Source organism: Hevea brasiliensis, chromosome 18 (genome assembly GCF_030052815.1).
Source record: "Hevea brasiliensis isolate MT/VB/25A 57/8 chromosome 18, ASM3005281v1, whole genome shotgun sequence".
NCBI classification, from domain to species: Eukaryota; Viridiplantae; Streptophyta; class Magnoliopsida; order Malpighiales; family Euphorbiaceae; genus Hevea; species Hevea brasiliensis.
The window spans coordinates 40909107-40970054 of record NC_079510.1 but is presented as its reverse complement, the minus strand read 5'-3'; the positions used below and the strand labels follow the sequence as shown (position 1 = coordinate 40970054).

Sequence of the window (60948 nt, the reverse complement as noted above, 5' to 3'; positions counted from 1 at the left end):
ATGAAATCTAAATGTTATATAATTTTCTTCAGGTGATTTGATTGATCATTGACCATATAAAAAGAAAATCGTATGCCGAATCTTTCGGTTTGGTTAATTTCTTTTTTGTTCATTTTTAAAGCAGAAATTCATCATTCTAGCTTTTCTTTTTTTCTTAATTAGCAAATAAAGGTATAATTAATATGACATTAATTAGGTAGACAAGATATCACATCCAAGCTATCGATGATCTTGATCCTTTCTAACATGAAATGGACGGCAATGATGAATTCAAATGGTTTCTATGGATGACATTCTAAACCAAATTACTCAATTGTCTCCGTGCAAATTATAAGAAGGAATCTACACGCATAAGCAAGCGTTGTGCTTATTTTCATGGATGATGTCTCCAAGATTTCTGGTGGAAAAACCAACGTACAGTTGCAACGTTGTAAATGGGAAAAGAAAAATACCTTTGTCAATAATGTTGTGTTTGCTAAGAACAGAACAGAACAGAAATTCTCTCCAAGACTAAGCCAGACATGAACAAGGCAGCTTGTCTTCCACGGGGCTTATTTTCTATTTTTTGCATCATCTACGCAGCAATTGAACTCATTTTTACCAGAGCAGTGAAATGGAGGACGAAATTCAGTGATGGAAAAGTAACCAACATAACTCCAGGGTCGGTGCCGGAGGTGAAAGTGACACTGCCTGCTAAGTTGATATTTGAACAAGATGGGTTTGCAAAAAAGTACTGTGATGGATCAGAGCTAGCTCAACTTCCAAAAGTTATGCTTGGTGAAGGTACCATGGGGACTTTGTTCAAGCTTATTCTTAATTGTGGCTTCATCGTCACAGCTCGAGTGATCCGACAAGGATTGGTCAAGCCAGATGATATTGAGCTATGGATTAATTTCTTTGGAGGAATTCGCAACACCTGGCTCTTGCCAATGCACTTGAGTTTCTGGTGCGGTGGAGAAGCCTTTGTTGTGTATGAGTATTTGTGCTTGGGAAGTTTGGAGGAGCTTTTACATGGTGAGTATATGTAACTTTCTCTGGAAAATTTTCTACTTTAATTAGTTTTGAAATTGTGATTATGGCATAAGCATCTAATTAATAATCTAGTTGATTAAAACTGTGCAATTTATTGTTGATTCTTGCATCTAAATTTGAATTTTAAAGGACACCCTTAATGGTATTACAAGCCTAATTTGCCATAGGTGATATGCTTTAGGAAGTGAAGGAATCCGATACACCCCATTGAGTTGGGAAGTTCGAAAGCACATAGCACTATGTGCAGCAATGGCAATAGACTTCATTCACAATCAAGTTACAAAAAAAGGCAGCAACCTTGTCTGTGGGGTGGTTAAGGCAAGCAATATCTTAATTCGGACAGACTGTTCTGCTTGCCTTTCCGGCTATGAAACACCTTACCTCGTACCTCCAACAACCATCATAAGAAGAAATTCTGGCAGAGTTGCACCCGAACTAATATCCAATCAAAATTATCCAAAAAGGTTTACGCGTAAGTCGGATGTTTACAGCTTCGGAATTTTGTTATTGGAGCTTGTTACTGCAAAGAGACCGACTGTGACCAACTTGGGAGAATACGTCATAGAAAAGAGAAAGAGAGAAGGGCTGATAGGTATATGCGACCCCAAAATGGGAGAAGTAAAGGAAAGTATGAGAGAAATGATTAGAATTGCTGAGAGTTGCCTTTCACAAAGTCCCAAAGATCGGCCTTCCATGGATAGAGTGGTGCATATGCTTCAACAAATGAAGGACTAGCTAGGACTATAGATCTATGCAGGTCAGAATGCAAGAATTTCTCACAACACTGATTTGTGTGTGCATATATGTATTAAAGCATTGAAAATGCATCTCAATTTATTGTTCTTTGTATTTTAAGGAAATGAATTCAGCTCACTCATGATGAGTCAATCCAAATCATAATAATAATAAATAAATTAACATAAAAAGAAAGAATGAGACAAGGTAAATCGGGTAAATCGTGAAATAATGGTAATAATTTGTTATTTAATAATGTGATTATATCCTAAACTAGTGATACAAGCTTAGACTACAGAGTTGATATACGTGAATTGGTTTTTATCCATTTTTTTATTTCCAATAGTATTAAAATTGAACCATATAATTTTATCTTCACTGAAATAAATATAATAAAGAAATTGCTACAGTTTATTAGAATTCCTTGCTAATAATGTTAGAAGATGAGAAAGAAAAATGCAACAAGCAATCATATAGAATTTATAATCAAATGACAAGCAAGAACTTACTTTCCATAGAGAGGCCAACGTTCAGTGTTACATTACCTGGTTGGGAAGTTCAACTAATCAGAGTTTTGAATTGTGTACATATAGCTTTTGGGAACTAGAAAAATTAAGGATAGACAATGTTTGGTGGAAGATTAATAATGGCTTGTGCTGGTGGTTGAGGGAAGACGGGAGTAGGAGATACAATCGGTGGTGTGGTTACCTTGCTTTATTGTTAGGACACCTATAAATGTATTTGCCTACAAATTTCACGCTCTGAACATAAAGATATTTATGTTCGGATGTGAGGGGAATATTGTCTCTAATTAGTTGAGGTAAAGTATTTAAGCTATATATAAAACTCCTAAACCTCCTCCTTTGAGCTAACTTATGGGGTGGGATTATAATCGCCTGAGGTTCAGGGTGAGTGGCCAGTGGAGGTGGGGAATAAAGTGGTCGTGGTGGTGTAGGAAGTGATTGTTCCAGTAGAGGCGGCGACTGAATCAGAGTTTGGAGGAAGAAGGTGATTGGACTGGTGGAGGGGGAGAGTGAACTGGAGGTGCAAGAGATGAAAATGATGGCGGAAATGAGACTTGAGTTATAACAGGACTAAGAAAGACTGTAAAATTCAGTTTCCTCTTGAATCCTAATAGACAAAAGAATCCAAAGTGTACAACTGCATAATTCAAATCATATTCAGCTCATTAAACAGTCACTTGGCAACATTAACTATCAATGTTTGACTTAAATTTAAACATAGTAAGCAGCTCCATAAAGCATCCACTACTACCCAATAAAATTCACAACTTAAATAATAATAATATTATTATTATTATTATTATTAAAACAAAAATCCAACATTAAAGAGCTATGATACATTGTTCATTCAAGTGAGCATGTACCAAATGAAACATTGCAATAATATTCACAAAGTTCACAGATGCAAAATGTTGGAAGCGTAACTTCTAGCACAAAGAACTTCCCACTACACAGACCAAAGTCTCATCCGGTGGTAATAATTTGCGCAACAATCAACTCACACCGCTGTACACTTCTATTTATATAACTTATGCACAGAAGCAACTTCACAAAAGTTCTCTATATGATCAATCTGTTTCATGGTCAGGAGTAGGAGTGTACCAAGCAGGAAAGCTTCCTTTAGTTCTGAGTAATCTAGTATAAGGTGAATCAGGCATTCTAGCTCTCTCTTCCTCTTCTAGCTCTTCCTTAGATTTTGGCAATCCGTCTGGTATTGGACATGGTCCGTCTCTTTCTTTCTCCACAGTCATTGGTGCCATTAAACCAAAACCATTCTGCCTTCCTTTTTGCATCGAGGAAATTCCATGTAAGCATCCGATCAAGGACTTCACTCCACCTGCTTGCAGAATCAACTTCTCTACATCCTCTTTCGGTGACTCTCTCTGTACCAATAGCAATTAGTTAGAATTTAGAAAGCCGAGCGCTTTACAGTTTACTTCTTTTATTGACTAACTTTTAATTAATTTTTCCATGGAAAAGATAAAGAAAACCCATTTAAACTGATCAACAAATCAAAGAGTCAACTATGCGACTTGGCAAATTTGTACCAAGTTGCACAAACCAATATCAAAAATCATCAAATATACTACGAACCTCCGCTTTCGCTAATTATCATGCAATCGATCCGCGTGAATTTATAGTAGATTTCCATGTACAAATGAATAAAAACTTACTTCCAAATCTTTCAGCTCAAAATACGCTTTCCAGCAGCTATAAGAATCATCACCTTCAAGCGTCGAACAATAATCTGCATAAAACCACATTAACGTTTTAGATATGACCGATGAATTAAACGACATAAACAAAAAGCAAATCCACATAGATCGAAACAAATCATGGTTAAATCAACTTTCCATAACATCACGCCCGTAATAATATCGCTAATGGCTGTGGGGCCGGGAAAAAAGATAAAAACCTTACCGGCGAGTTCATTCTCGGACTTCTCAATCAACGGCGGTTCCTTGATAGCTCTTTCGAGCCTGGTTCGGCTAAACGGCTCGAGCTTAGGAATGTGAGGACTGCTCCTTGAGGAAGTGGAAGAGGAAGAGGAAGAAGAAGAAGAACAAGTGATGGTTGAAACAGCTTTCCTGCAGGAACAATTTGTACGATGGAAATCCTTAGCTTCGACAAGCAAAGGAGAGGAACAAGAACGAATAAGAGAGGACTTTATCATCGCATCCAAACACTAACGCCGATGCTCAAGACTTCTAATTTTGGATCACACTGAGATGGTAGTGTTTCAGATAAAGAGAATTTATGAGGACGATACTGCTAAATACTAAAGTGCAGCGTGGGACCCAACCAAGTGGATAAGAACTAGATTTTTTTATTATTATTACTTAGATATTTTATTTGTTTTAAGATAAGAAATAATTTCGTTATTGAAAAAGACGTGATATGTGGCCGCTTGCTTGGGTGATTACGGGAATAGCTGTGGGCTATGGACCGCTGAAATGGTCAGTTCTGGGGTCTAGGTTTCTGAAACAGAGGACAGAAACAGAAGTTGGACGATGGTTTTGTCTAGCTGATTGGCGAAACGCGGCGAGGGGTTCAAATCGATGGGCAGGAGAATATTATTCTTTATTAGGCCCAATATAAAATTATTGGATATTTTATTACTTGTTCAATAGTTGCGCCATCAAATCCGCAAATAAGCTCATGGCAGCCCATTCCATTCCATTACCACAAAGTCCTGATCTGAAGGAAAAAAGCAAAGAAACCCATTTCATATTCGGATCTAATCTTTGAAAGACAAAAAACCACAACTAGGGTAGATTTCTGCATGCTACAGGAGGGAGGGAGGGAGGGAGGCAACAAAAGAACTTCAGAGAAACAAAGTAAATATAAAAAAGAAAAGGAAATCAAAATACGTGGATTGGATAAGAAACCATTTTCACAAAGAGGCGAGATAGTTTCTGGGGAGAGAAAGTCAAGACTCGAGAGAGGAAGAGAGTTTAGAATAAGTTTTAACAAAAACGTAAATGTAACAAAAGAATCTCCTAATTCTTGAGGGGCTCCTCAAACAAGTGATTTCCACTAAAAACTACTGTAGACATCTTAAATGTATCTCATATGGTAAAAGATAAAGCCTCAAATCCACACCAATCTTTTTGGCATATAAGGCAAACTCTCTAAGACTGTAATAACATCATTAGTTCCATTTATATATCCAAGAAATTAACTTCATAAAATAATTTGTATATTCACTAGGCCATAAACAGAACCCGTCAATGTATTTTGTAGTAAGCATGTCACATGATTAAATCCAACGTTTGTGGCCACTTGAACCCCACTGTGTAGTGTTGAGTTAGGTGGGATTGACTCTCAAAATTTTTCCTACGCAGAGTTAGCATTGGTGTTAAATTCGGAGAGAGTGTCGATTAAATTATTATCAATTTATTTTAATTCGAACTTATATAAGTGATCAATTTATTTTAATCCCACAACCCAGTCCGGGCTCTGATATCATTTTAAATTTAAAGAGAGTGTCGATCAAATTATAATTTAATTCATTTTAATTTGGGCTTATATAAGTGATTAGATTATTTTATATATCAAAATGACTAGTCAAGTCAATGTTACAACCTAACCATTTATATATTGCCATTTTACTTCATATTCTTTCGACATGGGATTCCAACAGTTGGCATTGCCATTTGACTTCATCTTGAGCTCAAGAAGGGGGTATTGTTTTCCCTCTATACATTATTAAAGAGAAAGTCAAAGGCTCTTCCTTGTAACACCCCTAATTTTTAAATTAATTAATTTATGGATAGATATTAATATTTTATTTTATTTAAATTTTGGAAAATTATTTGAAATTTTTTGAATTTTTAAAATCGGGTTTGATTTTCTGAAAATATAAAACTTTGATGATTTTTAAAAATTTATTTAAAGACCACGCGGCAAAACTAAAACTATAATTAGACTCTACGAATTTTTCTGAGTTTTATGAAATTTTTTCAGAATTTTTGGTCCTCATTTTTTATCCCATGGTAGAGTAAAAATTCAATTTCAGGTATCTTGAATCGAACCAGCTGAATCGAGTCGGGGCGAATCAGACCAATTGAATCGGACTGGCCCATTTTCCTTTTCTTCTTCCTCTTCCGCGCGCCCCGATGCTCTCCCTCTCTCTCTTGTTTTCTCTCTCCTCTCTCCTCTTCTTGCCGCCCCAACCTCTCCAACTCGCCGGCGCACCTCCAGCACCCCTCCCTGTCTCCAGAAAACAGCCCAAAAGCTTCCTCTATGCGCCCCGCGACTTTTCACATTCCCGACCAAAATCTAGTCCATCCGGCCACCAATCAAACTAGGTCTTGTCCCAAAATATATCTACACCTTGAGAGCTTTCCATAGACACCAACAACACAAAAATCCATCAAGCAGTTTGTCTAATTTTTGCCTGGAAAGTTTTAGCCCATTTTGACTTTTAGGTTAGATTTCCTGAAAACCGTAAACCCCATAAAAAATCCGAGTGTACCGGAGTGCTCCACTCGTCCAGAGCTTCATGGCAATACCTATTTCAAATTTTTCTGACATCGTTTTTCAATGGGTCCCGTGACATTTCGCAGTATTTTTCGAGCATTAAATGAGTTTAGAAATTTTCATAAAAATTATATATTAACCCCCGTGTTATGGGCTTCACGTAGGTACAAATTCATGAAAATTCAACGATTGCTCAGATCTGTAATTTCGGGCCGGACAGACAGACTACTGGGAAAGCTTCAGAACTAGGCTGAGAGTATAGGCTACCCCACCATTTTCAGATGTCCCAGACGCATCTCCAGGGTCAGAATTGGCATAGGTAAACTCGAACCCTAATTTCTTAATTATCTAGTGCCTAATTTCAATTAAAAATCTATAAAATATTCGTGGTAGGTTAGAAAAATATAATTCCTTTTGCGTTAGCTCTATAATATTGCTAAGGACCGCGGGGCAAAGTTTTAAAATTTTTGAAACTCATATGGATAATTTTTGCAAAAGGGATAATTGTAGGGACTAAATTGTAATTTTTCAAATTGTGATCGTTGACTGTTTAGGTGGGCCCAAGAGGGGCTATGTGATGTGATTGAGTTGTGGATGTGTGACTTGTGGATGTAGAAGTGCATTTTGAACCCTTTTGCAGGTTGGGTAGGTCCTAGGTATAGGAGAGACTCTGTTAGATTTTCGGCATGACTTAGAGTGTCTTTGATCTTTTCCAAACTTGTATTGAGTCAAATATATTGAATAATTGCAATAAAATTTGTCAGATGAGCTGGGACAGCTTTCCTCATCCGCTTAGTTGCCGCAGTGACCTCGATTTAAGTCTGTAAGTAAAATATTAATTTTAATTATAATTTCGAAATTATTATATGTTCAAGTATGCCCATGCATCACTTATAAATATGTATCTATGTAGTTAAATACTAAACACATTTTATATTGCATTCATAATTGATGAAGTGCCATGGATGTTGTTTGAGGTAATTTGGAGCAGTGTGCGTGCGTTAGTGTAAGTGTGGTATGGTATTGGATATGGACAGGACGGGTAGACATGGCTTGAGAGACACTCGCTGGGACCTGGTCCTTTATAGATAAGTCGAGATAGGCACGACTTGAGAGACACTCGCTGGCCCCCACATTTGATTTGTTAAGTGAAAGTCCAGCTTGAGAGACACTTGCTGGCAAAGGTTGGATTAAGAGAGCTGTATAGGGGATCAGCTCTTATATACGTACTATTTGAATAGTGTTGGGTGTGTGAGTACTCTAAATTGCCTTTTTACTGTTATGATATGATTTGTATAAAATTTATGACGATGTTGCATTCTATTCCTTAGGATGCATTAGCTTTAGATAGCTATAGAAATTGTAGTTAAAATTAGTATTTTACTCTCTGAGTCGAATGCTTACTCCTATTCATCTATTTTTTTAGGCTACAGGAAGATTACTTATTGTGACTAACTTGCTCTTCTTCTTCGCAGGTCAATTAGTAATATCTAATGTATTTTGTACATTTGAGTTAAATTTTAGACTTCGCATGTGTTAGGAGTATTTTAATTAATTTAGGTCTATAATATAATATTGTATTGAATTTGTAAGAATATTAATTGCATACATAACTGGATTGGATGAAGGAGCTGAGCTCCCTAATTTATTATATGTTGTGTTTACAGGTCGAGCGAATCAAAAACTCCCCGTTGAATGGTCCATTTTATAGTCGGACTATGTCCGGTTGAATTCTTGAAATTGGGCCCAAATGGGCCTTAGGATTGGGTTGAAGAATAGTTAGGCTTACTACAGGCCTCAGGGGCTTTAGGTTAGCCTAGGTCCTAGTGCCGGTCTGGCCCATAGGTTGAATCGTGACAAATGTGATATCAGAGCTTAGGCTCCAGATTCATAGGAAATATATATCTTGTCACACCTTACCCCTCTGTAAGGCATCACATGATCCCGTAGAATACCTAATGAACTACCGCACTTCACCTACCGATAACTCATTAAGTACCCTACAAGGGATTTTAAAACAATTTTCTTATTTTTTTGATAAGTGGTGAGCATTTTCTAATAAGTACTTAAAACATGTAGTTAAACTAAAACTAGTTAATATTTTTGGCCCATTTTATTTTTACGCAAATTTTATAAAAATTTTGACAGAGTTCCCTCTGTATTTTGAGAAACCAGTTCTTCAAATACCTGAAATAAAAGCACTTCGAATAATTTTCTAACCACTGCTTCAAATTCATACTCAATCTCAACCAATTTCTCAAATTCACAAGTTCAATAATTCTCAAAATACTGTCAATCAATATCATTCATATTTCAGTTGAAACAAAACAATTTAGATACATTATTACAACATTTACATATTTTATACAAACTGCTCAAGACCCACTTTTACATGCCCATACATTCATGTGCAATATACACATCAAAAGGAGTATTTACAGTTAGGGTATAAATTATATCCGAAGACTTCAAGCTGATAACTCCACACACCTCAAATGACTCTGCTGCCTCTAATCTCTCAGACTGCGTGACAACAATAAAGCTATCACGAGTACTAGGACTCGATGGTGCACAATATACTAAAATAATCTTTATGCAAAACTTAAAGCACATTTATTCAAAGATTTGGCTAAACATGAAAATTAAATACAATTCATGCATTGTGAGATTTTAAATGTAAACCAAGTTCATTTCAAAATATCAAAACACATTTCACAAAACCCACAGCTAGATCATGCCATTCGAAACAAATAGAATCTCAATAGCCAGAAGCTAAAGAGAAATCACATGAATCACAATAGCCAGAGGCTAAAGAGAAATCATATCACAAGGCTAGCTAGCTCAAATATATGGATATCCATTCACATCCTCTTCTACTGGCACACCTCAACACTTCTCCAGAGAAAGAATCAAAATTCGAAACTAAATACCCCCACTAGTCGTGCTAGTGAGGTGTTCAAATATATGGTCATGACACTGTGGTTTCAAAACTTATCTTAACAATTTGCTAAACATTGTCATTTCAAATATACACAATAACTTTCACAATTTAAATCAAACATCATAAGAATGCTATAATCCAATATTTCACATTATTCAAAACAATATGCAAAAGATGATTATAAAAGTATATGTTGTGCACAAACCTCAAGCAGTACTTTGTTGGCCTTGACTCTACTCCTCGGGTTCTGTCCCGGTATTCTTTTCCACTGAAACACGCAATTTTTACAATGTTTCAGTACTAGAACTTAAAATAAATCCAAAATAAACTTAACTCCACATTTACCTAGCTCTAACGTGTTAAATTCGACGTTCTCGAAATTTTGTGTTTCGGGTTACTATTCACTGTACTATTCCAGTCAAATAGTTGACTTTTTAAGGCTTACTAGGTATGGGAACTCTAACTTCACCCACATACCACATTTTGGTCATTAAACTTGTTGGTTTTGGTCATTTTCTCAAAGCTTAGGTCATTTTGGCAAAATTGCCAATTTTCGGTTTTGGTTCTCCAAAGTTGCACTGTTCCATTGGTCGATCTACTGTTGGAATTTGACAAAACTTCCTCCATAGAAAATGTTCCTTATTGTCTTAAGTGTATTCTCATTTTTGGATCACCCCAATCGGAGTTTTGTAGCTCAAGTTATGGCCAAAATAAAATTACTGTTCACGTGCACTGTTCATGCTGCAATTTTGATGCTGGTAGATTTTTGATCCAACTTTGCTCAGTAATTTGATCAAGTTTAGTCCATAATTTGGTCTAACTTTCTTCATATGAAATGTTCTGCTATGTCTTAGGTTTCCATCGGTTCAAGAATCACCTAAATCCGAGTTTTCTAGAGAGAGTTATAGCCCTTCAAACATTACTGCTCAATGGTAATTCTGCAGAGTTGCAAGTTTGATAAGTCAACTTTGCTCAATAATCTAACCAGGTTAGTGGCATAATTTGGGGTGATGTTCTTCATGAAAGTTTTAGATCTATATCTCCTCTAACCCCTGGCCAAATTTCAGGTCAATTTGACCTGTCTAACTCGAGTTATGACCAAATGAACAGTTACTATTCATTTGATCAGTTTAGTGCAATGGCAGCCTGCTATCATTTCACTTTGGTCAATTGTTTCACCAAGTTTTGGTCAGTTTTTGGCCATGGTTCCTTAATGAAAATTGTGCTCTTTTATGTCTATTTTCATCTCCAATTGGTGGCATATCCATTAGGCTTGTAAAATTTGAGTTTTGGTCCTTCAAAGTAGGTTTGGTCATGCTGCCAGCAGCATGACCATTGGACCTACGAATTTAGTTTAGTTTCCTATCATTCCCATACAAGTTATTTGGTCATAATTGACCATTATTTCACTTCACAATAGGTCCAACATGCCATTTATGTATTTCTCCAAATTTTGGTTCACAAACCCTAACATTCAACCCTAATTTACTAAATTATTGTATTTAACTACATTTATGCATCCCTATCCTACTACCATACTCCTACAAACTTACTAACACCTTTAATTCATTCAAAATACATCAAACTTTCCTATATCCATGGCTGGCTGAAATTTCAATAATGGTCCCTCACAATTTTTTTCTTTTTCATTTCTTTAGTTTCTAGTTAGTTAGGCTAATAACACAACTAATTCAACAAAAGAAATCAAAGTTAATCTTCTAACCTTAGTGCATAATTTCTTTCCTTCAAACTTCTTCCTTTCTTCTTTTTTTTTTTTTGTCAAGTCCTCTATCAAGGCTTGAAATCAAGGTTTAATATTGGAGGTTTAACTTTATATGGTGGAATTAGGGATTTGATCAAGCTCAAAATGAGCTTTAATGGAGGTTTTGGGTGAGGGAGAGGGAAGATGAAGGTGAGGCGGCAACCTAATGGAAAGAAGACCAAATAATGTTTTTTTTCATTTCTTTTCTTTATTTATTTTAGTTGGTGGAAGACCATAAAATCCCATTTTAATAATTCACTTAATTAATTTGTTTATGACATCATTCATGATGTCATCAACTTTGACTTTTCCATCTTCTTTCTTTTTATTTATTTATTTTTTTCTATTAGTTCTTTAATTTAATTCTCGATTCCGAAATTTTCTTTTCTCCGATTTTATTTGACAGTTAAGTCAGGAGTCAGCTCTCGGGGTCAATTGACTAAATCGCCCCTCGCCGGTTCATCCCGGTTTGCAAATAATCCAATATTTCTTCCGGCTCCCTGACCTAATTATTTGACTGACTTAACAGTTCTTTTTCGTGATTTTCTCTTTTCCACTGTGTTCATAAGGGTCCTAAGGACCGCAGCGTCACTTTTTACTGTTTGAAATTTGAGTTTAAAACGACTTCGCAGTCGTTCCCGATGAGATCACTCATCGCTGTGACTCTCGACTCGTTTAACCTCTTATGTTCTGTTTTTCTTATTTATAGTTAACTAATTAAACATTACTAATTATTTGTGTTTATGGCTTCTCAAATTGTCTTAAGTGTGGCCCTAATCTCATTAATTGTCCGGACCGACACCGGTCACCGGAACAGTGAAATACCAGGCTATGCAACGGGGGTGTTACATATCTAAAGTTTTGGGAAGAGTCTAATAGGAGTCACATGCGGAGAATAGGGTCCACATTCGTCCTGCATTATCATCTTTTCTTCTAGTTTCTGTTTTATATAATTGTGTGTAAATATGAGTTCATAGAGCTGTGTAACATGTTTTTTTGAATTTTGTGGGCTAATGCTATTGAATTTCAGAAAAATGCATAGAAGCAGAAGAGCTGCCACTGCACCAGAACGGGATGTGTTAGATGAGGTGTCAGCATAGGATGAAGCGCTTGCCTCGAGGAGGCGGGGCAAGAGACCTAGAGCTGCTCAAGTAGAAGAGCAGCCGCCACCAGTTCAGGAACAGTCTTTTGTGGCCCAGGGTCCCATGGACCCAATGGCAGCTATCCTAGCCGGATTGCAGAGAACCATCAATATAATAGCACAATATATGGTCCACCCTCCATAACAGCAGTAGCCCATCGCACCAAGAGGGGAATCTTACAAACAAATAATTAATTTCAAGAAGTTGGTGCCTGGTACTTATGATGTGTCAGATGATGCTTACCAATTTTTGGACTCCTGCAAACAGGCAGGGATGGAATTGCAGTTGACTGATAGGAGACTTATAAAGTGTGTGCAGCATGTATTAGGGCTAGTACCAAGACAGTGGATGATAGACTATGTACTAACTCGTATTGAGGGATTATCTTGGACCCAGTTTGTGGAACTATTCATCAACAGGTTTGTGCCAGAAAGCTTCAGAGAGCAAAAGCAGTGGGCCTTTGAGGCCTTAAGATAGAATAGCAGATCCATAGATAAATATGCTACAAAATTTTTAGAACTAAGTAGATATGCCCCCATAGTAGTAGCTATAGAAACTATGAAGGTAAAGAGGTTCCTAAAGGGGCTGGACAGGAAGTATGCAAACCTGGCCATGATGTTTGATCAGTCTTTTGATGTGGTAGTTGATCGAGCCAGACAGATTAAAATTAGCTATACAGGAGATGACAGTGGTAGGGCAAAGAAGAATAGAGTAGAAGGTTCTTCAAGTGTTCCTTACATGGGTATCACAGGTAGCAGAGGCCAAAGTCACTACAGAGGAAGGGGTAGAAACAACAAGAAGGGTGGTTTTAAACATAAATCTCGAGGATTCAGACTAGGGTATAGATCCAGCAGTGGTCACAGCTCGGGTTACAGCAGTTCTAGGTCTGGTTCAGGATCCTCCTTGACACCTTGCACGCAGTGTGGAAGAGGACATTCAAGACCTTGTATGATGGGTTCAGGAGTATGTTTTCAGTGTGGCCAGCCTGGTCACTTTGCTAGAGAATGTCCAGTGTTCAACGAGCCACAGATGGGGTCATAGGGTTCTATTGTAAATGTTCCTTGTCAATTTTATCCTAGTGCTTCCAGCATGACAGGCAGTCAGTTCAGTGGCCAACAGAGCCGAGGACAAGGAGGATGTGGATTTGGAGGCAGGTCAGGAGGTAGAAGTCAATTTTAGGGTTTTGCAATGCAAGGTAGGGGTCAAGCTCTGGTTTTCACCTTGATCCACCAGGATGCTCAGCTTCCAATGTAGTTGTGATAGGTGTTCTTCTAGTCTGTTCCTATGAGGCTCATATTTTGATAGATCCGAGTGCTACGCACTCATCTGTCTCCCCTGTTTTTGCCATGAGATTGAGTAGGAACTCTACAACTTTAGAATGCCCCTTGTCTGTAGCTACCCCTCTTAGTGACAACATAGACGTGGATATGGTTTTTTCGGGTAGCCCAGTGGTGGTGGATGGAAGGATCCTCCCAGCAGACTTGGTTCCTCTACCAGTAATGGATTTCGATGTAATTTTGGGAATGGATTGATTGGCAACTCATTATGCCACTTTAGACTGCAAGAACAAAAGGTTGTACTTTCATATACCTGGTGTGGAAAAATTTAACTTTGATGGTGACAAGCGGTCACACCCTACCCCTTAGTAAGATGTAACGTGATTCCATAGTACATCTAATGAATTACCGTACTTCGCCTGCTGGTAACCCATTAAATATACTACAAGAGATTTTATAACAATTTTCTTACTTTTCGAAGGTGACAATCACTTTTGGTAGGAATTAAAACTTTTACTTGAAGTATAAAGACTAGTTAAAATTTTTGTACATTTTTATTTTTACGTAAATTTTGAAAAATTTTTGGTAGAGTATCGTTTATATTTGAGAAAAACAGTTCTTCAAACACCTAAAAAAAACACTTCCAATGTTTTCAAAACAACCACAACTCCAATACATTCATGTTCATATCCTCATTCATTACAATCAATTCAATTCAACTAAATTTTAACTCAAATTTCACAACTTAAAAATTGTTCAAAACAATTCGATAATTCATAAACATTGCATCAAATTAAATTTACATACACAAATCTTAATTTACAAAAGAAAAATAAAAAATAATATTATTACAACTTTGACATACAAATGCTCAATTTTACATTAACACACATGATACTAAACTATTTACATCAAAATAAACTATAAGGGTATAACTAAATACCCGCACAAAAGCCTCCGTGTAGTCCCAACAATCAGTAGCTCACTCTACTGCTTTTACCTTGTCTCTATCTGTGACAGCAAAAGAAGCTATCGCTGAGTATAAAAATACTCAGTGGTGCACAATAAAACGTAAAATGCATAATGTAAAACATTTATGAACAATTCATAATTAAAAATCTTATAATCGCATTTCACAATTTTCAAATCACATTTATAAAAAATCACAATTTTCAAATCACATTTATAATAAATCACAATTTTCAAAGCTTAAATATAACATAAATTTGATCAAACAATTTAATAAACATAGTGTTGCCAATAAATAACACAACTTAGGCCATGACACAAAATTTTCAAATATGCCGTGTTGTACACCACGACAAAGCAAACTCACCCCACTAATCGAAATCAATGAGGGAGGTGGCTAGCTAGCTAATGAGTACTCATCTAAACTCACCTCAGACTGGCAAGCCAAAGAGAGAGGAAAATAAATCAAATATCAAACTTAACCCCATAAGTGGAGAAGGAACAGAGTAAGGGACTGCCATGCCAAGTGTGAATCAAAAACAATTTCAAATGATATTATTCAAATATTTCATGCAAAACATAATCAATTTCCAAAGTCAATTTTCTATTCACAAAGTGGTAACACAGTAGTTATCGAAACCTATAATTAACACAATGCATATTAATCAAGTTTTCAATGGGAAAACGATAATTTAAAGTTATTGTGCATAAACCTTATGTAAGTCGCCTCTTGGCCTTGACTCGATGCCTTGGGTTCTTTCCCGATATTCTTTTCAACTGAAACACACCATTTTACAGTATTTCAGCATCACAATTTATTATAAATCCAAAAATAAATCCAAATCTATTTATATCTAACTTTAATATGCTAAACTTGATGTTCATTAAAATTTACAATTCGGGGTTACTATTCACGATACTATTCAAGTCAATTTATTACTTTCTAATGCTTAATAGGTATGGAAATTCTAATTTCAACAACATACCACATTTTGGTTACCTAACTTGTTGGTTTTAGTTATTTTCCTCAAATCTTAAGTCTCTTAGGTGAAATTCTAAAATTTCAGATTTGGTGCCTTATTTTGCACTATTTTATTGGTCAAGTTTCTGTGGTAATTTGGCTAAGTTTTCTTCATAGAAGTTGTTCCTTGTTATCTTAACTTTATTTCCCTTTTTGAATCACTCCATTTGGGGTTTTGTAGCCCTAGTTATAGCCATTTGAACATGGTTGGCCGGATTTGGTGTTACCCAGAATTCTGGGCAATTCCTGGATTTTGGCAATTTTTGTGGGTTGACTGCAGGTGAGTTTTTGGATAGGTTATGATCACAATTTGGATTTATTTTCTTCATGAAAGTTGTAGGGCTATGTCTCAGCTTTCTTTCGGTATAAAATTCAGGTCATTTGGACCTTCCTAGACCAAGTTATAGTCATTTATGTAACTACTATTCATTTGATCATTTTTGTACAGGACAGTGTGCCTAATTCCATATTTGGCTTAATTGTTCACTAAGTTATGGTCACTTTCTGGGCACAATTCCTAAATAAAAAATATATCATTTTGTGTCTAGTTTTATTCTCAATTGGCCTCACACCAATTGGGTTGGTAAATTTTCAGTTTTGATCCCTGAAATGCACCTAGGTCAAGCTATCTGCAGATTGACCCTCACCAATCCGAATTTAAACTTGTTTCCAACAATTCATACACACCACAAATGGTCAAAATTGACCATTACTCAACTCAAATAAGGTTAACTACATCATTTGGCCAATTCTCAAATTTTTCCTCAATTTCTTCAAAATGCTCAAACCCTAACTACACATAAAGTTCAATTTAATGCATTCAAAGTGCACATTCATAATCTACACACCTAATTCACCTCAAATAACTATTCAAAATCATCAAACTCATTCATATCAAATCCTAACCCTAGCTGGATGAATTTCATATTTGGTCCCTCAACAATTGTTTTTGTTTGATTTTACATAATTTCTAAGTTAATTAAGCTACAAACATAATAAATATACTAAGATTTTAAAATTCAATTACTTACCCCAAACTTTGATTTTTAATTTCTCCAAATCTTCAATTTCTCCCTTTCTTTTTGTTCTCAATAAGCTTGCCAAGATCCAACAATAAGATTTATGGAAGAAAATTGTGGGATTTATGGGGTTGATTTAAGCTTTGAAAGCTTGAATTTTCATGGCTATGGAGGAACTAAGGAGAGAAGAGAGAGAGAGGAGAGATGGACGTTTTTTTTGAAGAAGAAGAATGAATTTTGTTTTCTTTTTATTTTTGTCTTTTAATTGTTAGGATTTATCCCAAATTTCAATTTTTAAATATTAGGTTTATTGCATGATGCTTATGTCATGCATGATGCAAATAAACTTTTTCTTTTCTTTCTTTTTCTTTTTTATTTATTTTTTCATTAGTTTTTTAATTTAATTCTTGATCCCGAAATTTTCTTTTCTCCAATTTTATTAGACAGTTAGGTCAGGTGTCAGCTCTAGGGGTGAATTGACCAAATTGCCCCTCGCTGGTTCAATCCGGTTTGCAAGTAATTCAATATTTCTTCTGGATCCCTGACCTAATTATTTGACCTGCTTAACAATTCTTTTTCATGATTTTCTCTTTTTCACTGTGTTCGCAATAGTCATAAGGACTACAGTGTCACATTTTACAGTTTGAAATTTGTGTTTAGACTGACCTCGTAGTTATTCCCGAGAAGGTCACCTATTGCTGTGACTCCCAGCTCATTTAACTTCTTGTGTTCTATTTTTTTTTATTTATACTTAACTATTTGGCAATTACTAATTATTTGTATTCAGAGCTTATCTAGGTGTCTTAGATGCGGTTCTACTTCCCTTACTTGTCTGGATCGACATCGGTTACCGGAACAGTAACATATACCAGGCTATGCAAATAGGGGTGTTACAGTGGCTCCATATAACTTGGTGTCAGTAATTAGTGCTAGAAAAATATTGAGGCATGGGTGTTAAGGGTATTTGGCATTGGTGAGAGATACATCTGTAGAAGGTGTTAACATTGAAAATGTTCCTGTTGTTAGAGAATTTATGGATGTCTTCTCTGAGGAGCTTCCAGGGTTGCCACCAAGAAGGGAAATAGAGTTCTACATCAACGTTGTGCCGGGTATAAACCCCATATCAATGCCACCTTACAGGATGGCACCAGCAGAATTGAAAGAGCTAAAGGAGCAAATACAGGAGCTTTTGGACAAGGGTTTCATACATCCGAGCACTTCACCTTGGGGTGCTCCTGTTCTATTTATGAGAAAGAAAGATGGGTCCTTGAGATTGTGTATTGATTATAGACAGCTGAACAAGATGATTGTGAAGAACAAGTATCCACTTTCTCAAATCGATGATCTGTTTGATCAGCTCCAAGGGGCTAGATTATTTTCTAAAATAGACCTATGATCAAGCTACCATCAGTTGAGAATCAGGAATGAGGATGTACCCAAGACAGCATTCAGGACAAGATATGGTCATTATGAGTTCTTGGTGATTTCTTTTGGACTTACTAATGCACCAGCGGCCTTCGTGGACTTGATGAACAGGGTGTTCAGGCCATTCCTAGACCATTTTGTCATCGTATTCATAAATGACATTTTGGTATACTCTCGAACTGAGGAAGAACATGTGTGGCATTTGAGGATGGTGTTGCAGACTTTGAGGGAGCACCAGTTATATGCCAAATTTTCAAAATGTGAATTTTGGCTAGAAGGCACTCATTCTTTGGACACGTGGTTTCTAGTGAAGGCATTCAAGTGGATCCCAAGAAAATTGAGGCGGTAACTGATTGGCTTAGGCCTACAACAGTCACTGAGGTGAGAAGTTTTCTAGGCCTAGCTAGCTACTATAAGCATTTTGTGCAGAATTTCTCCAGGATAGTAGCTCTCCTAACTAAGTTAACTCGGAAGAATGTTCCATTCATTTTGACAAATGATTGTGAGGAGAGCTTCCAGAAGCTTAAGGAATGTCTAACTACAGCCTCTGTGTTGACATTACTAATATGTGGTGAAGGATATACCGTGTACTGTGATGCCTCCAGAGTTGGCTTAGGGTGTGTTTTGATGCAGCATGGAAAAACAGTGACTTATGCTTCAAGGCAGCTAAAGAGGCATGAGCAGAACTATCCCACCTATGATTTGGAAATGGCGGCTGTAGTCTTTGCACTAAAGATCTAGAGACACTACCTGTATGGTGAAGTGTGTGAGATATACACCAACTACAAAGAGTTTGAAGTACATCTTCCAACAGAAGGATTTAAATTTGAGACAGAGGAGGTGGATGGAGCTTTTGAAGAACTATGATTGTACAATCCAGTACCACCCTAGGAAGACCAATATAGTAGCAGATGCTTTGAGCAGAAAATCTTCTGGCAGCTTGGTACACATATCAGCGGAAAAGAGACCGTTGATTCAGGAAGTACATGAGTTGATAGATCAAGGTCTGATCTTAGATATTTCAAATGAGGGGGTATTATTAGCCCATTTTTTAGTGAGACCAGACCTATGAAACAGAATCAGAGTTTCTCAGCACAGAGACCTGCAATTGATGAAGATTATAGAAAGAGTACAGCAAAGTGAAGGTGGTGAGTTTGGATTTGCCAATGATGGCGCTCTTATGCAAGGTTCCAGGATATGTGTACCTGACGTGGACAATCTCAGGAATGAAATCATATGAGAGGTACACTATACACTATACAATGTCCAACCAGGCTCCACCAAGATATACCATGATGTGAAAGATAGCTACTGGTGGAATGGCATGAAGGGAGACATAATAGACTTTGTATCCAAGTGTTTGACTTATCAGAAGGTGAAGTTTGAATACCAGAGGCCATCAACGAAGTTGCAAGAGCTCCCTGTCCCAGAATGAAAGTGGGAAATGATCACTATGGATTTTGTAACTGGGTTGCCTCGTACCACGTGGGGATATGATTCGATATGGGTAATTATAGATCGTCTAACTAAATCAGCTCATTTCTTGCCTGTGAAAACAACCTATTCTATTGCACAATACGCCCGGCTCTATGTTCGAGAAATAGTCAGATTGGATGGAGTTCCTACTTCCATAATATCTGACAGAGGGCCTCAGTTCACTTCTAGGTTTTGGAGAAAGCTGTAAGAGGCACTTGGCATACAATTAAACTTTAGTATCGCCTTCCACCCTCAGACAGACGGACAGTCCGAAAGAACAATTCAAACACTAGAATACATGCTTTGCATGTGTGTTTTAGATTTTGGGGGTCAATGGGATGATCAGCTAACCTTGGTGGAGTTTGCCTACAACAACAGTTATCATTCTAGCATTGGGATGCACCCTATGAGGTGCTATATGGCAAAAAGTATAGGTCTCCTCTATGTTGGACGGAAATGGGAGAATCAAATGTGCATGATGTAGACCTAGTGCAGTACACTTCAGAGATGGTTCCTTTAATCAGGGAATAATTGAAAATAGCTTTCAGTAGGCAGAAGAGTTATGCAGATCCCTGACGGAGGGATGTAGAGTTTGCAGTAGGCGATTACGTATTCCTGAAGGTTTCTCCGATGAAGGGAGTCATGAGATTTGGAAAGAAGGGCAAGTTGGTACCTCAATATATTGGACCTTTTGAGGTTACTGATAGAGTTGGAGCAGTTGCCTATCAGTTGGAGTTACCACCCAACCTTTCTTATGTTCATCCTGTATTTCATATCTCCATGCTCAGGAAATACATACCTAATCCTTCTCATGTGTTACAGCCGAATATAGTAGAGCTGAAAAAAGACTTGACGTTTGAAGAGCAACCAGTAGCCATAGTGGACTACCAAGTCAGGCAGCTAAGATCGAAACAGATCCCTATGGTTAAGGTGTTGTGGAGGAGCCAATCAGTAGAAGAATGCACCTGGGAGTCAGAGATAGACATGCGTAGCAAGTACCCTTTATTTCTTCAATGTGTAATTCTATTCTTTTATTCTGCCTTGTATAAAAATTCGAGGACAAATTTTCTATAAGGGGGAAAGAATGTAACACCCTTAATTTTTAAATTAATTATTTTATGGATAGATATTAATATTTTATTTTATTTAAATTTTAGAGAATTATTTGAAATTTTTCAAATTTTTGAAATCGGGTTCGATTTTTCGAAAATATAAAACTTTGATGATTTTTAAAAATTTATTTAAAGACCATGTGGCAAAACTAAAAATGTACTTAGACTCTACAAATTTTTCTGAGTTTTATGAAATTTTTTTCAAATTTTTGGGCCTCATTTTTGGTCCCAGGGCAGAGTAAAAATTCAATTTTGGGTATCTTGAATCGAACCGGCCAAATCGAACTAGACCGGATCGGATTGGCCCATTTTCCTTTTCTTCTTCCTCTTCTGCTTGCCCCCGATGCTATCCCTCTCTCTCTCATTTTCTCTCTCCTCTCTCCTCCTCTCGCCCCCTACCGCTGCCCCAGCCTCCCCAACTTGCCGGTGCACCTCCAGCACCCCTTCCCGCCACCGGCCGACGCTCCAGGCCATCAAAAAATAGCCCAAAAGCTCCCCCTATGCACTGTGTGAGTTTTCACCTTCCCGATCAAAATCCGGCCACCAATTGGACTGGGTCTTGTCCCAAAACACATCTACTCCTCGAGAGCTTTCCATAGACACCAAGAACACAAAAATTCACCAAACGGTTTGTCCAATTTTTGCCCAAAAAGTTTTAGCCCATTTTGACTTTCAGGCTAGATTTCTCGAAAACCGTAAACCCCACCAAAATCCGAGAGCACCGGAGTGCTCCACTCGTCAAGAGCTTTGCGGCAATATCCATTTCAAATTTTTTCGACACTATTTTTTGGTGGGTCCTGCGAGACGTCGTAGTGTTTTTTCAAGCATTAAATGAGTTTATAAAATTCTGTAAAAATTATATACTAACCTCTGTGTTATGGGCTTCGCGTAGATACGTTCAATTCGCGAAAATTCAACGGTTACTCAGGTCTATAATTTTGGGCCGGGCAGACAGACTACCGGAAAAGCTTTAGAACTGGGCTGAGAGTATAGGCTATCCCACCATTTTTAGACGTCCCAGACGCGTCTCCAAGATCGGAATAGGCATAGGTAAACCTGAACCCTCATTTTCTTAGTTATCTAGTGCTTGATTTCGATTAAAATCTATAAAATATTCGTAGTAGGTTAGAAAAATATAATTCCTTTTGCGTTAGCTCTATAATATTGCTAAGGACCGCGGGGCAAAGTTTTAGAATTTTTAGAGCTCAAATGGGTAGTTTTTACAAAAGGGGTAATTATAGGGACTAAATTATAATTTTTTAAATTGTGATTGCTGACTATTTGGGTAAGCCCAGGAGGGGCCATGTGATATGATTGAGTTGTGGATGTGTGACTTATGGATATAGAAGTGTATTTTAAACCCTTTTACAGATTGGGTAGGTCCTAGGTATAGGGGAGACTCTGCCAGATTTTTGGCACCACTTAGGGTATCTTTGATCTTTTCCAAGGTTATATTAAGTCAAATATATTAAATAATTACAATAAAATTTGTCAGGTGAGCTGAAACAGCCTTTCTCCTCTGCCCAATTGTTACAGTGACCTCGATTTAAGTCTGTAAGTAAAATATTAATTTTAATTATAATTTCGATATTATTATATGTTTAAGTATGCCCATGCATCACTTATAAATATGTATCTATATAATTAAACACTAAGCACATTTTATATTGCATTCATAATTGATGAAGTGCCATGGATGTTGTTTGTGATAATTTGGAGCAGTATGCATGCGTTGGTGTAAGTGTGGTATGGTATTGGATATGGACAGAACGGGTAGACATGGCTTGAGAGACACTCGCTGGGACTCGGTCCTTTATGTATAAATCGAGATAGGCACGGCTTGAGAGACACTCGTTGGCCCCTACATTTGGTTTATTAAGTGAAAGTCTAGCTTTAGAGACACTCGCTGGTAGAGGTTGGATTAAGAGAGCTGTATAGGGGATCGGCTCCCATATATGTACTGTTTGAACAGTGGTGGGTGTGTGAGTGCTTCAAATTGCCTTTTTACTGTTATGATGTGATTTATATGAAATTTATGACAATGTTGCATTCCATTCCTTAGGATGCATTAGCTTTAGATAGCTATAGAAACTGTAGTTAAAATTAGTATTTTACTCTCTGAGTCGAATGCTCACTCCTGTTCATTTATTTTTTTAGGCTACAGGAAGATTACTTATTGTGACTAACTTGCTCTTCTTCTTTGCAGGTCAATTAGTAATATCTAATATATTTTGTACAATTGAGTTAAATTTTAGACTCTGCATGTGTTAGGAGTACTTTAATTAATTTGAATATGTAATATAATATTATGTTGAATTTGTAAGAATATTAATTGCATGCATGACTGGATTGGATGAGGGAGCTGAGCTCCCATTAGATTTTATGATATTATGAGTATGTGGAGCGTAAGCTGAGCTCCCCAATTTATTATATATTGTATTTATAGGTCGGGCGAGTCAAAAACTCCCCGTTGAATGGTCCATTTTATGGCCGGACTCTATCAGGTTAAATTCTTGAAATTGGGCCCAAATAGGCCTTAGGATTGGGTTGAGGAATAGTTAAGCTTACTACGAGCCTTGGGGGCTTTAGGCTGGCTCAGGTCTTAGTGCTAGTCTGGCCCATAGGTTGGGTTGTGACATTCCTCATCCTTCTCTTCGTTCTTGTAGCCTTTTTATCACTTAACCATATCCATTTTCAAAATGTTTGCTAGTATCTAAATGTTTAAAGCTTTGTCTTCGGGAAAAAATCTAAGGCTTAAGTGTACTGTACATGACATTTGTGAGGGACAAAGGAACAAATGAATGTGTAACTGTGGTTAGATAGATTATCGATCATCTTCTGAGTTCCTTAGAATATATAACTGTATGCTACTGTTTTTCCCCTAAACCAGGTATATCAATGAGATCATTGAATATGTTAAGCTTGCCATTAAAGATGGTAGTCTAATGGAGGCAAGTGGTGATCTGTTTGCAGGGGCTGTGCATGATGGTGATTCATTCTCTAGAAAATATTTATCCTTAAATAGCCAAAGGACCAACATTATTAATTATGAAAAGAAATTTCAAGGGACTGACATGAATTTGGCTAAAATTGATGATTATAAAGAAACACCGTTGGTTGCAACTCAAAACAGCAATAGCTTTTGCAGCCACCGTCATGCAGAGTAAACGCTGATACTAGAGGTAAGCAGCAACCCAGAGAAGAACTAAAGTTCTTACACCTGAAAATCTTGAAAACATGTGGACGAAAGGAAGAAATTATAAAAACAAACCAAAAACCTTCAAGCAGGTGTTCTGCAAAGTATGTCAAAGAGGTCTACGACAAATAACAAAGAGCCTACTAGAAGTGCAGGGAAGGACATTTTAAAAGATAGCACTGAAAAAGCTATAGTGCGGCTAACACATAGATTAAGTCATGATTTTTATTAAGTGATGTAAATAAAATGGGAAACAGTTCACTTAGGACCACAATGTCGATTCTTCTTTTGAGAGAGCACATGTTGATGGTGAATTGGATATAACTAGTAATTCCTTTGTGAATGAAAGTAGGCATAAAAGATCCAATAGCACGTATGCTCTGAAAGCTTGGCCTGTTAAAAGAAGGCCATTTACAGGAGATGGTAGAGGATCCATTATTTTATAGTTTTATAGCCTAGATTATGGTAGGCCTAGTGTAAATCAGGTTGTTAAGAAGCTCTCAGATGTGGTACTTCGCAGTGCACGACCCCATGTTCCTAATCCTAAAAATTTAAAATATGAAATTGAAACTAGAAACTCCGCCTAAATAGTTTATGCTTAGCCGGTCCCAAGCCCGGATAAAAGAGGAGGGTTGCGATAGATGACAACCAACATAAAAATTTCGTCACACCTTATGATATGGATTCAAATGATATAAACGTTGGAGCATCCTCTACTTACGACGCGCTAAATCGAAGCACGGGTGTAGTGAGACATATGCAAGAGTGTAGGGCATTCACCGAAAGCAATGCGCCATATCGATGCCCGAGTGTGATGTTAAATGAGCAAGAGTTCTCACATCATGGACGAGTGCGGATAAAAAAGTTAGTCCATAGGAAAGATAGTAAAATAGATTGTGGAACAGAACACAAGATAAGTGTAGAGAATAATAGAAGATATCATAGAAGAAGATCAATTAGGAAGGAACAGGATAGGAGAAGAATCAGGATTGGTACCTGAAATGTTGAATCACTTCCAGGAAAATTAATGGAGCTTGTGGATACCTTGGAAAGGAGAATGGTGAATATTGTTTACATTCAGGAGATTAAATGGGTAGGAGAGAAAAGTAAGGAAGTGGGTAATTCAGGGTATAAACTGTGATTTACCGGAAAGGAGAGAAACAAGAATGGAGTGGGCATAATCATAGACAGGACATTGAAAGATGCTGTAATAGCTGTGAAAAGAGTAGGATATAGAATTATATTAGTAAAACTAGTACTAGAAGGAGAAATAATAAATGTAGTTAGTGCTTATGCCCCATAAATAGGACTAGATAGTGAGAGTAAACAAAGGTTCTGAGAAAATATGGATGATCTAATGCAAAACATACCGAATAAAGAGAATGTTTTCATTGGTAGAGATTTGAATGGACATGTAGGAAGTGATAGGCAAGGTAATGAGAATGTGCATGGAGGTTTTGATTTTGGCAGTCGAAATGAGGAGGAAAAAAGCATCATAGATTTTGCTATGGCATACGACCTAATACTAGCAAATACCTACTTTATAAAAAGAGAGTCATATTTAATGACTTTTAAAAGTGGGCAACATAGAAGCTAAATTGACTTCCTTTTAACCAGGAAGACAAATAGAGCCCTATGCAAGGATTGCAAGGTCATTCCAGGAGAGGCTTTAACAAGTCAATATCAGTTAGTGGTCTTGGATGTCAAGTTTAGGAACAATCCAAGTAAGGTCAGAATAAATAGTGTAGCTCGAGCAAAGTGGTAGGAGTTCAAATGAGTAAAGCAAGTGAAGTTCAAAAATGAGCTTCTCAGGTCCAAAGCATGGAAGCTGGATATGGAGACCAATGGTATGTGGATACAGATGGCATCAAAGATTAAAGAAGTAGCTAAAAAAATATTTGGAGAGTCTAGAGGACATGGACCACCCTCAAAAGAGAGATGGTGGTGGAATGAAGAAGTACAAAAGGCAGTGAAGAGAAAGAGGGAATGGTATAAGAAATTACCTAAGTGTGATAATAATGAGACATATGAACAATACAAGATAGCAAAGAAAGAGGCAAAAAAAGCAGTTAGTCAAGCAAGAGCGCAGGCCTTTGAAAAGTTATATGAGAAACTTGGAACTAAAGAAAGGGAGAAATATATTTATAGATTAGCAAGGATGAGAGAAAAGAAATATCAAGATCTCAATCAAGTTAGGTACATTAAGGATAAAGAAGAAAAAATGCTAGTGAAAGATGAGAACATTAAAGAACGATGAAGAAATTATTTTGATGATCTCTTTAATAATAGTCAAAATGGTAATAGTGTGAATATAGACTACAGAGCAATAGAAAAGAATGTGAATTATACTAGAAGGATTATATCTTTAGAAGTAAAGGAAGCACTTAAGAGAATAAAAGTGAATAAAGCCTGTGGATCTGATGGAATACCAATTGAAGTATGGAAGTGTTTGGGAGATATGGGAGTGGCATAGTTAACTAAATTGTTTAATAAGATTCTAAACTCAAAGAAAATGCCTGATGAATGGAGGAGGGGTATTTTAGTATCTATTTTTAAAAATAAGGGAGACATACAGAGTTGCTCAAACTATAGGAGAATTAAACTAATGAGTCATACTATGAAATTATGGGAGAGAGTTATGGAACATCGACTACGTCATGATACTTCTATCTCTCCCAATCAATTTGGCTTCATGCCTGGTCGTTCAACTATGGAAGCGATTTTTCTCATTAGAAGCTTGATGGAGAAATATAGAGATGTGAAGAAAGATCCACACATGATTTTTATCGATTTGGAAAAGGCTTATGATAGTGTTTCAAGAGATGTTTTATGGAGAGTGTTGGAACAAAAAAGGGTATCTATTAGGTACATATAAGTGTTGAAAGATATGTATGAAGGAGCAACTACTATTGTATGCACAGTGGGAGGAGACACAAGAGATTTTCCTATCTCAGTTGGATTACATCAAGGTTCAGCTGTAAGCCTTTACCTTTTTACATTAGTTTTAGATGAATTGACGAAACATATACAAGAAAGTATCCCTTGGTGCATGATATTTACGAATGATATAATTATGATAGATGAGATGCGAGAAGGAGTCAATCGAAAGCTAGAGCTTTGGGAAAGTACTCTAGAGTCAAAGGTCTTTAAGTTAAATAGAACAAAAATAGAATACATCCATTGTAAGTTCAGTGAAGGCTAGATTGGTGATAGGGAAGGAGTTAGTTTGGATAGAGTGGTACTGTCCCAAAGTAATCACTTTAAATATCTCGGCTCAGTCCTTCAAGTAGATGGAGGATGTGAGGAGGATGTTAGTCATAGAATTAAAGCCGGATGGTTGAAGTGGAGATGTGTTACGGGAGTTTAATGTGATTGTAAGATTCCCAATAAGTTGAAAGGAAAATTTTACCGTACAGTCATATGACTGGCCATGTTATATGGTAGTGAGTGTTGGGCACTAAAGGAGTCATATGCGTTTAAGATAAAAGTTGCGGAGATGAAAATGTTAAGGTGGATGAGTGACCATGCTAGACTAGATAAAGTCCGTAATGAGAGTATTAGAGAAAAAGTAGGAGTGATGCCAATTGAGGATAAATTGAGAGAAGAGAGATATGGTTTAGTCATGTGAAGCGTAGACATACGGAGGCTATAGGTAGACAAGTAGAGTACATTAGGTTAGAGGATAGAAAGAAAAGAAGTGTAAACCTAAACTAACTTGGAGGAGATTAGTACAACATTACTTAGAAGCATTACACATTTACGAGGATTTAACCCAAAATCGTTTAGAGTGGAGAAAGAGAATCCATATAGCCGTACAACATGACCTAGAAGCATTTCACATTTCCGAGGATTTAACCTAAAATCGTTTAAAGTGGAGAAAGATAATTCATATAGCCGACTCCAAATTTTTGAGATAAAGGCCTAATTAAGTTGAATTGAGTTATATGAAATTGAAACTGGAACTGCAGAATTTTATGCATTGTAGGCTTCAAGGCAGAGCAACTTGTTGAATATTGCTTTGTACAATTCCACCTGGGCACTTTCTTGAATCTAACTAAATTACTTTATTCTTAGTCTCCTTTGTCTCTACAGGTTATGGGAGCATATTTTGAGAAACTCGCGTCTAAATCTTTTGCAGTTTATTCAATTGCAGTGACAGAAACAGAAAACAGAACTTGGTTCGTGTAAGATGGTTCCATTGTCATCTATAAGATAATTAAACTGGATGCTAGCTTTAAGAAAATTTTTGTACTTTTTTCCCTTGATATATCTCCATTTTTATATTGCCTTCCCTCCTACTGATTCTTCAATCTACAGCAGGAACCTATCATGGCATGCCGATGAGATTAATAAACCTGTTTCAGGGCAGGATACATCAGAAACTGCGAACAGCTTTTCCAATAATGAAGAAAGTTTTAATCAAGAAAGGCACAGGCAGGAGGAAGGATCCAGTGAACAAGCTAATGGGTGGCATTCAGATAATGAATTCAATTCCAATGGTTTTCCTCCCCGAGTGATAAAACATGCCGAGGAGTCCATAGGTGAACCGTGCACAGAAGAAACACAATCCAGAGTCGCAATCTGAATGGGTTAATCAGGGTGGGTTTCGCGCAGCAAATTTTGCAGTAGCGACTTCCAGTCATATGGAGGATCTAGTTGGAATGCCATCTGAGGCATTTGGTGCTTAGCTGAGTTATAATTCTCCAATTTTGTGCATATGTTTGGCAGTAAATATAGTCTGTGCATCTTTGTTTTCGAGTGAGCTGATTTAGCATATAATTGGTTCTTGCTAGGAGTTTCTTCTACATGCATAAAGGAATTTATTCATGTTTATTTAATGCTATGTTGATGGTTTTATAAATTTTATAAATGAAATTGAGTAGCATTTGTATAAGTAAGCAATTCATATGTCTTATCTCCAGTAGCATAGAAATAATTAAGCACGCAGATGAATCTATATTTCACTAACTGGAAGTTTTATGTTTTCACCAGCACAAATTGTGTGGACAAGATTTGGTTAATAACATTGGGAATATGACAATTCAATTTTGATAACCATGAAAGAGTTGCTTGAAGACTACAAATCTAGCATCTTTTTGACACTTTTTTTTTAAGAAAAAAATTTTCTTGCCTTGTATTTTGAATAGTGAAAAATTCTATCATTAGGATAATTCAATTGATAAAAATAAAATTTCTTTTTCCTCACATGTAGGTGTGTTTCCAAGAGATGACCAGAGGGTTGTATTTGCTGGACTGTGTGGGTTTGCTTCGGGATGTGGATTTTCTTTGTGAGGACTTTAGAGAAGGATGGCATCTCAGGGTGTCTACCAACGCCAATGGCGCTCGCCGACCCAGGATGGAGAGCTCTGCTTCCTTCTCCATCTTTAGCATCGAAGTAGCTTTTTTACGATAGTTGTTTCCATGACGATGCTTCTCTTGTTCTTTGGGTTTCCAGCTCGCCGTTCGGTGCTCTTGGATTACAGGGGACCTCCCCTTCAGGCATATCACCTGTATAAAGTCCCCTTGCAGTGCTTCAATTAGTTTCGTGATCTCCCACTGGTGTTTGCCAGATCGAGCTGACGTTGCTCTGTTTCTCGCCAAGGCCCTTTGAGATGGGATTCCCTATTGTGAGATGTTTTATCGGGTCATGGGTATACGGGTCAAGATCCATTTTTACTAGGGTTTTCTTTTGTCTTGGGCTGGATTTTTTAAGTAAAAATTGGATCTTTAACTGATTTTCCTCGTTTATTTGGCGGCCATGTGCCTGATCTCTATTTAAGCCTCTGGCCTGTTTTTAATTGATGAAATCTAACTTTATCTTTTGAGAAAAAAAAAATGCTTTAGCTTAATCAGTTGCAGTCATGTATTGCTGAATCTCAGCATCTGCTGTACAAACATGAGGCACTTTCACATTGAAAAATACAGAGTTTCCAGAAAATCAAATTCAAATAGTTCTCTGGAAATTTTCCAATAAAGAACAGCTTCAATCCAATGTAAAACTAAGGCATAACTATTATTCTTATGCAAATGAGCAATAAATTGACTGATATATAGATGATTCACCGTGGTCTTTGCAAGTTCTAATAAACATTCACCATTGATCAACCATCACATGACAAAGCAATAACAAGTTAGCTCGGGTTAAAAAAATAATAATGAAAAAAAAAATCTTAAAACTTCTCAGTGAATTGATTAATGGAGTCACGAAGATCCGAGTACAGGCCATAGAGAGAGTATTGCCGGAGATTTGATACCTCATACCATGAATTAAGCGATTCAAGATTCCTGTCAGTACCAGAGAATGCTAATTGTATTCCCAGGTTGCAGTCAATAGGGCCACCATGAATCCTACACCTTGAGCTTTGAATTGCGCAGTCCTTGCCATTGAGGCAAATAAAACCATGAGAGCAGGAACCACACCCAAAATTCTTCCAGTACAAGTTCTGTAGGGTACCCTTCTGGAATTCCAGGACCTGTGACACAATAAGATTATGATATATATATAAATGCCAGTAATTCCATCCTGGAAAAGGAAAGAAAAGCCTGTGTTTCAGAAATTTACCAGAGTGAAACTAGTAACGATCATACCATTATCAGCAACCACAGTTGGGAGTGATCTAGCTGCATACTTTCTTCCAGCAAATGCTACCATAAATCCACCACCCATGGCCTAAAAAATTGAATTAAATAATCCTGAATTTGGAGGGCTGTTACTACTTTATTTATAGCAACAGAAACCAAAGAAATCCATTTCAGTTTTCACATACCGGATCAAAGGTACTGCTATTGATTGTAAGTAAAGAAATCTCATCAACTTTTGGCCTAAACAAAGCAAGTTGTGCCATTTTGCTTGAAAGGGCAAGACGAATATCACAAGGTGAAAGTTGAACCTGATCGAAAAAGAAAGATTCCCTGGTAGAAAATGCAAGACCAAATGTGAATCCATCAAATTTTTGTACTTTAGCATCAATGCAAGGGCTCAAGACATCGTTGGTATCAGCTGCATTTGCACCCATAATCATTGTAACCACCGCCACCACCACCACCACCGCAACATCTATAGTATCCTTCCACATGTTCTTTATAATCTGCATGAACAGACTAAAAAAATTCATCAACCAATGTAACAAAACAATAAAACTCTTACGAAAAAAAAATCACATGCATATGAACCAAATTCAGATTTCAAGATCGATTTAAAAAGAAGAGATACGTAAAAGGAAAGAGCTACCACTAGTTATGGTCCAAATGATGCTCTGAGCAAGCTTGATGATGGCTTGGATCAATAGAATTCCAATGATTTTATGGGAAAGAAAAGTAAATACAAATGGGATTGTGGGAGATGTTTGATTTCTTACAAATGTTTCCTTGAAAACTGCTAAAGAACCGCGAGACAGTTATATAGGCAAGCCAGGTGGATCTTGTCCTGCCTCTTCTATCGTTATTGAATCTTTGCAAGTTCGTTTTTTTCTCCTACCGAACTCTTTTTCTTTTACCTTAAAATATTTTTTTTAAAGTGAGAATTTAGTTGCATCTAAGGTAAACTCAAGTTTTATAATTATTATATTAAATATTTATATCAAGATTTATGTAAAATTAATTATTATATTAAATATTTATATCAAGATTTATATAAAATTAATTAAATTATGTATAATAAATGAATAAATATTTAAATATAAATATTTAATCTAATAATTATTAAATTCTTTTTTATATAAACTCAAACCTTTTATGGCTGCACTCTTAAAATTTTTTATGACTTTTTATTTTTTTATAATGAACTTTTATTGAAATTTGAAATTGAACCTCATAATTTTAAAAACAATTTTGTATATTACTCACTTAAAACTCATTTACTATAATTTTTTATTATTTATGAAGAATGAATGTTTAAAATATTTATAAATTTTGGAAAGAAAATTCTCAATTCATCTATGTAGTGAATTGAAAAATAATAAAAATTAAAAATATTTAAAATTTTTATTTATGAATTATTCTAAACATAAATTTATTATTTTAAAACCTTTTAAACTCCTCCTAGATAAAGCATTAGAGTTTGAACTCATGCTTTTTTTTTTTTTTTTTTTTTCTGTTTTCCGCGAAGGATAATTTCATGAATTATTGTTGAGAGAACAAGGACAAAGGCCTACATACAATGCAGCGTAGACTGAAGGCTTACAATAACAAAAAAGACAACTGTAGGCCCAGAACAACAAAGCTGCAAAATAAAGGCCAAAGGCCCAAACAAGAGAAAACACCAGCTTGGAGGAAGACAACAGATCATGCAAACAAAAGCAAAGCGCAAAGGCTAGAGAAAAACAAATATGCTTTCCTATGGAGTTCTGTACCTCAGAAGAGCCATCCAAGCACGCACCAGCAGCCGATGAAGGGGCGCACGCTAAGCCTACGACAATCTAACTCATGCTACTCGATTATTGAATTATTAATTTAATAATTTTTTTTTATTGAAATTGATAGCTTCTAAAACGAGGGGTGGATGGATGAATGAAAATTAATTTATAAATTAATTTAAATTTATAAATATTTAAAATTTTAAATAATTATATATTTATTAAAATATTTATAAATAAGTAATTAATATACTTAATAAAAAATAATTTATAAATATATTTATTATTAAAATAATTAAAAATAATATTAAATAAAATTTATAATAAAATTTTAAAAATTAAATGAAGGTAAAATGATAAAATATTTAATTAAATTAATTTATAAACTCAGTTTGAGTATAGTAATTTTCTCTTTTTGACAATTGAGTATAGATTATTATGAAAATTAACTGTCCATTAAAATCTTTACGAAATAATTATAATAAATTTCATCGAAATAATATACATTATCAATTTTTGTTACTTATTAAAAGTCTATTTAATATTACTGTTAAAATTATTATTGAAAAAATTATTTTTTTAAATATAATATTTATAAGATATTAAAAATAATTTAAAATTAAATTTAATAAATTTTAATAATAAAATAATAAAATAATTTTTTAATTATTTTTTCAATAATATTTTTATTTAAATAAATAATATTAACCTTCTAAATTTAACGCTGAACAGATAAGAGAGATCATGAGATCTCATGTATGCTCGTGGCTACAAGTGATCTTGCACAATCGTTTTTGGCTTGTTGGACACCTTAGATATGATAGGTCTTATTTATTCTTTTATCATGAAAATAAAACAATAAAAACAATAAAAATGTGTTAATTAAAATAATTTATAGAATAATATAGTTAAGTGTTTATTTTGTCATTTATTTTATAATATAAAAAGTTAACAACTTAAATGTTCATGGTTTTTATTTCACAATTTTAGAGGTAAAAAAAAAAACAAAAATCTCATGAAACACAATAAAAAGAAGGTTTTAAAAAATTATTTATGTGATGTAAATTTGTTAAATGTATATTATCAAAATAAGTTAAAAAATGATATAATAAATTTAATTAATGAAATAATTTCAACATATATATATATTTTTTTAATAAAAATTTATTATTTTTTTTTAACTACCAAAAGCATCTTAATAATATTACTAAACTTAGTAATTAAGGTTTAAATCTGACCAAATTCAATCCTTTCTCTTAATATAAAAAGAAAAAGAAATAACTTAATAATTTGTGGGCAGGATGTGTATGGCACCCTGGATCGACACGTGTCATGAAAAACCCTCTTCTGAGAAGAATGGAATAAAGGATCTCCTGTGTAGAGAATTGTGGGCCAGTCTCACTCGTTCTTTTGGCCTGGTTTTTGACTCCATTGACTCAGCCACTCGCTGTCCGAGTTTTGTGTCTAGTGGCTTTCACTTTTTTATTGAAAAAAAAATGTTTTACAATTTTATCCTTAAATTTTACTTTATAATATAATATAATTTTTAAATTTTTAAAAATTAATTATTTAATTTCTATATTTTACATTATATTATAATTTATTTTATAAATTTTAAAAAATAAATTATTTAATCTCTTTAATTTTAATATATAAAATAGTTTAATTCTTATAATTTAATATTTATAATAATTTTATTAATTTATATAATAATTAAATTATTTTATATATTAAATTATAAGAATTAAAATATTATATAATATGAAAGTTAGAGATTAAATAATTAATTTTTTTAAAGATTAAATTATAAATTTTTTAAAAATAAATCATTTTAAATATTAAACATTATCATATGGTATTGGAAAATGATAAGGTTTACATGATTGTGTACTTTGGACTGTCGAGTACGTAGGAGTATGTACGATATGATTTGATAAATTTTAGAGAAAATTTTAAATTAAAATAAAAAATATAATTTTATAATTTTATCAAAATCAAATTATTTATATATGAAAATAAATAAAATAAATTAAAATATTATGATTTGAATTTAACATACATTAACACGTTAATATATGAAGCATTTATTTAAAAACATATTGATATTTAAAATATAAAATATATGAGTTAATTTTCTACATATGTATTTTCAATTTATGGCTTTATTTACTTCCTTAAAAATTAGAAAACAAACTAAACTATAAATATATATTTTTTAATTTTCTCATATTAAATTGAATTAGTTAAAGGGTTGAATTAAATTAAAATATTAAAATCAACTAAATTTTATTTAAATTAATTAATTAAATAAAAGAAAGCTTATTTCCGCAACTCAATATATTAGGGCCACAATTAAAATAATGAAAGAATTAAAACACTCTTAAATTGCAATCTCATTTAAATTTTTTTTAATATTTCTTATTTCTTATATTTTCTATCATATTTATTAGTCAATTTTAAAAAATTGTAAAATTCTGAAAAGATTTTAATTAAATTAAAAAAAAATTTACAGCCTATAAAAGAATAAGAAATTTTCACCTTTATTCTTGATAAATTAATAAATTTAAAATAAATTAATTTTTTTTTATTTAAATTATCACAATCAGCTATTGTTAAATAACTTACTAATATTAATAAAAATTTAATTATCCATAGGCAAACAATTTTTAATCTTTTTTAAGAAACAATTTTTATAAAAAACATTAAATTAGCAAAAATTTTAAATATTTAAATAAATATACATATGGTTAAAGAAATTGATTAATTTTTCACATGTATATAAGTTAATACAAATATGCTTATTTGTACATAAAATGATGCATATTAATTAAATAATAATAATTTTTGAAAGAATATAATTACAGAATTTTTTAAAAATTAGTTTTTTTTAAATGAGAGAAATTGTATAAAGGAAAAAATTATTAATTTGAAAAACTAAAATAATAAAGAAAATTATTATTTTTATTTTATTCTTTCATCTAAAGATAAAAATAAGAGATAATATAGGGTATTATTATAGAGAGTTTTTTTTTAATTATATTCAAATATTTTTTATTTATAAAATTAAAAATTAATTTTTTTTAAATGAGAAAATTGTATAAAGGAGAAAATTATTAATTTGAAAAACTAAAATAATAAAGCAAATTATTATTTTTATTTTATTCTTTCATCTAAAGATAAAAATAAAAGATAATATAGAATATTATTATAGAGAGTTTTTTTTTTAATTATATTCAAATATTTTTTATTTATAAAATTAAAAATTAATTTTTTTTAAATGAGAAAATTGTATAAAGGAGAAAATTATTAATTTGAAAAACTAAAATAATAAAGCAAATTATTATTTTTATTTTATTCTTTCATCTAAAGATAAAAATAAAAGATAATATAGAATATTATTATAGAGAGTTTTTTTTTAATTATATTGAAATATTTTTTATTTATAAAAAATTTAATTGATGGTACTTTAGTCTTTTTATAAATTATTTATTAAATTAATTATGACTTTAATAAATTAACTTGTGAAATTAAATTCTCTCCGCATTAAATTATATATACTTTTATTAATTATTACTGATTAATATAAATTTTTACGAGATTCACATTATTAATAATAATTTAAATATTAATAAATATTTTGTATAGTAATAATACTCGTTACATATATTTTTAATAGGTGAACTCAAATTTAATTATTAAAAAATATTACTAAAAAAGATAATTATAAATGTAAAAAAATTAATTTTTTGTACGCCATAAAATGAATATATTGAGATACTTAGAAAATTCAATCAATAATTTAAATTATATAATCAATATATATATATATATATATATATATATATATATATATATATGTTTTTTTTAAATAAATGCCATATGAGTGGTGAAAGAAAAAGAAACCATGAATGCAGAAAGTACAACAAAGTACCAGCCAGAAGATATCTTTGATCATTGGCCCATGTTGTGCAAGAAAAGGAAAAGAAAAATAAAAAATCCTAGCATCTGAGTTGGCGATTTGAGTTGCAATTGAGTCATAGCGATTTGATAGCTGGTGTGTCATTGGTCAGCTCAACTCGTTTTCTTTTTTAGGTCAAGTTGAGTTTATTTTTAAGGCACTATTTGACTAAAATCAGTAGTGAGGGGGAGAAGAAAGAGAAGAGAAATAGATCTGAAACCCCAGAAATTCTCTTTCAATTAGAGTTCTTATCATTGTATCATGATCTAATTGACCATCTCTCTATCTCTGTATAATACCCACAAATACTAAAAACCCAAATCCCCAAAATGCCTAGACCTTATTTTCATAAGCTAATTCTCTCTAATACCATTAGAGACAAGAAACTGGTAACAAAAATTTCTTCTTTTCACTTCTTTCTTTCTTTCTTTCCTTATTTCTTTTCATATGGATTGTATAAATGTTTCTCTGGTTAAGTCTTTTTTTTTTTTTCTTTTTTTTTTTTCAGATGCTTTCTGAGTGTGGACATGTGTGTGTTTTTATTTGTATGTGGGAAGCTTGAAATTTGAAAGGCAAACTTTATATGGATTAGAGACGAAACCCAAATTTTTTTTGGGTGAATTAGATCATATATTGAGTGAAAGGGTAGGCAAAAATTATTGTTATTATTATTTTTTGTTCTATTATTTATTTTACTTTAGGTATTTGATGGAAACCCCAATTTTTGTTTGATTAAGAGAGAACTAAGCGAAGTAATGCTAACAAGAGTATGGGTTTGAGGGTGGGTTTCTGCAATTCTTCTCTTCATTAATTGGTTTTGTTTTTGCTGAGTGAATGAAGAGTATCCACTATCTAGCTTAGCTTAGTGTAATAGCTGACAGGTCACGAGTGTGTGTTTGTTTTGTTCAACTTTTCCATTTTTTGGTTAAGAAATGAGACAAACTTCAATACATATTGTTGATAGAAGTTTGTGGTTTCTTGGATATTATACCAGCCATCATAAATCTGGCATCACAATTGAATTAAATTTACTCAATTGGGGTGGTCATCATGATTCTCACTCTACTCAGATTTCTTAGTAGAATTGAACAAGAAGTTTTGAATTGTTACATAATGTATCTGTTAGGCTTTAGGTTATGTAATAAAGTTGAAAAGATAATATTAACTTAGTATTATGTCCTTTGGACAAAGCACCATCTCAAGATTTCATTCTCCAATTCTGAAGGATATACAAGTTCATGAAGCGAATATCTAGTCTCCTGTGGATTGGTTGCACATCTTTTCAGACATAAATTGACCATTTATAGGAATTACCATGCAGGAAAACTAGTGGAGGAATTGGGAAAACAGTTAATATTAAATTATAATAGAACAATTGCTATATGAGAATCATTTGGGCCTGCAGTTAACAATGTGTGCTGCCGCTGTCATTTGGTGCATCTTATACTCTATTTCATGGCAGTTAGGAAAGAATATGTTGTTAAATTCAACTTTTTCGTTTCATTTTTGATGTTGGAATAGCAATAATCCCTCAAACACAAATAACCATTAAGTTTTATTACTACTTGAACTTTGACGGTGTTGTGAAACCTTGTGAATTTTTGTATCACGTAGGCAATAATGATGGTTGTGAATCCTTATAATTACATGGTATTGCTGTCTTCTTTGCCCTCCTTTTCTTTTCATTTGGATTAATGCTACCCTTGGTTCTTGGAAAAGGTCCAACCATTTTAAATTCCCTTGTGTGTTTTGACAAAACAGTAGCCTCTTGTTCGCATTGTTAATATTTGGGCACATCTTATAAATAATTCTATGTCACCTTACTGTATAGCATGGATACAACAACTCTATGGTTCTATTGCTTAGCAATTTTGTTTAAAAGATCTTTTTGAGTTATATTGTGTCTTCTGCATTATTGAATCAACAACTAAAACTAAGCCTTAATCCCATAGTAGGTGGGTTTAGCCATATGGATTCTTCTTTGTCTGAGATCAATTCCCCATCAACATTCAAAAATTATAAATCATTTGATACTTCTCATGGAGCCTGATTTCGTTTCTTTTAATTTCTTTTTAACCTGCAGAGGATACCTGATAATTTTGTCAAAAAATTTGGAAATGACTTATCTGCTTTTGGGAGACTCAGTGTTCCCGGTGGTCCTGTGTGGCCTGTTGGATTAATAAAAGCTGATGACAAATTTTGGTTTCATGAAGGATGGAAGGAATTTATGGAGCGTTACTCAATACGCGTAGGATACTTTTTGGTCTTCAGATATGAAGGACATGCAGTTTTCACTGTTCATATATTCAATTTGTCTGCTTCTGAGATAAACTATCAATCTAATGCTTTAAGTGGCAGAAGATATCTTGCATTTGAAGAGATGGAAGATGATGACTTTGTCGAATACTTGAGCTCCTCATCTCCGTACTTGGTTCCTAATTCTATGAAAAGTAAGGTTTTTGATGAACGCCTTGATCAAATGACAATTAACAAAAGTTACAATCCTCCAGCATTGCAAAATTTGTTCCATGAGTCTAAACTTAACTACATAAATTGGTCTGATGAAGGGAACCTGCAATTATCAAAGGATGCTAGTATTTCACATGCAACAAATCAAGGTACACGAGATGTTGGTGTTCAGTTTAATGCAATCGAGATGAAAAATTATGCAGATGATGTGAGATTTTATATTCCAGATGGAGAAATGCAAAAGCCTAAAAAACGGGGAAGGAAAAAGCTGAAAATTGATCCTAGTAAGTTGTTAAAGTTTTTTCTTCTCATCATCTTTTTAAACATCAGGAAGTGAAAATCCTCATCATTTATTGATTCAATGAAACTACAGATGAGCAGCAGCCATCAGCTCTACAAGAAGAAGAAGCTGACATGCGCTTTAGATTTTACGAGAGTGCTTCAGCGAGAAAGCGAACTGTGACTGCTGAAGAAAGAGAAAGGGCAATAAATGCAGCTAAAGCGTTTGAGCCTATTAATCCTTTTTGTAGGGTTGTCCTGCGACCATCCTACCTATACAGGGGTTGCATTATGGTGAATCATTAACTATATCAGCTATACTTCATTTTCATTTTACAGTGTGCTATGCTTAGCATAATATGTATCCTTTTTTTTTTTGGGTGCAGTATTTGCCATCTTGCTTTGCTGAGAAGAATCTAAATGGGGTTTCAGGATTCATTAAACTCCAGTTTTCTGATGGGAAACAGTGGCCGGTCAGATGCCTTTATAGGGGAGGTAGAGCCAAACTAAGCCAAGGGTGGTATGAATTCACATTGGAGAATAATTTGGGGGAAGGAGATGTTTGTATCTTTGAGCTGATAAGATCAAGGGATATTGTGCTGAAAGTTACTGTATTTCGTGTTCTTGAAAGTGCTGGATTTGTGAACCGACCTTGAAATTAAATATCAGCTTTGCTAAACTAGACAGAATCTGCTGGCTGGCAAATTTCCGAATTAAGAAACTTTGTCAAGTAACTCTCTTTCTGGGTGATTATCAATGCTCTGGTTTTCATATTATAGTATTTAATTCTTGTTTGATGTTTATAACTTTTCAGAGCAAACTAGTGGAACTTTCTATTGTTTAGATGTTTCAATAGATGATTTTGTGGCTTTACTAGGGCTGTAAATAGAATGTTCAATCAAGGGATATTTTTAACGGCACTACAACAGATTTTAGGCATAATTTATTGTTAGTATGTATGGTTTGATGTTTCAGATATTATTATTATTATTATTATTATTATTATTATTATTATTATTATTATTATTTTCTTTTTGGTTCACTCGTGTTTAGATTGCTGCTTTAATTGTGACACTGACATTTTTAGTAGTTAGAAAACATGCGGTACTTGTTTGACATTGTTACAGGCATAATATGATATGAAAACTAATCAATTCAACATTATTGCTTGGTTTTCTTTGTTTTTGCTTATAAATGTGTATCTTCAGTCTTGGTTGCTGATTCGTTCTGCCCACTTGTAATTTTGTACGGTAAAATGCCCCAAAAATCTATACAATCAAATAATTTAATGTATGTGCTGTCATAAGAGTTGGTTATTTGATATTAATGTATGTGGGATTAATAGATTTTGATGCTGTCTTAAGTCTTAACGTCCCAATCCCAAGTCTGGGTTTGCCCTCTTCTTTTTTATTCTTTTGGTGGTGGTAGGGTGTGTAACAGGATTCTCAAGCCCCACCCTTCTCCTTCTCCATTTCCATTCTTTCTGGATATTTGTGTGGGGGCACAAGTTTGCGAAGGATCTTGCAAATGAATCTCGTTAAATTTAATATATATTCTTGTAAAATCAAAATTGCCACAATCAATTATTATATTTAGTACCTGGTAATTATCTAAATTGTATTTACAAGAGTATGAGCTCGTCGCAAAACTGCTTGTCCAAGAAAAAGGTTTCTGATTGAACTGGGATGATACCTGCTTACTCTCAAGTATCAAGAACGCGGTAAAATCATTAAAAATGGCAATAAAATGTTGCTAACTTCCTGTAGTTGGTCCGAACCAAGCAAGAATTTTTAATACAGGGACACTATGAAATCTCAGCTGTGGATTGGTCAGGTGATCACAGTAAACATTGCAAAAGCCCTCGTGCTCTTGCCTTCTTTTGAGTCTGGACTACCCAAATTTAAAGAACTTTCATTTGTAAATATGATTCTCAATTCTCATAATAAAGTTGTCCGACCACGTTCCATGCCCTTTCAGGTGCTAAAAAAGTTGATAAAGTAAAAATTCTTTGAAGTTTTAGTTTAATCCACAATTTGATTTTTCTTGATAAAATATTTTGATAACTTAATTTTAATCAGATGCATACAATCTCAATTTTTCTTTTTTACAATTTTCTTCATCCATATATTGCTCCAGTCTCAATTTTTTTGAAGGCATAGGTGTTTGCATACGAGTTTCGAATTCCATCCTCTATTTCATGGCGTTTGCATATATGTTAAAATTTCAATGTCCACTATTAAATTACAGTCTCCAATTCAATCTACTCAAGTTGCCTATTTTATATAAAGAATACAATCTCCCTGGTTTTCCTTTCCTTGTTTTCTCTAGAAACGGTCGAGCCCTTAGTTTTCCAAAGGCTTCCCTACCTCAAAGGGTAGGGGAAGGTGATAATTGGCTACCTGAGATTTAATCCTTCCTTATGTGGGTTGAAAGTTTTTAAGTGATTTTGGCTCTGATTTTGCAAGTTGGATGATAGGGAGAGAGTAGTTCAGACATGACCTGTGTTGTGACCATGGTCCTTGGTTTTTTGGTGTTGTATTTGTTGTGGCGTTTAGTTTGAGCTTAGAGATTGTCTCTACATGGCTTGAGGACCTCTCTTGCATTTGACTGCTTACACCTTTGGAATTTTACTTCTACACTATAGCTGGAAAGGTCATCCTAAGGACCCACGAAGGTTAAAGAGCTCTGTTGCAGTATCGTTAGGTTTTGGTAGAGTTGAGCTATTTTTATGGAAGAATTTGAAGATCGATGCTCTTTAGGTGGGTTGCTGGATTGTGATGGCGTTTTATACTCCTTGTGTTGCAGGCGATATTATTGGTTTCAATCACGGTTCAGCATATTCGGTGGTGGCAAGCCTAAGGTGGTCGGCCGCGGCTTCAGCCATCAATTTCTCATCTCTATACCTAGGATTTCTAAGTTGGGATAAGTTGATTTTGGTAAGGTTAGTTTGGTTCGATTTGAGTTGATTGGTTTCCTTGAACTTGTTTCTTGCCTCACAGTGTGGACTTTAGATTTCTCTTTATTTTACTAGACCTAGACTGCATATCTTATCCATTATGAGTTTTTAACATAAGATTGCATGTTAAAATATATATATATAAATTAAAATTGGGTTTTAGTAGTGTACTTGTTATTGTTGGGTTGGGCTTAGTTTTTTTTTCCCACTCTCTGTTTCTTTTTCTGGGTTTGGCCTTCTAATGAAACTGTATTCACTCATCATCCTTCCGTCTTCACAACTTATGATTACCCTAATACTTTACTTCCACAAAAGTAAATTTTTTTTCAAGTAAATTTTTTAAAATTAATTGTTTTATAATTTGAAAAATTTATAATTTTTTATCATTTAAAATAAATATTTCTTCACTTATATAAATATAAGATTCGTTTTTCATAATTTATAAAAGTTTATATTTATGTGAGTATAAAAAATATTAAAACTTCAAACTTAATGAATCTAATGATTTTCTAAAAAATAGTATAAAATTTAAAAAAAAAAGGATATTTTATAAAACTATAAATTTTCTCATACGCAAATTCACAATTTTAAAATTGAAAAAAAAAAAGGAAAAATCTCCTTGAGAGTGAAATGCCGTCGGCCCTGAAGCCTGAAATTACACACGCTTAACAAGAAACATTCCCCTCAGGACACAAAGCAGGAGAGTGCACTGTTGACTTAATTAAAAGGAGTAACTAAGCATAGGAATTATCTATGCGTAGCCGAAGGGAAATGGAACCGAATGCGAATCATTCTCCCGTGGAGAGACCTTGGCAGCATTTCTTTAAGATAATCCTTCCTAGTACCATTGATGAGAAGAAACTGGTAAACTCTTACTTAAGCTTAAATGCATGCATTAATGAGTCGTTTCTCCAGCTTGTAAATCGTAGAGAACATTAGAAAGATACAGTCTTTAGTTTTATGTTTTCTACTATTGCATGCAAGAATCTTATTTAATTGAGCCCCATTTTCTTGGGTTTTTTATTTTTTAGTTTTTATAAATTTCTCGGCAGCCAAACAGAAAGTGTAAAAAAACAAGATTATTGGTTTTGAATACAGTACATTAATTGTAATTATTAATGGTTTTGCATTTAAACGTATAATCTAACTTGATTGAAGTACTTGTAGAGGATTCCAGATAAATTTGTGAGAAAATTTGGGGATGAACTTTCTGATGTTGCTAATTTCATGGTCCCCAATGGTTGTGCTTGGAAAGTGGGATTAACAAAAGATCAAAATGGCATTTGGTTTGATGATGGTTGGCATAACTTTGTAGAACATTATTATATCCGCAATGGATACTTTCTAGTCTTTGGATACAGAGGTTTCTCCAATTTTAGTGTTCTGATACTTGATGTGACTGCTTGTGAAATTGAGTATCCACAAAATGGTGAAGGGTCTATCTATGGTGAGAAATGCTTGGTCCATCATCAGATTGAAATGGAGAACAATGATTCTATTCAAATCTCGGGTTCTACACTCCTATCACCATATTGTTTTTCTCTGAAAAGCAAAGTTTGTGGTGAAAGTGTAACAAAAGGAGAATCCAGCAGAAGGCACAATCGACAATTGCAGAATCCTGGAAGGAAGAAGCAACATAGAGGTGTTGCTTCAATGGTGAACCCATATGATAAGCACCTTTGTGACACAAGGAGCAAAAAAATTAAGATGGAAGAGCTGCTTGAGATAGCAAATGTTGATGCCAATGAACCAGGGAGAGGGAAATTGGATGAACACACAATTTCCAACTCACATGGACCCTTGGTTAAAATCAATGACAGCAATATATCCAAAGTTGAGCTTGGTAAGTATTTTACTGTATTTGCATATTCTTTCTTTAGAATGCTGCTTTTTAGACGCCCCAAATTTGTTAAGTTCAGGTGATAATGAGTTGTTGGCTAAATGTGAAGAAGATGTGGAAATTATTACTAGTGAAATGTTTGGATTTAAAAAGGCATCCCCAGAAAGTGAGAAGGCAATTCAGGCTGCTAGAATGTTCAAGCCCAAAAGTCCATCTTTCATGGTTCTTTTGCGCCCATATAATTGCTATAACAATATTCTGGTAAGTCTTCATATGAAATATGTTGACGATGAAGATTCAGTTACGCCTTATAAATAAGTTTAGCTGAAATTTCTTCTTGTTCCTTTTCAGTACGTGCCAGCTCGATTTGCTAAGAGTTATTTAAGTAGATTTCATAAGCATATTAAACTTCAGGTTTCTGATGGAAGAGAGTGGATAGTCCGTCTTGCTTGGAAAGGATGTGGACGGGTGGACTTTGGAGGGGGATGGAATGCATTTTGCAGGGAGAATAATCTGCAGGGAGGTGAAGTCTGTGTCTTTGAGCTGATAAGCAGTAACGTGCTGAAAACTTCTATGTTTCGTGCAGTTCAAGATGTTAGGCCTGAGAAATGATTGCTAAATGTAAGAACGGAATTTTTTTAATAGCTAATTAGATTGATTACAATTGGTGTGCAACAACACTGTGTAAGCCTATAAGGTACTCGGTTCTTGATTTAAAATTGTTGCAAGTTCCATTCTGCAATTTAACAAACTTGTTTGGCTTCTTCTGCAGACTGCATCAGGTACCTAAGATTTACTATATCTGCAGCTTACTGGCGTTGTTTCATTTTCCATGCAGCATCGAAGAGCCAACAGACGATGATGAATCTGGCAGTTTTTTTTTGTTTCACTTTTTGTAATGCATATTAATATTTTGAAGCTAAGGAATGCCTATGGAATTGAAATGCTGGGCAGAAGATGAATATATGTAAAGCTTTTAGTTTTTTTCCCAATATATGTAACATAAATGAACCTTGCAAGCGATGACAGTATAAAAATGAAACCTTGGCAAATGACTTGAACCAAGGTATTCATAAATTCCTTCTTTGTTATGGTGTTATATATTGTTGGAGTATGGAATTGACCTGTCACCAGAATATAAAGAAGAAACAGAAATCCTTACAAGTAATAAATTTTTTATAACATTACCTAAATATGCCCAGAAAGCAAGAAAGCAATAAATGAAGCAATGAAGTTCAAGCCAAAAAATCCATCTTTCCTGACGTGGCTAAATTTAATGCGCAGCAATATGATGGTATTGCCTGGTTATATTATTTCTTGGAGTTTCACTCTCCTAATGTGCTTATTAATAAAAATTTTCTTCTTGAATTCTGCAGCATGTGCCACGTCATTTGCTACAATGTTTCCACATAATGCTTCTGAGATCATCAAAGGTCAGGATTCTTATGGAAAAGAGTGGATAGTCCATACCTCTTAGTTTTGGAGAGGTGGGAGTTTGAGTTTATGGAGGGAATGGGCTGAATTTTTCAGTGACAACGATTTGGGGAATGAGATGTTAAGTCTTTTTGAGCTGATCCTGAAGAAGAATTTTTCCCTAAAAGTGAAAGTGGTTCATGCGTTGCAGGAGTTAATTTGTTTACTTAATCAGAAAATATATTAAATGCACAGTGGTTAGATTCTTTTTGGGTTCTGAAGTTTAATCAAGAAAACTTATATGTAAATAAGCTCCTTTTTCAATCACCAAATAAGCACTAACATTCCAAATGGCAAGTCTTGAAAATGGAGGAAATTGTTAAATCTCACAAATGGGAAATTTCTTGGTGCACCAAGAGTTTATGCTCTCTCTCACTTTCTAGAATTCAGGACAAGACTTTTTTTTTTTTTTTAAAAAGATCACTATTTTTTAGTGTTTCAATGTATTTTAGACTGCCTCAAGATAGCATCTGATTTTTCATGTAATTGGCAACAGGAAAGCACTTTCTATGGGCACCGACATGGAGCTCTTCCCATTGATGAATTTTGATCATGTACTGAAAAATGTTAATGAATGGACCACCAGAATCTTTTCCATTTACATTTTCATTTTCCCTTTTTGTTTTATTTAAATTTCCTTCGGCCACTCGAATCTGGATTAAGTTTGGTAATACAATCTTGAATGTTAGTGCAATAAACTGGATTTAAAACAGAAGTTTTAATGCCATAAACAAAAATAGAAGCAATTCATTTCAACTGGCAAGACCTGAGGATCATAAAATTTTCCTTGGCTAGCATTTAAGGATGGCACTATCTTTTCTTTACCTAGAAAATAAGCTCATCTAATCTATTTGTGAACCATCCATCTCATATGTACCTTATACAGCCCTTCCCATACAAAATATCAATTTCCACCCTCTCATCAATTTTGCATTACAACTAAATTCACAAACACCATCAAGAACGGGTAATCCATATTTCTTTACTAAACCATGGAACATTTATTATGATTTATATACCTATCATATAATCAAGTAATTGACTAGTTCAGTTTTTATGTTAATATTTTATGTGAAGACATATAGATCTTATATATTTCCTTCCCTATAGCAAGTTCCTTTTTTTGGTCCTGCAGGACACAATAACGGCAACAACTTCCGTAACCCTATCTCCAGCAACATTTGCTGCAGCGACCATTGCCAGCCCTAGGAGGAAGAGCATGAATGTGCATTACATAACGGGGCTGAATTCTTTTGGTGGGTTAAAAGCTCACAACAGTGTGTCCTCATTAGGCCTGCCTGTATGCCCTGACCAGTCCTTTGCAAAGGTGGCAAGCTCTGTGAGAACCCCATCAAAAAGGAAAGGCAGAGGTGGGGGTGCACTCTCTTCAAGTTGCAGCGTTGTTGCTGAGATATGCAGGATTGCAGCAATCATGAATGGGCTTTTTCTTGTTGGAGTTGCAGTGGGGTTAGTGGAAGCATTTGTGGAGGAGTCTGAGTGAGAGTTTTTAGCAACTTAATTTGGTGGTTTGGTTTCTTGGTTGTTCTTAATTAAACCCCTAATTCTTCTGTTATTCAATTCATGTAGTGGTGCAGAGATTGAATTCCCATTTGAAACTGTATCAAGAATTAAAAACATGAATTCTGTTCTGGTTTTAAACAGAATGAAAAATTGGATTTGTAACTTCTGAAATGGCCTTAGCAGGATAATCATCTGGAGTGCCTATGAATCTAAAGAGTATGTGGTTTTGAACTGTAAATGAGTCATAATTCTGGCGATATGTCTGCCTATGTTATTGTTCGTAAAGAAAATTGAAGTTCACAATGTGGTACCGAACACCAATTTGCGCACTAAATTTTGGTTATCTAACCAGAAATTCAAATGAAAGAATAATGGGCTAAATTAATCTCTTGTTGTAAACTAAAATTTTATGAGAATTCAATTCAATTCAATTAATTATTTTTATGTAAATTCTTATATTTGAAATGAAAAAAATGAATTTGTTCAATTTAAAAAAAATTCATTCTAAAAGAAATAGAAATTAAACATGATTGTATAAGAATTCAATTGAATTTTTTTTTTTTACTTGCAAATGATTTATTCTAAAGGAAAATTCAAGCACCATTTGCTAATCAGTAATACCACCATAATACTAAATGATAGCATGAAACTAATGAAGGATTGTAGGAACTGGTGTAGCGAGTCATTGCTAAGAACATTGTTACAGTGATTACAGAAAGTGAGTGAATGATTAAGAATATGATTAACATAATATAATTGTGAAATTTTTAGAAGTGAATGAAACATGCCAAAATTATGGAATGTAAAATTAAACTCACTACACTATTATAATTCAGATTTACACAAGTTTGCAATACACCAAATGAAGAACAAGGTAAGTAATGCTGCCATGAGTTTCAGGCGCCTAGTCTTAATGTAATGTAGATCTGCAACAAAGAAAAAGTGAGGTGGGTGGCTCTCTAGGAAGTCATTTTGACACCCAAGTTAGAGAACTGAATATCAAAAGATAATGAAAAATTTATAATTTATTTGAAAATAAAGAATATGCGTATCTTCTTCCTAATTCTCCTCTGTTATTTATAAGCTTTTAGAAAAATAATGGTTGTTTTACTTGTGAAAATAATATCGAGTTGATTAGTCAAGATCATTTCTTTCCAAAAATAACTTTTCTATCTTTGACTTTTGTTATTACTTGGTATCCATTCTGCTCGGCTAACTAGACCGAGCAGAGATGTTCTTTGTTCGGTCCGGACTAAGACCAATCTACCTTTTTGGATCTGATTTGCTCGGTTTATGCATCCTTTTTACTTGACTTTAACTCTTTAAGCAGATGTTGACTATTACATTGAACTTTATTTGACTCGAGTATTGATTATTTATCTTGATTTTGCCTGGATAGTATCATTAGTCCAGTCATTTCGAATATTTATGTTTAGATACTGTGCTTGTTTGGTCACCTTTTGTGAGATGTTCGGCGAGCACATGTTCTTTGTACTCATTGCTTGCGAGACTGGAGGACAGCTGTTACGCGTAACACGCCCTTTCGAAGCGCTGCCCTTTTCATTATTATTTTTACTGATAAATGCAAAGGACTTTTGGCAGTTAATTCTGGCGGTTTATTTTTTGAAATTTATTTCACCATTCCTATATGAGTGGGATTTTCCTTTCCTTTTCAACTTTGCTTTCTCTTTGTTCTTCGAAGATTTTGACTGTTTTTCTCTTTCCGGCGATTCTCCAAAGTTTTTCCTATTTCTTCTTAAGGTAATTTTTAGTTTTTTCTTGCTTCATCTTCTTTTCAATAAAAAAAATGAGTGAGAAAAGGGGTTCTAGTGCCACTCTGTCATTGCCGGTGGTGGCTTTTAGTGAAGATTCTAGCATGATGAGCTGTTTTTCATTTCTGGCGGTCGGATTGCAGTTGTCACTGGTAATGAGTATGTCATAGGGCCTTCAAACCCTCAGACTAGCACAACTAAGCCCTAAGGAGTTAATCGAGCTACCGTTGCTCCAAAATCTAAAGGGGGCACTTTTGGTTCAGGCGTTGCTGCTGGAGTGAGCAAAACTGTCTCTATTCTTTTGGGTTGGGACCTACTAGACTTAGAACGGATAGGTTTCGATTGTCACTTGTAGGATCGAGAGGGCAGGCGAACATTACGTTCTCTAGTCCTGTTCGGGTGGCTATTAACGAAGAGCAACTGAAATCTAGTTTAAGGTTACCGTTCGATCCGCTAGATGTTGAAGTTTTGAGATATTACCACCTTTTTTTATCCTGCTGATGCACCCCAACTCGTGCAGATTATTGTCTACTTTTGGGGCTTTGTGCCGAAGAAAATGCCTTCATGCTTCTGCTCAAATTTTTTCTGCGTTTTTCTAGCTCAACACTCATAACGACGAGGAGTATTGGCATTTTTATACCATAAAGGGTATGGGACAATTCGCCGGACTCCTTTCTTCCTTGAAGAAATGGAAAGATGTATTCTTCTTTATGGAAGACACAGTGGACAAGCATTGGGGAGGCATCCATACAAGTTTGAATTGTTTTGCTGATAAAAGGTCGGGGAAGCTAAGGCTGGACGCCGAGGAAAAGGTGGTTGTTCGGGAGATAAGATCCGTTATCTGCTGGGATAAAATCTCAATCAAAACGTTGATTGAGATTGAAGCTTTTTGGTGGGAGTCGATTCATGTAACTGACGATCCAATTGCAGCTGAGCACTACAACAACATTCCGATCTAGGGTAAAAACTAAAAACTTTTCTTTTCATTTTTGTTATTTAATAAGATTCTTTTGTTCTTGCAGAGATGGCGAGCCAAGCTAAGAATGTCGAGGAGCTGAAACTTCGAAAAAAGAAGTCTAGGAAAGCTTCAGTTGATCAACCAACACCCCTGACGGCTAAACGAGTGAGAGCTTCAACTTCTCCAGTGTCTCCAAGAGAGCAAAGGGTCCTGCTCTTGTTAAAGATCAAGCGAGGAATGAAGATGTTGCTCCTCCTCCTCAGATAATTGAACAACAATGGGCTGCCTAAACAGTGAGGCTGGTTCGAGAAAAAGTATACTTTCCCAGTGGATCGAACTCACGTTGATCAAAATGGTGATAAAGACCTCTTCTTGCACTCAATGTCTCTCCAGCTTAAGCAGCTTGCTTGCTCACAAATTCTGAGGAAGTGGAACAAGGCTCTTCATGGTTTTATCGGGACGCAGGAGAAGAAAATGGTCTCCTTGCGGACTCGGTATTAGCTTCGGAGAGAAAAATTCAAGACCTAGAGACCGAGCTTCAAGAGCCGAAAAAGAAGTGACTAGGCAGGAGGGCGAGCTTTGGCCCACTCAATACACGGCTGCTAGTTTACAGAAGAAGGTGAAGGAAAAGGATGCTGAGCTAGCTGCCACCAATGAAAATGTGGTCGAGATTTATATGAAGGCACATGATGACATAGTTGCCAAGCTCCAAAAGCGCTTCCCTGGTGAAGACTTTTCTTAGGTTGATGAGCTCGGCAGTGGCAGTCAAAAGGGAGGGGAGGAGATAAATGAAACATCCAGGCAGAGGGATGAAGATGATGATGTTGGTCCCTCTGCCTAAGCTCTGTAAAAATGTTGTATTTTATGAATGAAACAAGCTTTTAATTTCTCTTTTATCTGATATTGTTAACTTCTTGTCTTCAAAAAATCTCAGATAATTATATGTTTGGACCCTCCGGCTGAATGATTACATATTAATAACTAAAGTTGTAAAATTTAATAAGGAAGAAAATTCAGGCCAAACCTTGTGTTCGGATGACCTGCCAAATTTATAGTGACTAGTAACCAACCAGTGTTAATAATGTTCGATTTGAAGCGAAAACATTAATAACTGGTTGTAACAATGAAATATTCATTGCATGTTAGCTTTGAGCTTTTAAGTCGAGCAGTACTTGACATAGTAGTAATTTCGAATAATTATTTTAGCCATTAATTTTTCATAATCTTAAAAAAAAATTTTATGATATTTATGATTGCTCTGCTTTTTATGGTCAAGCGTTTTGCTCGGTTTTTATGGATGAGTGATGCTGATTTTACTCTTAGCATACGAGTTATGGCCCATATTTCTTTTAGCCTTACGATTTATCACCGTATATATTATTTAGCCTAATGAACTATCTATCATTGTGGGTGGGCTATCACTCTTATATTATTTAACTTGATGAATTATCGTTGTGGATGGACTAAGCACCCTTATGTTATTTAGCCTGGTGAACTATTGTCGTAGATGGGCTAAGTACCTTCTATTATTTAGTCTGGTAAACTATCACCATGGAAAGACTAAGCATCATTGTATTATTTAGCTTGACGGACTATTATTGTTGATGGGCTAAGCACCCTTATGTTATTTAACTTGACAGATTATCACCATGGATTGTCCAAAGATATTATTAAGGCAAAATCAGGATAAGTAATCAATGCTCGAGTCAAATGAAGTCCAATGTGGTAGTTAACATCTGCTCAAAGAGTTAAAATTGAGTAAAAGGATGCATAAACCAAGCAAACTAGATCTAGAAAGGTAAACCAGTCTTAGTCTAGACCGAACAAAGAACATCTCTGCTCAGTCTAGCTACCGAGCATAATGGATGCTGAGCAATAACAAAAGTTAAAGATAGAAAAGTCATTTTTGGAAAGAGACGATCTCGGCTTGTCAACCCAAGATTACCTCCACAATTAAAGCAATTACTATGTTTCTAAAAACCTATAAGTAACAGGGGAGAACTAGGAAGAAGGTACACATATTCTTCATTCTCAAATAAATTACAAATTCTTCTTCATTCTTTGACATCTAGTTCTCTGACTTAGGCGTCGGAGTAGCTTGCTAGAGAGCCACCCACATGACTTTTTCTTTGTTGTAAATCTACATGGCATTGGGACTGTAACCCCTAAAGCTCATGGTAGCATCAATAAGGAACAAAGATGAAATGGAAGCTATTGGACCTAGGAGTCTTAATTCATATTTTGATGATAACAAACAATTAGTATGCTACTAATCTACCTTAGAAGTGTTTGAGTTAAGATTGTAGGTTCCAAGTTAAAAATTGAGAAATTGCTTTAAATCAAGACTAAAAGAGAGCAAGAAATTGAAGCAAAGATCAAGGAGATACCACAATATAAATTTTTCTTTAATCTTGTGAATCTCAATTGGTTGGTTATGGTGGCTCAAGTTTAGGTATCTCTAAATTTCTTAGTGTCTCTATTTTCAATTTTCTTTACCAAAGGGAGTAAAATGAAATTTGAACTTTTGAGAAATGCAAATTTATTTTTAAAAGTGTTTTCATTGAAAAGTTTATCAAATTAGCTTTTTAATGGTTCAAACGGATCAAAAATCTGAGTTTAAGTCAAAAACTTATGAGTTTGTGAATCTCTAAACTTCTTAGTGTCTCTATTTTTAACTTTTCTTGACCAAGGAGGAGTAAAGTTAAATTTTTTTCTTTTGGGAAATGCAAATTTGTTTTTGAAAGTGTTTTTATTGAAAAATTTATCAAATTAGCTTTCCAACGATTCAAACAGATCGAAAATCTGGATTCGAGTTAAAAAATTATGAGTTTTTGAAGCCTAACCCTTTTGTCCAGAGAGTACTTCGGTAGCCGAAAGTGAGAACTTTGGCAGCCGAAAATGGAAACTTCGACTGCCGAAAGTGGAAATTTTGGTAGCCGAAGTTTACTCCTTAAATAATGGTTTTTAAGTGTTTAAACCCTTTTTGTCTAGAGAGTACTTCAGCAGCTGAAAGTGAGAACTTCGGCATCCAAAGTTTTTTTTTTTAAATGGTGTTTTTTAGTGCTCCAACCTTCTGCAGCTAGAGTAAAGAATTTCAGCAGCCGAATCTAGATTTTTGAAACTCAATAAAATATAGTTTTGGATGGTTGAATAGCTATATTTGTATTTAATGCACCCTCAACGGTCATTTTCTTATGAAAACTATAAATAAAGGCTATTTATGACTGGGGAAAAAAATAACTATTTATTGAGAATTTATTGTGTTCAAAAATTTTTTTCTTCTTCTTTCTCTCTAGAACTTGAGCTATCATAATTGATTATTGTGAGCTTAATATTTTGAGCTGTAATTTCTTTATTCTGAGAGTTTATTTAAGGTTATTGCAAACATTCATTATAACTTGAGTGTGATTAAGCATTAAATTACTCTTGAGTGTAAAGGGATTTATAAAAGAGCAAGGGTTTGCTCTTGTGATGATTAGAAGGGATTTATTCTTTATCCAAAGAAGAATTTTAGTGGAATTAACTCTCAAAGAGGGCCTTGAGAAGATGATGTAGGCTTGGAATAGCCGAACCTCTATAAAATTTCTTGTGTTTTTTCTTTCCTTTCTTTTCTTTGTGCTCTTCACTCAAAATTTCTCTTAGCCTTCAAATTTTTTAATTAACACCCAATTTACCCCCCCTTCCCCCCCCCCCCCCTTCCCCCCTCTTGGGTTGCTATAAGGGACAACAAGGGGTATCAGAGCTAGTCTCCATTCAAAGACTTAATTATCTTAGAGCAAAGATCAATGACAATCCTTAATGCACAAAAAGGTCAATGATAGTAAATCCCCCTTTCTTTGATGGAAAGGATGTATTACTTCCTCAGATTAGAAGGAGTGGATTTATGGGATATAATTGAAAATGGTCCCTTCATTCCTATCAAGGTAGTAGATGGTGAGCATGTCACATCCTACCCCTCTGTAAGGCATTACATAATTCCATAGTATACCTAATGAATTATCGAACTTCACCTACCGATAACTCATTAAATACACTACAAAGGATTTTAAAATAATTTTCTTACTTTTTGAAGGTGGTGAGCATTTCTATTAGGAAATAAAAATATTTAATTGAAGTTTAAAAGCTATGTAAAGTTTTTGACAAATTTTATTTTTCTGCAAAATTTATAAAAATTTCGGCAGAGTGTCGGCTGTATTTGAGAAAATAAAAAATTTTTCACCTGTACAAAATACTTCCAAATATTTCACTTCATCAAAATCAACCACCATCATAACTCAAATTAACATAATTTTCCCCAAACTCCACAATTCAAAGCAATTCTCAATTCAAATATCTTCAAAAATAATGCTAAATAATTTCATTCACATTCCATTAAAGAAAAAATTAATTTACATTCATCAATATAAATTTACAGCAGAAAATCCAAAAATAATATTATTATAATTTTTGTAAAAACTGCTCAAGACCAGTTTATAATGTACATATAGTCATTTACATCAAAATAAATATATAGAATAACAGTATAATGTAATACCCGACAAAAGATCCAAAGGTAGTACTATGATCCTCAGCAGCTCACTCGGCTGTTTTACTAGTCTTTCTACCTGCGATAGTAATAAAAAGCCATCGCTAAGTACAATGACTCAGTGATGCACAAAATACTAAAAATACTTCTTTATGCGTAATTAAATCACAAATATCCAATTATAATGATGAAGTCAGTAAATAGATGCAAAACACAATTTTAAATTTTAATCAAAGCATTTTCATTTCAGAAGTCACAAAAAAAAACTTTATAAAAACACATAGTCATATTATGCCATCAATATAGTGTTCATCTCAATACCCAGAGGTTTATAAGGCATACCAAGGCTAGCTAGCTTAAACTATAGGTACCCATTCAAATTTCTTCCTCTATTGGCATACAGCTTAGCACTTCAGCCAGAGAGGGAATTCAAAACTATTTTCTCCCACTAGTCATGCTAGTGAGGCATTCAGATATATGGTCATGATACTGTAGTTTCAAAATTATCTTAATAATTTTCTACACATTTATTTGCAATTCATCACATACCACTAAATTTTCCAACAATTTAGGTCAAAAGCATATTGTTCCATTAAATCACAATTTCCAATATAAATAAGTCACAATTTATTCATTCAAACAATTTTCCAAAGAAAATTTACAGAAAAATTCTATGTTGTGCACAAGCCTTGTGCGAGTAGCCTCTAGGCCTTGACTTGGTGATTCAGGTTCTTTTCCCGTATTCTTTTCAACTGAAACACACAATTTGTAGTGTTTCAGTATCATAACTTATAATAAATCCAATAATAAATAAATTTATGTCTACTTAATTCTAATCTTAATATGCTTAAAATCATGTTCTTAAAAATTTGCATTTCGGGGTTACTATTTATGGCACTATTCAAGTTAAAATATTGACTTTCTTATGCTTAATAGGTATGTGAATTCCAATTACACCCACATACCACATTTTGGGTGCCTAATTTGTTGGTTTTAGTTGCCCCTTCAATTTTTTTGGTCCCTAATGACAATTTTAATTTTTTAGTTTTTGTGCCCTGTTTTACACTGTTCCATTGGTCTGGTTACTGTGAGAATTTGGTTAAGTGTCCTTCATCAAAGTTGTTCATTATTGTCTTATCTTTAATTCCCTTTTTGAATCACTCCATTTGGAGTTTTTTAGGCTAAGATATCATTTGAATAAGGCTAGCCGGATTGGTGTTACCCAGAATTTCTGGGCACCTAATTGGTTCTGGCAGTTTTGGACCACTAACTTTGGGTGACAATTTCACTTGGTTATGGGTAGAATTTAGGTTAGTTTTCTTCATAAAAGTTGTAGTGTTATGTCATAACTTTCCAATTCCACAAAAATCAGGTTATTTGGACCTGTCTAGCCCAAGTTATGGCTAAATGAATAAATACTATTCATTTGATCATTTTAGTACAGTGGTAGTGCACAATATTCTGGTTTGACCTAATTGTTCACTATCTAAATGTCATTTTCAGGGCATAGTTTCTAAATAAAAAATGTGTCATTATGTGTCTACTTTCATTCCCAATTGGTATCATACCAATTGGATTCGTAAAATTTTAGTTTTGATCTCTCAAAAGGACTTGAGTCAAACAGCTAGATTGGGACCCCTAACTAATCCGAATTGCTTTTCAATTCTACCAATTCCAACACACCACAAATGGTCCCAATTGACCATTTCTAACCTCAATTAAGGTCATTTGCATCAATTGACTACTTCTTTAAATTTTTCTCTCAATTTCAAGAGGCTTAAGAACCCTAATTCCTTAATTATATAATCTAATGAAATTAAAGTGCATAGATCTTGTTTACATGCTTAATTCAACTAAATTAACACTTTAATTCCATCAAATTCATGCAATTCTATTTCCCCCTATTGCTGGCCGAATTTTTCATTTAGTCCCCCATAATGGTTTTTGTTTGAATTTAAGTTAAATTCTAAGTTAAGTTAACTAAAAACATAGAAATTAAACAACAAAATTCAAGTTTAATTACTAACCTCAACTTTGATTTCTAGTTCTCCAAATCTTCACTTTTCTTCCTTACTTTGTTTCTTCAATCTCCTTATCTACTTGCCAAAGTAGGGTTTATGGGGAAATTTTGAGGAAATTAGGGTTAATTTATGGGATTGAAAAGCTTGGATCAAGCTTTAATGGTGGTTGTCATGGAAGTTTGAGAGAGAATTGGAGAGAGAGGGATGGCACAAATTGAGGAAGATGAAGCAATTTTTATTTCTTTTAATTTTATATGTTTTTATGTTAATTTGACTTAGTAAAAAATTTAAGGAAATCAAAAATTTATTTTGACATCATAGATGATGTCATCAAAGTGATGTAAGAATTCCTTTTCTTTTCTTTTCTTTTCTTTTTTTTTTCATAGTTCTTTAATTTAATTATTTATTCCAAAATTTTCATTTCTTCGATTTTATTTAACAGTTAGGTCAGGATTCACTTCTAGGGGTGAATTGACCAAATTGCCCCTCGCCGTATTGATCCAGTTTGCAAATAATTTAGTATTTCTTTCGAAGTCCTAACCTAATTATTTGACCTACTTATCAACTCTTTTCTATGATTTTCTTTTTTTCACTAGGTTCGCAATAGTCCTTAGGACCGCGGCGTCACATTTTCCTATTCAAAAGTAGGGTTAGGACTGACCCCACAGTTACTTCCCAGTAAGGTCACCCATCGCTGTAACCCTCAGCTCATTTAACCTTTTAAGCTCTGTTTTTCTTATTTATACTTAACTATCTGACAATCACTATTTATTTTCATTCAAGGTTTTTCTAAGTGTCTTAAATATGGTTCTAATCCCTTTAATTGTTCGGATCAACACCGGTCACCGGAACAGTGAAACATACCAGGCTATGCATATAGGGGTGTTACAATTCTTCTCCCCCCCCCCCCCCCCCTAAAAATAAATTTCGTCTCGAAATTTTTACCTGGCATCAGTCTCTGAACAGCTATGGGTGCTGTCTCCTCATATCCTCCTCTCGTTCCCAAGTAGCTTTTTGGCCAGAATGATGGTTCCACAACAGTTTCACCAACGATATCTGCTTGTTCTGTAGCTGCTTCACCTCATATGTCAGAATCTCTATGGGTTCTTCCTTATATGTGAGGTTTGGATTCACCTCAATCTCTTCTACTAGTAGTACATGAGATGGGTCTGATTTATACCTCCTCAACATGGACACATAGAAGACGTTGTGTATCTTCTCTAACGCTGGAGGTAGTGCCAAACGATATGCCAACGGACCCACTCTTTCCAGAACCTCATATGGCTCGATGAAATGAGGACTCAGTTTTTCCTTTCTGCCAAATCTCATAATTTTCTTCCAAGGGGAAACCTTGAGGAATACTTTCTCACCCACTGCATACTCAATGTCTCGCCTCTTCAAATCAATATAGGACTTCTGATGATCTGATGTAGCCTTGAGTCGATCTCTGATCAATCTAATTTTCTCCTTTGTTTGCTAAATAATTTCTGCCCTAATCATTTTTCTTTCACCTACTTCATCCCAACACAAAAGAGTCCTGCACTTTCTGCCATACAAAGCTTTATATGGAGGCAACCCAATGCTTGATTGGTAGTTGTTGTTGTAAGCAAACTCAATCAAAGGCAAGTATGTGTCTCAACTGCTTTCAAACTCAATCACGCAAGCCCGTAGCATATCCTCCAAGATCTGAATTACCCTCTCAGACTGGCCATCTGTCTGTGGGTGGAATGTCGTGCTAAAGTTCAATCTAGTTCCTAGGGCTTTCAGAAGACTACCCCAGAATCTAGAAGTGAACCTAGGATCTCTGTCAGATACAATCGATACTGGCACTCTATGTAGTCTTACAATCTCATCTATATACAATTTGGCCAATCTTTCTAAACTATAGTCTATCCGGACTGGCAGAAAATGAGCAGACTTAGTCAATTTGTCAACTATGACCCATACTGCATCATGGTTCTTCTGTGTCCTCGAAAGTCCCATCACAAAATCCATAGTTATCCGCTCCCATTTCCATTCAGGCACTGGTAATGGATGTAACAAACCAGCTGATACTTGATGCTCTGCCTTCACTTGCTGATAAGTTAGGCATTTGGAGATAAAATCAACTACATCCCTTTTTATACTCATCCACCAGTAATGCTCCTTTACTCCTTTGCACATCTTAGTGCCACCAGGGTGCATAGCAAAAGGAGACTCATGTGCTTTCTTCATAATGATCTGTCTCAAGTCAACATCATTAGGAACACACATTCTGCCCTGGTGTAGCAGTAGACCATCATCTCTCATAGAGAATTTGGTTTTCTTGCCCTGCCAGACTTCTTCTAGTAGTTTCTGATATCTTTTATCATTCTGAGCAGCCATTCTGATCTGATCAATCAACACTGGCTGTACATGCCATGCAACTACTGTCTGCCCCTCGTCATTGATCTCTAAGCTGGCATGCAGTGCTCTCAACTCATGTACCATAGACAAAGGAGAAACTCTTAGACTTGCCATAGTCTTGCGACTTAAGGCATCAACCACCACATTAGCTTTTCCTGGCTGATAGTCTATCAGAAATCATAGTCTTTAATCAGTTCTAACCATCTCCTCTGTCTCAAATTCAACTTCTTCTGAGTACCCAAATACTTCAAACTCTTATGATCTGTGTAGATGTAGCACTTTTCCCCATATAAGTAGTGTCTCCAGATCTTAAGAGCAAATACAATAGCTGCAAGCTCCAAATAATGTGTCGGATAATTCCTCTCATGTGGTTTCAGTTGGCGTGATGCATATGCAATAATATTTCGATCTTGCATCAGTACACAGCCTAACCCATTGTGAGAAGCATCACTCTAAACTGTGTATTCTTTACCCAGGGTAGGTAAAGTCAGGACTGGAGCTTTTGTCAAATATCTCTTCAACTCATCAAAACTCTGCTGGCATTTATCCGTCCACTAAAATTTTACATCTTTCCGAAGCAGCTTGGTCAGTGGAGAAGCTAACATAGAGAACCCCTTCACAAATCGGTAGTAGTATCCAGCTAAACCTAGAAAACTATGAATTTTTGTGACATTCCTGGGTGGCTTCTAACCAAGGATAGCTTCAATCTTGCTGGAATTTACCTTAATGCCTTCTGCCGATACTATGTGCCCCAAGAAGGATATTTCTTTCAGCCAAAATTCACACTTCGATAATTTGGCATATAGTTGTTTCTTTCTTAAGGTCTATAGTACAATCCGCAGATGTCTATTATACTCCTCGAGTAGACTAATATATCATCAATGAATACCACCACAAACTGATCGAGGTATGGTCTGAAGATAGTGTTCATCAGATCCATAAATGCAGCTGGAGCATTAGTTAACTCGAATAACATGACTAAGAAATCATAATGGCCATATCGAGTTCTAAAGGCAGTTTTTGGGATACTTTGCTCTTGCACTTTTAGCTGATAATAGCTCGATCTCAAGTCAATTTTGGAGAACACAGCTGCACCCCTTAACTGATCAAACAGGTTATCAATGCGGGGCAATGGATATCTGTTTGTTATTGTCACCTTATTCAACTGCCGATAGTCAATACATAAATGAAGAGTGCAATCTTTTTTCTTAACAAACAACACTGGCGCTCCCCAAGGCGACACACTAGAGCGAATGAAGCCCTTGTCAAGTAGTTCTTGCAACTGCACCTTCAACTCTTTCAATTTTGCTGGTGCCATTCTGTATGATGTTATGGAGATTGGGTCCACACCAGGCATTACGTCAATCTCAAACTACACCACTCTTTCAAGAGGTAATCCTGGCAACTCATCAGGGAACACATCCGGAAAGTCGCATACAATAGGGATATCCCTCAATGTTGAACTTTCCACTTGGGTGTCTATCACATGTGCCAAGCATGCTTCACATCCTTTTTTGATCATCTTCCTGGCTAGTGCAGCTGAAATGATGTTTGATGGCAATAACTGCCTCTCCCCATGTATTATCACATCACCATACAAAGGGAGACCAAAAGTGACTGTCTTCAGTCTACAGTCAATTATAGCGTGATGCTTGGCTAACCAATCCATGCCTAAGATGATATCATAATCTCTGAAGGGTATTTCAATCAAATATGATAGAAATACATGTCCTTGGATCACCAAAGGACAATCTCTATACATTCTGTTGACCCAGACCTCTTGTCCTAACGGACTTGTTACTAGCACCTCAAAACCCATTTTGACACACGGAACAGCAAGGGAATTAATGATGCTAGCACTGACATACAAATGAATAGAGCCCGGATCAAATAGTACAAATACATCTTGATCAGAGATAGAGAATGTACTGGCCACAATGTCAAAAGTTTCAGCTTTTTCCTACTGTCTCATAATGTAGACTCTAGCCGGAGCACTACCTTGTTCTAACTGGTTTACTGTACCCTAACTGCCTGAAGTGCTACCCCGACCTCTGTCTCTACCTCTGCTAACTGGTTGTGAACCTCTGGTAGTAGAACTCTAAATAGACCCTTCTGCAGTAGTAGGAGGTGGCCCAAATCTACGGGCACTAGTACAATCTTTAGCTAAATGCCCTGTACCCTCGCAGTTAAAATAGGCTCCTGTAGCCCAATAACATATCCCACCATGGGTCTTACCACATGTCTCACAAGGGCGGGGAGGGTGAGAACTCCTGGTCGTATGCTGACCAGACTAAGGAGCTCTCTGCCCAAAAAATCTACCCCTA

General features: G+C 34.9%; 7 protein-coding genes across 14 annotated transcripts; 5 read left to right on the top strand and 2 right to left on the bottom strand.

Annotated features, from left to right (window-relative positions):
- Nucleotides 1-229: 229 nt before the first annotated feature.
- Nucleotides 230-1920, top strand: LOC110637464 (probable inactive receptor kinase RLK902). Its single transcript, XM_021787567.2, has 2 exons — nucleotides 230-1014; nucleotides 1214-1920. Exons 1-2 carry the CDS (start codon nucleotides 522-524, stop codon nucleotides 1765-1767), a joined length of 1047 nt encoding a protein of 348 aa, XP_021643259.2. The 5' UTR covers nucleotides 230-521; the 3' UTR covers nucleotides 1768-1920.
- Nucleotides 1921-3059: 1139 nt separating this feature from the next.
- On the bottom strand, nucleotides 3060-4590 carry LOC110637485 (CCG-binding protein 1). Its single transcript, XM_021787600.2, has 3 exons — nucleotides 4212-4590; nucleotides 3965-4038; nucleotides 3060-3673 (listed from the first exon to the last, which is right to left on the bottom strand). The coding sequence occupies exons 1-3, from the start codon at nucleotides 4462-4464 to the stop codon at nucleotides 3359-3361; spliced, it is 642 nt and encodes a 213-aa protein (XP_021643292.2). The 5' UTR covers nucleotides 4465-4590; the 3' UTR covers nucleotides 3060-3358.
- A 23515-nt stretch (nucleotides 4591-28105) lies between these two features.
- Nucleotides 28106-28875, top strand: LOC110637458 (uncharacterized). Its single transcript, XM_058141227.1, has 2 exons — nucleotides 28106-28291; nucleotides 28434-28875. The coding sequence occupies exons 1-2, from the start codon at nucleotides 28209-28211 to the stop codon at nucleotides 28696-28698; spliced, it is 348 nt and encodes a 115-aa protein (XP_057997210.1). The 5' UTR covers nucleotides 28106-28208; the 3' UTR covers nucleotides 28699-28875.
- Nucleotides 28876-30033: 1158 nt separating this feature from the next.
- LOC110637484 (uncharacterized) lies at nucleotides 30034-31189 on the bottom strand. The gene is made up of 3 exons (XM_058140560.1): nucleotides 30881-31189; nucleotides 30676-30783; nucleotides 30034-30586 (listed from the first exon to the last, which is right to left on the bottom strand). Exons 1-3 carry the CDS (start codon nucleotides 31187-31189, stop codon nucleotides 30284-30286), a joined length of 720 nt encoding a protein of 239 aa, XP_057996543.1. The 3' UTR covers nucleotides 30034-30283.
- Nucleotides 31190-36566: 5377 nt separating this feature from the next.
- Nucleotides 36567-40093, top strand: LOC110637468 (B3 domain-containing transcription factor VRN1). 6 transcript variants are annotated; one of them, XM_021787574.2, is made up of 6 exons: nucleotides 36569-36814; nucleotides 38509-38875; nucleotides 38993-39043; nucleotides 39122-39178; nucleotides 39268-39467; nucleotides 39560-40093. In XM_021787574.2, the coding sequence occupies exons 1-6, from the start codon at nucleotides 36755-36757 to the stop codon at nucleotides 39827-39829; spliced, it is 1005 nt and encodes a 334-aa protein (XP_021643266.1). In that variant the 5' UTR covers nucleotides 36569-36754; the 3' UTR covers nucleotides 39830-40093. The 6 variants fall into 6 exon arrangements, with proteins under 6 accessions (XP_021643264.1, XP_021643268.1, XP_021643263.1 ...); XM_021787572.2 differs by having other exon boundaries at nucleotides 36567-36814; nucleotides 38509-39043; XM_021787575.2 differs by adding an exon at nucleotides 36934-37070 and having other exon boundaries at nucleotides 38509-39178.
- A 2621-nt stretch (nucleotides 40094-42714) lies between these two features.
- Nucleotides 42715-45046, top strand: LOC110637475 (B3 domain-containing transcription factor VRN1). 3 transcript variants are annotated; one of them, XM_058141173.1, is made up of 5 exons: nucleotides 42715-42993; nucleotides 43297-43972; nucleotides 44049-44230; nucleotides 44384-44590; nucleotides 44742-45046. In XM_058141173.1, the coding sequence occupies exons 1-4, from the start codon at nucleotides 42883-42885 to the stop codon at nucleotides 44579-44581; spliced, it is 1167 nt and encodes a 388-aa protein (XP_057997156.1). In that variant the 5' UTR covers nucleotides 42715-42882; the 3' UTR covers nucleotides 44582-44590; nucleotides 44742-45046. The 3 variants fall into 3 exon arrangements, with proteins under 3 accessions (XP_057997156.1, XP_057997155.1, XP_021643281.2); XM_058141172.1 differs by having other exon boundaries at nucleotides 42718-42993; nucleotides 44321-44590; nucleotides 44808-45046; XM_021787589.2 differs by having other exon boundaries at nucleotides 42719-42993; nucleotides 44321-44590.
- Nucleotides 45047-45197: 151 nt separating this feature from the next.
- Nucleotides 45198-46943, top strand: LOC131175878 (uncharacterized). Its single transcript, XM_058140559.1, has 3 exons — nucleotides 45198-45263; nucleotides 45346-45402; nucleotides 46578-46943. Exons 1-3 carry the CDS (start codon nucleotides 45198-45200, stop codon nucleotides 46941-46943), a joined length of 489 nt encoding a protein of 162 aa, XP_057996542.1.
- Nucleotides 46944-60948: the final 14005 nt, after the last annotated feature.

Bases quoted from the DNA above. Each gene is read 5' to 3' on its own strand.
- LOC110637464 (XM_021787567.2), top strand. From the start codon at position 522: ATGAACAAGGCAGCTTGTCTTCCACGGGGCTTATTTTCTATTTTTTGC. The intron at 1,015-1,213 runs GTGAGTATATGT...GATATGCTTTAG, and splicing joins TTTGGAGGAGCTTTTACATG to GAAGTGAAGGAATCCGATAC.
- LOC110637485 (XM_021787600.2), bottom strand. From the start codon at position 4,464: ATGATAAAGTCCTCTCTTATTCGTTCTTGTTCCTCTCCTTTGCTTGTC. The intron at 4,039-4,211 runs GTAAGGTTTTTA...GGTTTTATGCAG, and splicing joins GTCCGAGAATGAACTCGCCG to ATTATTGTTCGACGCTTGAA. The intron at 3,674-3,964 runs GTAAGTTTTTAT...CTATTGGTACAG, and splicing joins TTGAGCTGAAAGATTTGGAA to AGAGAGTCACCGAAAGAGGA.
- LOC110637458 (XM_058141227.1), top strand. From the start codon at position 28,209: ATGGGAGCATATTTTGAGAAACTCGCGTCTAAATCTTTTGCAGTTTAT. The intron at 28,292-28,433 runs GTTCGTGTAAGA...AATCTACAGCAG, and splicing joins GAAACAGAAAACAGAACTTG to GAACCTATCATGGCATGCCG.
- LOC110637484 (XM_058140560.1), bottom strand. From the start codon at position 31,189: ATGTGGAAGGATACTATAGATGTTGCGGTGGTGGTGGTGGTGGCGGTG. The intron at 30,784-30,880 runs GTATGTGAAAAC...TCAATTTTTTAG, and splicing joins ATAGCAGTACCTTTGATCCG to GCCATGGGTGGTGGATTTAT. The intron at 30,587-30,675 runs GTAAATTTCTGA...ATTGTGTCACAG, and splicing joins TCGTTACTAGTTTCACTCTG to GTCCTGGAATTCCAGAAGGG.
- LOC110637468 (XM_021787571.2), top strand. From the start codon at position 36,755: ATGCCTAGACCTTATTTTCATAAGCTAATTCTCTCTAATACCATTAGA. The intron at 36,815-38,508 runs GTAACAAAAATT...TTTAACCTGCAG, and splicing joins CCATTAGAGACAAGAAACTG to AGGATACCTGATAATTTTGT. The intron at 39,179-39,267 runs GTAAGTTGTTAA...ATGAAACTACAG, and splicing joins AAAGCTGAAAATTGATCCTA to ATGAGCAGCAGCCATCAGCT.
- LOC110637475 (XM_058141172.1), top strand. From the start codon at position 42,883: ATGCGTAGCCGAAGGGAAATGGAACCGAATGCGAATCATTCTCCCGTG. The intron at 42,994-43,296 runs GTAAACTCTTAC...AAGTACTTGTAG, and splicing joins CCATTGATGAGAAGAAACTG to AGGATTCCAGATAAATTTGT. The intron at 44,231-44,320 runs GTAAGTCTTCAT...GTTCCTTTTCAG, and splicing joins ATTGCTATAACAATATTCTG to TACGTGCCAGCTCGATTTGC.
- LOC131175878 (XM_058140559.1), top strand. From the start codon at position 45,198: ATGAAGTTCAAGCCAAAAAATCCATCTTTCCTGACGTGGCTAAATTTA. The intron at 45,264-45,345 runs GTATTGCCTGGT...TGAATTCTGCAG, and splicing joins TAATGCGCAGCAATATGATG to CATGTGCCACGTCATTTGCT. The intron at 45,403-46,577 runs GTCAGGATTCTT...TTGGTCCTGCAG, and splicing joins TGCTTCTGAGATCATCAAAG to GACACAATAACGGCAACAAC.